The following is a 72,089-nucleotide window of genomic DNA, read 5'->3' as shown; positions in this document are numbered from 1 at the left end:
AGAAATAGAACGGTGGATCAGTGAAATAGGTTAGGTACAGAAGACCCAATCATTAGTAACTATCGCAATCTACTATTCAACAATTCCAAAGATTCCAACTTTTGAGATAAGAACTCACTATTTAACAAAAACTGCTAGGAAAATTGGAAAACGGTATGACAGAAACTAGGTGTAGACTAACATCTTACATCCCATAAAAAGATAAAGTCGAAATGGATATATGATTTAGATATAAGAAAACTAGGAGAGCAAGGAATAATTTACCCATCAGTTCTATGGGGAAGAGAAGAATTTAGGACCACGCAATAGAAGAGAACATAACGACATGCAAAATGGATGACTTTGATTATATTAAATGGAAAAGGCTTTTTTGCACAAACACAGCCACTGTAACCAACTTTAGAAAGTAAGCAGAAAGCGTATTTTTACAGCCAACATCTCTGATAAAGGGCTTGTTTCTAACATTTATAGAGAACTGAGTGGAATTTATCAGAATGCAAATTATTCCCTAACTGATAAATGGTCAAAAGATATGAACAGACAGTTTTCAGAGGGAGAAATTAAATCTATCCATAGTCATATGAAAAGGCGTTCTAAATCACTCTTGGTCAAAAATGCAAATAAAAATTACTCTGAGGTACCACATCACACCAATCAGGTTGGCTAACGTGACAAAACAAGAAAGTGATAAATGTTGGAGAAAATGTTGTGAAGTAATCCAACAATTCTGGAGAGCAGTTTGGATCTGTCCACAATAGGCCATAATACTGGGAATACTCTTTGGCCCAGCAATACCAATTCAAGGTCTGCATTGGAAAGAGAACGTACAAATGGGGAAAGAAGCGACATGTACAAAAATATTCATAGCAGTTCTTTTTGTGATGGGCAAGAATAGGAAATTGAGGGGATACCAATCAATTAAGGAACAGTTGAACAAGTTGTGGTATATGAGTGCAATGGAAAGCTATTTTGCTACAAAAAATGATAAGCAGGCGAACTTCAGAAAAAAACCTGGAATGTCCTATATGAACCGATAGTGAATGAAGTGCATGGAACAAGGAGAGCACTGTTCACACAGTAACAGACATTTTGTACAATGACTGACTTTGATAGACTTAGTTCCTCTCAGCAGTGCAAGATGCTAAGACAACTCCAAAAGATTCACAACGGAAAATGCTATGCACATCCAGAGAAAGAACTTTGGAGTGTGAATGCAGATGGAAGTACACTACTTGCTCCCCTTTTCTTTTGTTACTTTTCTTCATTAGTTTTAATTCCTCTTTACATATTGAATAACGTGAACATATGTTTAATATGAATGTGTGAGTAGAACCTCTATCAAATTGCATGCCATATTGGCAAGGGGGAAGGAAAGAGAGGGAGAGAATATTTAAAACTCAGAATCTTACGAAAGTGAACGTTACAAATAAAAAAATAATTTTTTAATTTTATATTTTAAAAAAGTGATAGGAATTCAAAAACCTGACTTTTGCCTTGATCTAAGCTGGTGTCAGAAATTCAAGGGACTTGAGAGAGTAGTACAAACTTTGTGCTTGTTTAAGAGATTCTGAAAGATTTGTCCAGCTCTTACGAACATTTGGTATTTCTTTATTTTCAATATTACAAAGAGGTTATCTGTCATCCCATAGAAAGCCCAGATCTTACATATTTTACTATTGGTTTCCTTGGCATACTTAACAAGTCATTGGCCTGAGAATATCCCTAATACCTTGTACACAGCTCAGATCTTCAAATTAATTCACCACTTTCAACAGAAGGGAAAAAACAAATAAAAATGAGGGACTAGAGTTTTATAGTGAAAACAACTAAAAGCCAGAGTTGTTCCTAGCAAATTAGTTACTTCTAACTAGTGACTAACCGAAAGCATAATTGCACAGTTAAGTTACTGTAAATGTAAAATTCCTTGATGAGTATCTCTTTTTTCTACATCAGTGTAACTTTATAGGAATTCTAGTCAGCCTATAATCCCATATTGCAGAATAGGTGTTTCTTGAAAAGGATTAGCTATGAGTATCAATAAAATGCTGAAATTCCTCCTGGTTTTCTACACACATTCCTGATAATACATTTTGATGAACATCTGTGATATCGAGATAATTATTAGTTTTATATTTATACTGGCAACTTGATTCCATCTCCGATTATCATTAGATAGATGTTAGGGAGTTGTTTGATGAACATAGAAGTAAATTGACTGGGCCAGTGTCATACAGATAATGCATCATCAGATATTGAATTTGGGTCCATATCTTGCTGGCTACAAGCACAGCACTGTGTCAATTATATCATTCTTCCAAATGGACCACACTATATCACACATTTGTAAGATTGCAAGACAACTCCTCGTAGTTTGTCTACTATCATAATGGGTTTAATATTGATTGGACTAAGAAATTCCTATAAAATTATAACTTTATTGTAGTTGCCAAAAGTTCTTTGTGTATTGACATACATATATGTATATTCATTCATTATTCATACATACGTACATAACTTGTGAGTACATTTATACATATACACGTATGAATGGATATAGACAAACATATGGACACATCCACATCCACACATAAACGAATCTACACACACATGCATATATAAATGTATATGGATACATATATACTTATATATATGTATACACACACACACACATACTTGCATATGACTTTCAAGTTTTACAAAGTATTTCCTTACCAACAACCTTCCAAGTAAGGTAACATGATGATTATTACTCCTATTTCATTTACAAATGAGGTAACTAGAGAACAGAAAAAAATGTGACTTGTTTCATGATCACTCAATTAATGTGGTTCAGAGTTGGGATTCTAACTTCGGGTCATTGACACAGGCCTTTGAATTTCAAGTCCACTCTGTTTTCTTTTTTTTTCTTTCTATTTTTTTATATTAATTTTATTTTTTTTCAGTGTTCTACAATCACTACCATATAACTCAGATTGTTTTCCTCTCCCTCACCCCACATCCTGCATCCCTCCCCCAGACAGCATACAATTTTATATAGGTTCTATACAAACATTATTTTAAATACTTTTTCACTATAGTCATGTTGTGTACAAGAATGAAAACGAGTGGGAGAAATCATATAACAAACCAAAATTTAATAGAAAAGAAAATGATGTGCTCCATTTTGTGATTGAATTCCAAACTCTCACTCTGGGTATGGAAAGCATTTGCCTTAAAAGACCATTGGGAATTTTTTTAAGTCCTTCCATTGAAATGAAGTTCTAAGTCTACCAGAAAAACTCTCTCACACTGTGGTGGTTGCTGTACAGAAAATTCTCCTGGTTCTATTTGTTTCACTCAGCATCAGATCATGTAAGTCGTTCCAGGGCTCCCTGTTCATCATTTCCTATATGGCAGTAGTATTCCATTACACTCATATACCATAATTTATTCGGCCACTCCTCAATTGATGGGCATCCCCTAGATTTCCAGTTTGTGGCCAACACAAAGAGGGCTGCAATAAATATATTTGTACATGTGGGACCCTTTCCCATTTTTATGATCTCTTGAGGATACAGTCCTAGAAGTGGTATTGCTGGGTCAAAGGGTATGTACGTTTTTGTATCATTTTGGGCATAGTAACAAATTGCTCTGCAGAATGGTTGAATTAGCTCACAGGTCAACCAATAATGAATTAGTGTCAAAACTCTCCCACATTTTCTCCAACATACATCATCTAACTGATCTCTGATAGGTGTGATGAGATATCTCAGAGTTGTGTTGATTTGCATCTCTCTAATCCATAGTGATTTAAAATATTTTTAAATATGGTTACAGATATCTTTAATTTCTCTCTCCGAAAATTGCCTGTGCATCTCCTTTGCCCATGTTTCAGTTGGGGAATGACTTTTATTCTTTTACATTTGACTCAGTTCTGTATTTATTTTAGAAATGAAACCTTTATTCCAGACACTAGTTGCAAAACTTCTTTCCCAATTTTGTGCTTCCATCCTAATCCTGGTGGCATTGGATTTGGTTGTGCAAAAATATTTCAGTTTAATGTAATCAAAGTTATCCATTTTGCATTTTATAATGCTTTCTATTTCTTCTTTGCTCAGAAATTCTTCCCTTCTCCATAAATCTGAAAAATACACTAATCCTTGCTCCACCAATTGGTTTGTAGTATCAGTCATTATACCTAGATCATATACCCATTTGGACTTTACTCTTGTGTGTAGTGTTGGGCATTGTTCTATGCCTAGTTTCTGCCACACTGTTATCCAGTTTTTTCATCAATTTTTGTCAAATAGCTTGTTCTTATCCCAGAAACTCTTATGCTTGGGTTTATCAAAGAATAGGTTGCTGTATTCATTGACTCCTGTGTCTTTAATACATAAACTATTCCACTTGTCTACCCTTCTGTTTCTTACCCAGTACGAAGTGATTTTGATAACTACTGCTTTATAATACAGTTTGAGATCTTCTAGAGTTAGGACACCTTCCTTAGCATTTCTTTTCATTACTTCCCTTGTTATTCTGGACCTTCTGTTCTTCCAGATGAATTTTAATGTTAATTTTTCCAGCTCTAGGAAACAATTATCAGATCCTTTGTTTACTATGGCACTAAATAAGTAAATTAATTTAGTTAGAATTGTTAGTTTTATTATATTGACTCAGCCTAAAGGCAAGCAACTGATATTTTTCTACTTACTTAGAACTGATTTTATTTGTGCAAAAAGCGTCTTGTAATTGTGCTCCTGTAGTCCCTGGATTTGTTTTGGCAGGCACACTCTCAAATATTTTATAATGTCTATATTAGCTTCAAATGGGATTTCTTTATCTCTTGCTGTTGGGCTTTGTTAGAAATATATAGAAATGCAGAAGATTTCTGTCGGTTTATTTTGTAACCTGTAACTTTGCCAAAGTTATTTATTATATCAAATAGTTTGATATTGGGAGGAGAAAGGGAAAAATGCAATGGGGCAAATTATTTCTCATAAAAGATGGAAGCAAAAGCTTTCTCAATGGAGGGGAAAAGGGTAGAGGAGAGAGGGGAAAAGTGAAGCTTACTCTCAACACATTTGACTTAAGGAGGGAATAACATGTACACTCAGTTTGCTATGAAACTATATTACACTACAGGAAAATAGGGGAGAAGGCGATAAGTGGCGTGACAGAAGAGAAAGAAAGTGGGAGCTCGAGAGAGTAATTAGAAGTAAACACTTTAGGGGAGGGACAAGGTGGAAGAAGAGAGTAGAATAAATAGGTGGCAGGATAGGATAGAGGGAAATACAGTCAGTTTTCCACAATATGACTATTATGGAAGTCTTTAGCAAAAACACACATATACAGCTTGTATTGAATTCTTTTCATTCTCAGTGGGTTTGGGTGGGCAGGGAGGAAGGGAAAGAAATTGGAATTCAAAGTTTAAGGAAAGAATGTTGAGAATTGTTTTTGCATGTAACTGGGAAATAAGAAATACAAGTAATGGAGTGTAGTAATCTATCTTGCCCTACAAGAAGAGAGAGAAGGTGGGGATAAGGGAAGGGAGGGTTGTGACAGAAGGGAGGGCAGATTGAGGGAAGGGGAAATCTGAATGTATAGTGTTTATGGAGGGGGAGGGGACAGAAAGGAAGATAACTTGGAATTCAAAATCTTGTTGAAATACATGTTCAAAATTAAAATTAAATATTTTTTTTAAAAAAAATCAACAAGCCAGAAGGACTTTAAGCACGTTTCTCCATATTGTTCATCTGTTGTCCAAAGAACAGTCAGGCTTAAGTATGATGAGACTCATCTACAGAAGGACAATCGGGAGTAGAGCATCAGTGTAATGAATACCCCTAAACATGAAACCAGTGACTTTCAGAAGATGCAAAAGACACACACTAGCATTCTTCATTGTCCCATTTTCATATTCCTATATTAAGTTGCTTCTTGGAATATCAGAGTTGGAAACGACTTCAGAAGACATCTAGTCCAATTGAGCTGAACAATGAGACTTCATGTGTTGTACCTTCCAAGGGACTTTCAAATATTTTCTTAAACTCCTGCAGTGAGAAATATCCAGTAACTCTGCCCCCCAAATCACTCTTCCACTCAAATATGTCTTTTGCAATATTTTTGGAGAACTTTATTGAGTGGAAAGACTTTTCCATCTCTTTCTGTGCAGTCTATAGCAGCTAGATGGTACAGTAGAGAAAGAACTGGGCCTAGAGTTGGGAATACCTGAGTCAAATACATTCTCAGACACTTTCTAATTGTGTAACCCTGGACAAATGAACCAGTGCTTGCCTCACTTTCCTGAGGTGTAAAATGGGGATCCTAATCGTCTCTCATGAACACAACTGAACAAAGATCTATGCAGTGCTTAGCAAAGTTTCTGGAACACTGTAGGCACCAAAATGATAATCTCTCTCCCCCAACTCCTGCCTCTTAATTTTCATGGTTACCTTGCATAGTACTTAGCAGATAGTAAGCACCAATATTTGTGAGGAATTGAACTGAAGATAAATTAGAGACTTTAAAGTACAACGGAAGTGGACATTATTATTTTTGCAACTCTCCTTATACGTCAGTTATGGACAATGAGTCTACCAGAGAGAGGCCAAGTTGTTTTCATATGAATTAAAATATTTCACCTTATTCCTTCTCTTCTCTATAATTTTTATTTTTCCCCTTTCTGTTAATCAGGGAAACAAATTTAGGGAACTGACAGCCTTTAAAATAGCTTGAGAAGTTTTGTCTTCTGAATTTGAGTACAAGTCGCCCCTATCTTAACCACAATTTACAATCTGAGTTTTGATGCAATGGGAGATCATTGTGATTCTTACTTTCCTGCATTCTCTAGGTCTCATTAAAGAGGAGAGTCACTGGTGAATTAATTGTGGAAAGCATGATTCCCTGTGTGACACCCCCCTCCCAATCTTCCTGTGGAGTTAAGTGAAACCAACACAATCAAAGAGAAATTTGATTTAATTGCCATACCCAAGTGCTCCCAGGCCAAGAGTGTTACTAGATCGAGACCTGAAACCTTGGAGTGCCCACAGTATGTATAAAAGATTACAGGATCAGAAGAATAAGGCTCCATTGGGATAACACTGTGGTCAGTTTTTTGGTAAATTGCATCATCCAGGGATGGAGATGCAGGAGAATTTTCTTTTTCTTTGCTTTTGTTCTCACAACAGAAAGTGATAGTCTGTTTTCGTGAATAATAAATGAAGCTGCTGATAGTGTGAGTTGAGGTGCCAGCTGAGGTGCCAGTTCACTTTCGACTCAGGTGACCCAAGCTATCTCTTGCAAAGGCCTGATACAATGCTTGAAATCCCCTAAGTACCAACTTTCCTTCTGTGTTGAAACATAGTCTTTAGCAGGTTCATGATATAATGAATTTAGTTTGTAAGGGTACTTAGACACCATCTCATCTAAATCTTTCACTTGATAGATAAGAAAACTGCATCAAACAACAAGCAAGTGGCAGAATAAGATTGTAAATTCGGGTCCTCTGATTCCAGATGATTTACTTTTTGCACTTTGTTACCCAAACAACTTTTGATGAAAGAAAAATTCTACATCGTCATTCCTTTTGTCTAGCATCAGAATTCTGTGTCCTCAAGCATGTAATGAACTAATGAGATTGGTGAAAGGGGGCATCAAAGGCTAAACTATCTGCATCAAATACTTTGCCCTAATGCCCTCAGGTCCCAGTACATACAGTATTTGATCTAGTTTACATTTGCTTTGGGAATTTGATTTCCCAATCAAGTGGAGGTTAAAAGAAAAACAATGGAATGGTGTCAACAAATGACAAGAAAAGACAGGTTTTTGTTTTTGTTTTTGTTTTTTTACTATGTAATCATAGTGGTGATAAATAAGAATAAAAATAAGAATCTTCAGGAAATCTTCAGGAAATATAAGAATAAAGGAAAGAAGGAAGTAAAAAAAGAAAGAAAAAACAGGAGGAAGGGAGGGAGGCAAGTACAGAAGGACAGAGGGAATGCGGGAGGAAGGATGGAAGGAAGGAAGGGAAGAATGAGTCTGCAAAGGAGGGGAAGCAGTGAAGACTGAAATAAGGAAGAAAGAAACACTATCTGAAAGCAAGGAAACAAATGCACATCCTAGTAATCTGAATTATTTGTTCCAGAGAAAGAAACCCTACTCAGCTTAATTGATTCCATTCCCACAAGGTTGTACAATAATAGTCTGTGAATGTATACACACACACACACACACACACACACACACACACACAGACACACATCTTTACAACATGTTATTGTTGCTCAGCAGGTTCAGTCATGCCTGAATCTTCATGACCACATTTAGGGTTTCTTGTCAAAGATAGTGGAGTCGTTTATCCTTTCCTTATCCAGCCTATTTGCAGATGAACAACTGAGGTGAACATGGTTGAGTGACTTTTCCAGGGTCTCACAGCTACCAAGTATCTGAGTGTGGATGTGAATTTAAGAAAAATGTTCCTGACTCCTGGCCTGGTTTTCTATCCACTGCAGCATAGAACATAGAATTTCAAAGCTAAATGGGATCTTAGGGAATTGAAAGTTCAAGATTCTTAACCTGGTATCTGTGGACAGGCTTTCTGTGAATTTGAATAGGGAAAAAAATTAAAACTTTATTTTCACTAGAACATAGCTGAAATTTAACTTTAGAAGAAGGAAGGATTCACGGAATATTGGTGAGTAGAGTTGAATGAGCAATGTCAGCAAGATTTTTCAGGCTGAGAATACTTATAGGACAGATGATGAAACATTCTACCACTTTCCTAGCAGACAGCTGATATACAGAATCAGTCAGCATAATGAGAGTTTTGTATTTTGGACATGAGCAATGCAGAAATTGGTCAGCTATGTGGAGCAGTGGATAGAGCACTAGGCTTGGAATCAAGAAGCCTCATCTCCCTGAATTCAAATCTGACCTCGGACATTTAATAGACATGTAACCCTGGGCAAGTCACTGCATCATGTTTGCCTCAGTTTCCCCACCTGTAACATGAGTTGGAGAATGAAATGTCAATCTGTTCCACTATCTTTGCCCAAAAAATCCAAAAGGAGTTCAGTTAGATACAACTGAAAAACAACTAAAAAAAACTCATAAAATATTCCTTTGCTTTCCTCTTTATTACAAGGTAGGAAGAAGGGAAAATAGATTTTTACTAAATATAAAGTTGAAAAAGAATGATGTATTTGAAAGAGGAAAAACTGAGGCTGGAAAATCTTTCATAAGAACATTACAGTAACCATCAGATAAGAGATCTATATTTGAGCCATAAAGGATATATGAGTTCTTTACAGATGAGAGAAATGATTAACGGAAGTTAAGTGACTTGTCAAAGGTCACCAGGGGAACTAAGATAACTGAGTTGGGATTTGAACCCTATCTCATGTCTCCACACCCATAACTTTTTCTGCTATACAACTGGAAATATACATGGTGCCTACTGGCACCATATACATGGTGAAACCAGGTAAGTCACTTCAATTTTATGTGTCTCAGTTTCCTCATATGCTGATCAGCATTTAAAATATTTATATTACCTACCTCATACAGTCATTAGGAAGAACACAGAAGAGTGTGTGTGTAAAACACTTTGTAATTCATTGTTTATGGGAATTATCCTGACCTTTAAATATGTGTGAATTAAGGTGGCAGCCAGGTGACACAGTGCTTGGCCTGGAGTCAGGGAGACCTGAGTTCAGATTATGCCTCAGACATTTTAAGGCATTTAATTTTATTTGCCTCAGTGTTCTCATCTGTGAAATGAGTGGATAAGAAAATGGCAAGCCAGTCTTATATCGTTGCCAAGAAAATCCCACCAAGGGATCACAAAGAGTTGAACATGATTGAAGTGACTGAACAGTAACAGGATAGATTAGGCGAATGATTTTGAATAGTGTACTTCTTATGCTATATTTTCCATGAAAAAAATACAGGGAGCCATGCCTCCATAATCCCTTGCATTACTTAGAGAGCGACTAGTCCAGATTAATAAGGAGCTTGATAAACTATCAAAAGAGAGGGGCCTCCAGCTACCAATACGAACTCTTACACCTTAGTCACATGAAGGCTTCATTTATCAACTTCTTCCTAGGGTGGAAGTCTGATTCATTGCCCAGTGACAGTACAGGCTATATGCTCGTGGCTTTTGCAATTTCATTTTCCAAAGTGCAAAACCTTATAGTTGGGTCAAAGTAGTGTCATGTCTTCCTTGTGTTTCTTTGTCCAGAACTTCCAGTAGCCAGTTGCTGTTTGGTTGCTTGTTTGAATCGCCTTAATTAAACCTTGTCACATATTTATAAAATCATAGTATCAGAGAATTAGATTTGCAAATGAGCATGAAGGGCTTTTCAAGGGTCTTGATTGAACTCTCATTTACAAATAAGGAGACTGAGACAGAGAGAGAGGAAAAGTCACTTGCCCAAATTCACACAGGTGAAATATGTCTGGTAGAAAGACACACATACACATAGCTCCGAACCCACAACCCACAGAACCGCTACAGGGGAGTAACTCACGGCGAATTCTGCACCCAGAGGCCACGGAATATTGGAGCGAGGGAGATTTCTGTTCCGGAGGGACCTGCAAACCTCTCGCGGTGGGTCCTTCGCGCTGCGGACTGGGCGACGGGACTGGGAGCTGAGGGCAGCTCTGCGCGACCGCGGCACCAAGAGGAAAAGATCAGAGCGGGCTTCAGGGACGGGATCTCCAGCGGCCACGTGGGTCCCTCCACCCACAGAGGGACCTGCAAACCTCTCGCAAAAGGTCCGTCACGCTGCAGACACGGAGCCCAGCCCAGCCCAGACCTGCTGCGGCCACAGCACCAAGAGAAACAGACCCGAGCAGGCTTCAGGGACGGGATCTCCAGCGGCCGCACAAGTCCCTCCACCCACAGGTGATGGGGGTCGGTGAGAGAGTCTCTTTGGCGGGTCTAGAGGGGAGTGGGGTGCCCCCATGATTTGGGCCCCCCCGGGAGGTAGAAGCTGAGAGGCGGCTGCAGACAGGGGCTCCCCAAGCGGGTGGGAGCCTGAATCCATTGTGGAAGGTCTGTGCATAAACCCCCTGAGGGAACTGAGCCTGAGAGGCGGCCCTGCCCCGACCTGACCACCTGAACATAATCTCATACTGAATAGCAGCCCTGCCCCCGCCAAAAGCCCTAAGGCTGGAAGCAGCATTTGAATCTCAGTCCCCAAACGCTGGCTGAGAGAATCAGGAGGCAAGGTGGGTGTGAGGAGAATATTCAGAGGTCAAGTCACTGGCTGGGAAAATGCCCAGAAAAGGGAAAAGAAATAAGACTATTGAAGGTTACTTTCTTGGAGAACAGGCATTTCCTCCCTTCCTTTCTGATGAGGAAGAACAATGCTTACCATCAGGCAAAGACACAGAAATCAAGGCTTCTGTGTCCCAGCCCACCCAATGAGCTCAGGCCATGGAAGAGCTCAAAAAGAATTTTGAAAATCAAGTTAGAGAGGTGGAGGAAAAACTGGGAAGAGAAATGAGAGAGATGAAAGAAAAGCATGAAAAGCAGATCAGCTCCCTGCTAAAGGAGAACCAAAAAAATGTTGAAGAAAGTAACACCTTGAAAACTAGCCTAACTCAATTGGCAAAAGAGGCTCAAAAAGCCAATGAGGAGAAGAATGCTTTCAAAAGCAGAATTAGCCAAATGGAAAAGGAGATTCAAAAGCTCACTGAAGAAAATAGTTCTTTCAAAACTAGAATGGCACAGATGGAGGCTAAGGACTTTGCGAGAAAGCATGATATCACAGAACAAAGAGAGAAGAATGGAAAAATGGAAGATAATGTGAAATATCTCATTGGAAAAACAACTGACCTGGAAAATAGATTCAGGAGAGACAATTTAAAAATTTTGGGACTACCTGAAAGCCATGATCAAAAGAAGAGCCTAGACATCATCTTTCATGAAATTATCAAGGAAAACTGCCCTGAGATTCTAGAACCAGAGAGCAAAATAAGTATTCGAGGAATCCACAGAACACCGCATGAAAGAGATCCAAAAAGGGAAACTCCTAGGAACATTGTGGCCAAATTCCAGAGTTCCCAGGTCAAGGAGAAAATATTGCAAGCAGCTAGAAAGAAACAATTCAAGTATTGTGGAAATACAATCAGGATAACACAAGATCTAGCAGCCTCTACATTAAGGGATCGAAGGGCATGGAATAGGATATTTCAGAAGTCAAAGGAACTAGGACTAAAACCAAGAATCACCTACCCAGCAAAACTGAGTATAATACTTCAGGGGAAAAATGGTATTTCAATGAAATAGAGGATTTTCAAACATTCTTGATGAAAAGACCAGAGCTGAAAAGAAAATTTGACTTTCAAACTCAAGAATGAAGAGAACCAGCAAAGAGAAGTCATAAGGGACTTACTGAAGTTGAACTGTTTACATTCCTACATGGAAAGACAATATTTGTAACTCTTGAAACTTTTCAGTATCTGGGTACTGGGTGGGAGTACACACACACACATGCACACACGCACACATACAGAGAGACAGAGTGCACAGAGTGAATTGAAGAGGATGGGATCATATCTTTAAAAAAATGAAATCAAGCAGTGAGAGAGAAATATATTGGGAGGAGAAAGGGAGAAATTGAATGGGGCAAATTATCTCTCATAAAAGAGGCAAGCAAAAGACTCATTAGTGGAGGGATAAAGAGGGGAGGTGAGAGAAAAACATGAAGTCTACTCTCATCACATTCCACTAAAGGAAAGAATAAAATGCACACTCATTTTGGTAGGAAAACCTATCTCACAATACAGGAAAGTGGGGGACAAGGGGACAAGCAGGGTGGGGGGGAGGATGGAAGGGAGGGCATGGGGAGGAGAATGCAATTCAAGGTCGACACTCATGGGGAGGGATAGGATCAAAAGAGAATAGAAGTAATGGGGGACAGGATAGGATGGAGGGAAATATAGTCAGTCCTATACAACACAGCTATTATGGAAGTCATTTGCAAAACTACACAGATTTGGCCTATGTTGAATTGCTTGCCTTCCAAAGGGAAGGGGTGGAGAGGGAGGGAGGTAAAGAAGTTGGAACTCAAAGTGTTAGGATCAACTGTAACGTTCTTACCAGTAGGAAATAAGAAATACAGGGAAAGGGGTATAGAAAGCTATCTGGCCCTACAGGACAAAAGAGAAGACGGAGACAAGGGCAGAGAGGGATGATAGAAGAGAGAGTAGATTGGTCACAGGGGCAATTAGAATGCTTGGTGTTTGGGGGGGGGAGGGGATAAAAGGGGAGAAAATTTGTAACCCAAAATTTTGTGAAAATGAATGTTAAAAGTTAAATTAAAAAAAAAAACAAAGAAATATGTCTGAAGTGGGATTTGAACTTAGGGCTTATGAACTATTGTCTGACGCATTTCTGTCTGAACATCTTCACTCCTCTTTAAAAGCACGAATGAAAAGGCCAAGTAAATGCCTTTTCTTCTCCCAAAGTGCCATGTGCTTTGTACCCAAAGTACCATAAAGGTGTGCTTGTAAAGTCACAACCTCCCTTATGGAGGTTGTGAGAAGTAATAGAAATCACCTAAGTAAAAAAAAAAAAATAAAGCTTTATTTGGAAAGATCTGTAATGATGGAAAATAATTGAAGGATATCAGTAACATGTGGAACTCCTGGAATGAGAATTCCCTCTCCCCATCCAGATATGGAATTAGTTTTGTAGGATTTTAGTTGTTGTGGCAAGTGTTGGTGCTAAAAAGACGAAGGCAGATCCTATCCTGAAGGCACTCAAAATCTTGTGGGGAAAATATTGAAATGACTAGCTAAACACAAGATCTATACAGAATGAACAGAAGGTACGCTGGGAGAAGAAGATACTAGAAATTAGAGGGGAAGAGGAAAAGCTTCCTTCGAAGCTGATATTTGGAGTGAAAAAAGTCACTGAAACAGAGTGAGAGGTGAAGAACAGGAGCATGCAGTGTGCATGGGACAATAGATAGGCACAAGGGAATTGCTTCCTTCACACACACACCCTGATAGATATAGATATAAGCCTATCTATCTATCTATCTATCTTTATCTATCTCTATATTATATGTGTGTATGTGTTATGTGACTTGCCTAAGGGGGTCATTACTAGTATTAGACATGGAATGTCTGATTGAGTAGAAGTATAGTGTTGTTATTCAGTTGTTTTTCGGTTATGTCTGCCTCTTTCAGACACGGTTTAGGGATTTCATAACAGTTATAATGGAGTGCTTTGCCACTTCCATCTCCAGCTCATTTTACAGATGATGAAACTGAGGCAAAAAGAACTAAATGCCTTATAAGTGTCTGAGGCCCGGAATTGAACTCTGGAAAATGAATCTTCCTGATTTCAGGCCTAGTATTCTATCCACTCCATCACTTATCTACCCTACCAACATAATGTCCCAATCATTATAGCAATATGTTTGTTTATAATGATGATGAGGAGGATGACGATGAGCATGATAGGGTACAATTTCATTAGTCTGAATGATTTTCAATTAGTGAGGAGACAAAAGGAATGAGGTAGATGCCTACATTATACAATGCAAAGTAAGAGGTCTTTGATGAACTTGCCCCATTCATTTCATTCCTAAGCACAATGAAGAATGTGCACTATGATTTCAAATAATGAATCATGTTATTTGATTTTGGAAGTCATCAAGATAAAAAAGTACTTCTTAGACTGCTGGTAGTGAGAAATCCTTTCACTACTAAGTTGCGCTGGTGATGAATTATGAAGTCACGCTCTCAGATTCTGAGATATTGTCATTCTTGACATTTAAAAAAACGCATATATTCTTCATGATAACATAAAAGAGATGAAAAGATATGAGCCATTGTGGTTTGATGGAATGAGAACTGAATTTGGAGCCAGGTGACCTTGGATAAATCACATCCACTTCCTGAGTCTCAGTTTGCTTATCTGAAAAATAAAGGGATTGGACTCAGTGATGAAGCAATGGCTCCATCATTTCTTGATTGATTAGGTTAACAGAGAGCTGAATGGTGGGATCCCACTAATCATAAGCAAGAATAGCCTTATGGTGTAAGAGTGAAATTACGCATAATTAAAATGATACTCTCTATTCAATGCTTCCACACTTTGTGGAGATTTCACTGCTGTAAATAATTTTTCCACCATTTCATAGAACACCTTTCAATTTCTTGGTAGTAAACATTTCTTCAAGATGATTGTGGCTAAAATATCCTTTACTCTTCAGGTTGCCAGGTAATTAGCCTCTCTGAAGTTAGCTGGGCTAGTGTTTGTAAGGCAGTCATGAAGTCAGTAATATGGCATGCAGTTGAAACATTTTGAGCCTGGTAGAAATCACCAGAACTTCATCTCTCTTTGCAGACTTTGACAACCAAAGACTACCTCTAATGAAATAACTATTCCAAACTCCGAATTGCTGATGGCATTGAGATTTAACCAAATGACAAACAGAGATAAACAAGATTAGGTGATAGGTAAATGTTACTTTCTTTTGATTGTAGAGTTTACCCAGTAATGCCATGCTGGTTTTTCATTTGTTTTATCTAGCTACAGGCAATGGTGCTTCTGATCCACTTCTCTATGTTAGCCAAAGCCCTCTGCAGGTATGGAGAAATACAACTATACTGTATCTGAGTTCATCCTACTAGGTTTCACCCAGGATCCTATGATGCAACTGATCCTTTTTGTCCTTTTCCTCATGGTATACTTTTTTACATTGGTGGGGAATATCACTTTGATAGTCTTAATCTATACAGACTCCCGGCTGCACAGCCCCATGTATTTCTTCATTGGGAATCTGTCTTGTTTGGATCTCTGGTGTTCTTCTGTTTATACACCCAAAATTATGGTGACCTGTGTCTCTGCAGACAAAAGCATCTCCTTTGATGGATGCGTGTCTCAGTTTTTCTTCTCAGCTGGACTAGCATATAGTGAATGTTATTTATTGGCTGCAATGGCATATGACCGTTACATGGCCATCTCCAATCCATTGCTCTATGCTCAGGCCATGTCTAGATGGTTATGTATATGTCTGGTTGGCATTTCCTACATTGGTGGTTTTGTTAATGCTACCATACTTACTAGCAATACATTCACCCTGAATTTCTGTGGGGATAATATCATTGATGACTTCTTCTGTGATGTCCCACCATTGGTGAAGCTAGCATGTAATGTAAAGGAGAGTTACCAGGAGGTGCTCTACTTCCTCTTGGCCTCCAATGTCATCACTCCTACTCTATTAATCCTGGCCTCGTACCTTTTTATCATTGCTGCCATCTTGAGGATCCGCTCTGCGCAAGGTCGACTCAAAGCCTTTTCTACCTGTTCTTCTCACTTGATTTCTGTTACTTTATACTATGGCTCTATCCTCTATATTTATTCTCGCCCAAGTTCCAGCTATGCCCTGGAGAGGGACAAAATTGTCTCCACATTTTACACTGTGCTCTTTCCTATGTTGAACCCTATGATCTACAGCCTAAGGAGCAAGGATGTGAAAGAAGCCCTGAAGAAACTCTTCAAAATAACTTCCTGAGTTTGAAGGAAACGTTGTTTTTGACCCCCAAAATCACACATATATTTGATGTCACTTCCATCTGACATTCAGAGGTCTGCCAAATGTTTTCTATTAATAGTTCTCTAGAATATGCCTTCTTTTTATGCAGCAAATTGTCTAATAAGAGGTGAGGCTTAAATAGACTTAAATAGTCATATCCTACCCATCTGGGTCTAGCCACGTAAATTAGGAGTCATGTTTGAAGAAAAATGTGATTGTTCATTCAAGTGCGTTTCATTGTTTAATTGCTAGTACAGGCAAGTGTTGGTTATAGTGACTTTTGTTCTATGTTTATAGTCGGGGACATCTGTGCTCAAATCCCACTTCTGGCAATGTGTGAAAATGGACTATGTGTATTTCAAACAAGTCATTCAGTCCTTTAGCCAATGAGTATTTATTAATGTCTTATTGTGTGCCCCAGGTACTACGTGCTGATGATATGAAGAAAGATAAAAATAGACCCTGTTCTAAAAGAGATCACATTTTATTTGCAATGAAAACCCTTGAACATACTTATGCATAAGTATATGATAATAGGTATACTGTAAAATAAGCATTATAATATGTGATAATAGGTGTAATACAATAAGTACTTATACACATAGTATAAGGAGAACAACCTTAGTGGAGAGGGCATTAGTAGCTTGGGGGAATGCCATTTTGTGGATGGTGGGATTTCAACCAAATCTTGAAGGACGGCAGGGAAACTAGGAAATGAGGAGGAGGAGGAAAAGTATTCTACGCAAAAGGGAAAGCTAATACATCAACACAAAGAGAAAATGGAGTGAAAGAATCAGAGATAAATCTGGTATATCAGAAAATTCAAGTACGTGGAGGAGAGCAACATATTAAAAGAACTTAAAAGTAGAAAAGGGTCCCATTTTGGAAGGCTTTAAATGCCAAACAAAGCAATTTGTTTTGTGTTTTGATGATAAAGAGCCACCGTTTTTGAGGAAGTTGACTGACATTCTTTTGAAAATTCGCTTGATCAATCTAAAGCAACACTTTAATATTTATCTTGTTGTTTTTCTTGAGTTGTGTCAATTACACTCTTTGTGACCCCGTTTAAGTTTATCTTTTATCTTGTGTCTATGACACAAGGGTGGTTTCACACTTCCTTCTCCAGGTCATCAGCTGAGTAGTGTATGTGTTGTCATCATCTGTCATGTAATAATCCTGAAAAAATTACAAATCCTTTATGTAAATCTTTCTATATTTTTTGTTACAAATTACATTTAATGCCATTATTTTCCTGGGACATATTTCCCGTTAAAAAAAGTAGAAAATGTGTAAGAGCCAAAGTGGCAGAATAGAAAGATACACATACGCTTAGCTCTTACCCCCAGCCCATAAAATACCTGTAAAGAAGAACCCTCAACAAATTCTAGAACAGCAGAAGCCACAGAACAACGGAGTGGAGGAGATTTCTGTTCCAGAGAGACCTGAAAAACCGACGAGAAAGGTCTGATGCACAACAGACAAGGAGCAGAATCGAGCCCTACCTTGGCCATGTGGGACCGAGAGGAGCAGTTCCGAGCAGCCTTCAGGGATGGAATCTCCAGTGGCAGCGCAGGTCCCTCAACCCACAAGCGCCAAAGGTCAGTGAGAGGGGCTTTTCGGCTGGTCGACAGGGGAGAGGGATGCCCCCATAACTCAGGCCCCCTCAGCAGACAGCAGTGGAGGTGGCAGTGGATGAGGGCTCCCAACCAGGCAGTGGCCCGCATCCGTTGAAGGTGTCCTCGTAAAACCCCTGAGGGAACTAAGTACCGAGTGGCAACCCTGCCCCCTCCTGAGCAGGTGAACTTAATCTCACACTGAATAGCATCCCCGCCCCCGCCAAAAGCCCCTAAGGCTTGGGAGCAGCATTTGAATCTCAACACCCAGGCACTGGCTGGGCTGAACTGAAGGGGAGGTGATTGTGGAGAAGAAACTGAGAAGTCAAGGAACTGGCTGAGAAAATGCCCAAAAAAGGGAAAACAAAAGACCATACAAGGTTACTTTCTTGGAAAACAGGTGTCTCCCCCCATCCTTTCGAATGAGGAAGAACAAGGCATACTGTCAGAGGAAAAGAAGGCCTCTGCCTCCAAAAAGAACTTAAAATGGGCTCAGGAAACAGAAGACCTCAAAAAACAAGTTAGCAGCTTACTAAAGGAGAAACAAACAAAAAAAAATGCTGAGGAAAATAACAGCTTTAAAAAGAGGCTAACTCAATTGGGAAAAGAGGTCCAAAACGTCAACGAGGAGAAGGAGGTTTTAAAAAGCAGAATTAGCCAAATGGAGCAGAAGCTTCAAAACCTCACTGAAGAAAATAATTCGTTGAAAGAGACAATTGAGTTCAGGGAAACGAATGACTATGAGTTAAACCAAGAATTTAGTAATTAAAACCAAAAATTTGAAAAAAATAGAAGATAAGGTGCAACAACTCATTGGAAAAACAACTGACCTGGAAAACAGATTCAGGAAAAATAATTTAAAAATTATTGGCCTACCTGAAAGCCATGATCAAAAAAAGAGCCTAGACATTATCTTCCATGAAATTATCAAGGAAAACCCCCCTGATGTTATAGAATCAGAGGGCAAAATTATTATGGAAAGAATTCATCGATCACTTCCTGAAAGAAACCCGGACAGAGAAAGTCCTAGGAATATTGTGGCCAAATTTCAGAGTTCCGAGATCAAGGAGAAAATACCAAAAGCAGCTAGAAAGAAACAATTTGAGTGCTGTGGAAATACGATCAGGATAACACAGGATCTGGCAGCTTCAACATTAAGGGATCGAAGGTCTTGGAGTGAGATATTTCAGAATTCGAGGGAATTGGGATTGAAGCCAAGAATCACCTACCCAGCAAATCTGAATATAATATTTCAAGGGAAAAAATGGTCATTCAGTGATATAGTAGAATTTCAAGATTTCCTGTTGAGGAAAAGACCAGATCTGTATTTAAAAATTTGACTTCCCAAGACAAGAATCAAGAGAACTATGAAAAAGTAAACAGAAAAGAAAAATCGTAAAAGACTGTCTAAAGCTGAACTGTTTACATTACTACATGGAAAGAAAATACTTTTTTTTAACTCTTGAAACTTTTCTCAGTATTTGGGTAGTTGGAATGATTGTACGTACACACACACATAAACACGCATAGATAGAGAATACAGGGTGTGGTATACCAGAAGAGATGATACACACACACACACACACACACACACACAGAGAAATAAAATAAAATAAAATAAAATATAAATTAAGGAGTGAAGGAGGAAAACTCCCGGAAGAGAAAAGGAATAATGGAATGGGGAAGGCTACAACTCATAAAAGACATAAGAAAAATCTTATTCATCGGAGGGGATAAGGGAGAAGGGGAGAGGGGGAAAATAAAGCTACTCTCCCCACATGTGCTGAAGGAGAGAATAACATGCTCACTAAATTTGATATGAAAACTTATATAGGAGAGGAGGCGACAAGTGGAGTGAGGGGAATGTTAGAAGGGAGGGCAAATGGGAGAAATGAGTCACTAGAAATAAACACTTTCGAGAAAGGACAAGGTCAATTGTAGGGGGGAAAAGGGGGATAGGGTAGGTCAGAGGGCAATATAATTAGTATTACACAACATGATTACTATGGAAGTCTTTTGCAAAATAACATATATTTAGTGTGTATTAAATTGGTTGCCTTCTTAGTAGGGCTGAAGAGGGAGGGGGGAGGGAGAGAAGTTGGAATTCAAAGTATTAGAAACGAATGTTGAGAATTTTATTGCATATAATCGGAAAATAGGAACTACAGGGATGGGGTATGGAAATTTATCTTGCCCTGCAAGAAAAGAGAGAAGATGTGGATAGGAGAGGGGTGGGGTGTGATGGAGGGGAGGGTACAGTGAGGGAAGGAACAACCAGAATGCAAGGTATTAGGAAGTCGGGGGAGGGGAGTGATGGGGAGAAAAATTGGACATGCTACAAAGTGAGGTAAAAGCAATTAGTATGAAAACAATAGAGTGAATTAATTACTGAGAATAAATCAATGACATCTTTAGTTTGGAGAAAAGAATTTCAGTCTAAATTTCCTAGAGGAGGGTAGCCTCGGGTGAAATATGGCATTAAAGTCAAGACTTTAATGGTAAATTTGATTTTATGATTGGCATTTAATCAGGAACTAGAACAAGTATAGAAAGGCATGTAAGACACTTAAGACCTGCCTCAAAAGATGTTCCTTAGCCAAAGTGAAACTATAATCATATTTGAAACCTGGTTATTGGAACTTGCCATTTTCAGATGCTATGGGACTATTAAGTGACTTCTTCTGACTCTAACTCCAGGTATGGGTAGCAAGAAAGGTGATCGGAGCCTCCAATGCATGATGCCAGTAAGCTGATGAGATGCTGATATGAAGTGCATAAGGTGACCTCAAGGGGAAGGGTGGGAGAGCGACTGTTCATCCTGGGCTGAGGTAGGATTCTCCTGACTCGATTTCCCCACTGACACCTGGCAGACTTTAAGCCTGACTGAATGCAAGTGGATAATCTAATCGTGCCTGGAACTGACATGAAGTTGGGAAGACACTGTATCCCTGCAATGTCCCTACTCTTGGTGGCAATTTCCTATAGTCAAAAGGTTTGTAAACTTAATACAAGATCTATTCAATTATAGATTATTGGTAGGGGAACATCCCAGGTTAAGTGTCAAATTAAGGCATTAGGCGTAGGACTTTAGACCAACAACAATAAGTTAGGGTCCTTTAATTCTTGGTAATATTGTGGAGACAATTAGCTCAAGAGCTTGTGAAGTTAGCAACATAAATATTATTTGTGTCTCAGTTGGTTAATGTTTAAAAAAAAAAATTTCTTTTGTGGGCCATATAATAAATGCTTAAAAAAGTATCACCTGTCCAAAAGTTGGAATTGCTTTATCTGCTATAAACTGTGTTAAAAATAAATAATAAAAAAATTGAAAATTGTCCCCAATTGATAAATGTTCAAAGTGTTTGAACAGTTAATTTTCAGAGGAAGGAATTGAAGCTATCTATAATCATATGAAAAAATGCTTTAAATCACTATTAATTAGAGAGATGCACGTGAAAACAACTCTGAGATACAACAACACACTTATCAGATTGGCTAACAAGACAAAACAGGAAGACGATAAATGTTGGAGAAGATGGGAGAGAGTTGGAATTCATTGCTAGTGGAGCTGTGAGCTGATCCAGTCATTATGAGGAACAATTTGGAATTATGTTCAAAGGGCTACAAAAATATGCATACCCTTTGACCCAGCAATAACGCTTCTAGGATTGTATCCCTAAGAGATCATAAATATGAGAAAGGGTTCCACATGTACAAAAATTTTTATGACAGCTCTTTTTGTGGTGGCCAAAGCCTTTGATTTAAAGGGATGGCATTTTGGGGATGCCCAATTAGGGAATGACTGAATAAATTGTGGTATATGAATGTAATGAAATACTGTTGTGCTATGAAAAATAAGAAGACTTCAGAGAGGCCTGGAATGACTTATATGATCTGCTGCTGAGCAAAAGGAGCAGAACCAGGAGAACTTTGTACACAGCAACAACCACAGTGTGCGAGAAATTTTTCTGGTAGACTTAGTACTTCATTGCAATCCAAGGACTTAAAAAATCCAAATGGACTCGAGTCAAAAATGCCTTCAGTATGCAGAGAAAGAATTAAGGAATTCGATAGCAGAATGAAGCAGACCATTTCTTATGTGTTATATTTTGTTTTGTTTTATGATTTCTCCCATTCATTTTAATTCTTCTACGCAACATGACTAACATGAAAATGTATTTAATAGGAATTCTGTGTAGAATCTATATAAAATTGCATGCCACCTCAGGGAGGAAGTGGAGAGGGCGGGATAGAAAAGAGGGAGGAATGGGAAAAATCTAAGATATATGTGTTTGTAGAACACTGAAAAGAAATGAAATAATTTAATTAAAAAATTGAAAATGGCATCTCTTTGTTTTTTATGAAATGGAGATAATAGAGCTTCAGCAATATAATTTGTAGGTAAATATCTGGTGCTCTTATGAAACGATGTTAATATGTGACATACAGCTTTAAAATTCGGTCGTTTAGATGCAAGACCTAAATAGACAACAGAAATCTAATTTTCCTCAAATACGTTCCTACGGTGTTATGAACTGTTTAGTAAGGGAATGAAAAACAAAATGTATGTATTCTCAATAACATGAAAGATGATTTTCATCAATCAAGTGTTATATTCAACCTTATGTGTGACATTATTCTTGGAAAAAACTTTATCATGAGGTCAATGTTTCTGTAATGGCTTAGACATCTTCAGTTGGTAAAATCACAATGGACACTTGTTCCTTCCAAAAGAACAGCTTCTCTGCTTCTCTTTGGCTATCTGGACAAGGGTTGGAGCCTCGGAATAGATTAGAATATACTTTGATTTTTTTTTTTTTAAGCGATGGAAACTTCAGACATGAATTAACCTCATATTTTTGTAGAAAGAGTGGGGACATGTAGAGGGCCGAGCTCTGGACCGTGGTCCCCTGGTGAGCCCGGAGTCGCCCGAGGATGAGAACCCGCCTCCGGGTGCTGGGAACGCCCTTACGGAGTTGGCTCTGCCTCCAGGGCGGAACATGGGAGAAGCCCCAGCAGGGTATATAGGAGGGGTACAAGGGAAGGTCGGGAGGATGATGTAACCAATAAAGTGAAGTAAAGCTGCCTCCTCGGGTGCACTGTTTGGTCATTCCCCTCCCCGACAGGAGGGGCTGGAGAGGTCTGAAGACAGGGAAATCGGTTAGCTTACAGGAACGGTACGCTTCCAGGCGACGGCTCAGGGACAGCCCCGAGAAGCGACACAGACTTTTATTCTTTATTCATACTATGATGACTTTCAGTTTTTTTAGGAAATTAGATCAATCCTGGCGGCTTTCTATATAGGAGCAAAAATGAAATTATTTCCATTGAGAGCTCAGCATTGTATGAATGATTTACAAATAGAAGGTATGAAAATTTCCTAACTTTTTTTTAAAAAAATCTTTATTGGGCTGACTTTTATTTTGATATTGAAATAATATGAAAATATGTGTGAGCTAATTTTAACCCATTAGATCAATGTACATTTTAATTTTATGTCATCAGAATGAGGATTGGAAATTGAATTTATTTTTTAGAAAATTTCTTGAGGGTATTTTCTCAATGTTGTTTTTCCTTTGGTCTCGAAGAAGACCATGATATCAGAAAGATGATGTCATGAGTTGCAATTAGGTTGAGTTTAATGCAGGGAGGGCTGTGCAAATTCACCAGCCTCACTTCTTCCTCCAGAGGAATCTGGATCCAGTGACCAGATATATCCATAGGCAGAACTATAGATCAGGACAACTGGTGGTGGCACAGGATGCAGTGGGAGACTATGATCTTTTAGAGATAAATTCATTCCTCCACCATTACAAGCAACCTTTCTCCCCACAATTTATAATCTTACAGATTTTCCAAGAGCATTCAGAGGTTAAGTTACCTCTCAGGGTTACATGGACAGAAAGATCAACCTTCATGTGAATAACTGGACACAATCTACCATAACTCAGTTTTGCCTTGCCTAATAAGAAGTTCAGGGTGCTCATCGATTTATGAATACGTGCAAAAGAAGAAAAGCTCAAGAAAAGAAAATTTCCAAAGTCTATGGTCTATATAAATCTTATTACTGCTTAAATAAATTCTTTTTGAATAGAACCAAATTTGAATAATATGCTTTGGAATATATCAGGACTTCAGAATTTATTTCAAAATCGCACTTTATCGATAAGGAAACTGAGGCTAAAAAAGTTATGTTCCCTGTCCTAGATCATCCAGGGAAAAGATGGTAATGTACACAGGAGAGCTCCATTCTCTTGTCTTCTAGTAAATGACTCTTTCCTTCAAACTTTGCTGTCTCTTTCCCTTTTGCAACCATTTTCTAAATCAATATAATAACATGTCCTCTTTGAATACATTTCAATAAGAATGCAATGAGAAAACACATGATTGATTTGTCCTCTATTTTTAGAAGGGTGATAAAAATATTTTAGCTGTAAATTAAAATCACCTTATCATTTTGATACTCTCTATTGCTTTCCTGAAGGCCTCTTTCACATCCTTGTTCCTGGAGCTATATGGGGTTCAGTAAGGGATTCACCACTGTGTAGAGCAGGACAGCCAACTTGTCCTTCTCCAGGGAATAGGTGGAGGTGGGTCTTGAGTACATGAAGAGTATGGACCCATAGGAGAGCATGACAGAGATCATGTGGGAGGCACAGGTGGAGAAAGCCTTCTGTCTTCCCGAGGCTGAAGGGATCCTAAGGATGGCCAGGAGAATATTGAAGTAGGCTATCAGAATGACTAGTATGCTAGAGAAAACTGTGAAATCAACCATTCCCAGAAGCACCTTCTCATAGACCTTAGTATCAGTGCAGGACATCTTTACCAAGGGTGGTGCATCACAGAAAAAGTGGTCAATGATATTTCTCCCACAAAATTTCAAGCGAAATGTGTTAGCAGTGTGGGCTATGACATTTAAGAAACCACCTACATAGGACCCAGCAACCAACCCAACACAGACAGACCTGGACATGGCAGCTGAATAGAGAAAGGGATTACAGATTGCTGCATAACGGTCATAGGCCATAGCAGCAAGGAGGTAACACTCAATGTAAGCCACAGCAGCAGAGAAGAAAAATTGGGCACCACAGCCTGCTAAGGTTATACGCTTGTCCTCTGATATACAGGTGGCCAGGATTTTGGGGGTGTACACAGATACATACCAGAAATCTAATAATGACAGACTCCCAGCGAAAAAATACATTGGGGTATGCAAACGGGAGTCAATCCTGATTAAGATAATTAGAGTCATGTTCCCTGCCAGTGTTACCAAATAGAGAACCAAAAAAGCTCCGAAGTAGACCAATTGCATATGGGGATCAGCTGAGAAGCCAATTAAGATGAATTCAGTCAAGGTGGTCCGATTCCCCACTTCCACAGACATAGTGGTGCCAACCTGAGAGAACTGAAGAAGCATGAGAGATGTAGAATTTATCAGTTCATGTGATTTAGATCTGGAGTCCTCCTAGGGGGCAGAAGGGGGAACAGAGGATAGAGCTTATACCAGGAGCCATGAAGACTTGAGTTCATATTCTGCCTCAGATGCTTATCATCTGTTTGACTCTGGTCACCTCACTTGACATCTATGTCCCTCAGCTTCTTCATTTGTAAAAAGCACCCATCTCCCAGGATTGTGTGACTCCGATGAGATAATGTATGTAAAGTGCTCTGGAAATCTTAAAGCAGTCTGTACATGCTACCTATGTAGGGTTTTCCCATCATTTCAAGGAGAAGGAACCTGGACATACTGGTCAGAACTTGAAGGGACCTTAGAATATATAACACAGACTATTACATCTAGGTATAGAATATATAGCATCTAAATTAAAAAAGGCTTTAAAGTGTAACACAGAATGTGAGAGTGATGCAGGATCTTGAGGATCAACTACTCATGCTTTCTCATTTTGTACATCGTAGGATTGTAGTTAAGAAGCTGGAAAGGCCTTTAAAGTTATTTTCATTTCCTTTCTTATTTTTGGTTATTGTAAAAATCTTAAACACGAAATAAGAAAAGAAAAAGCAAACTTAAATACCGAAACAATACAAAAAAGGAAAGGCATGTGCCAGGCAGAATGTGAGAGATGATTCAAGATATACAGAAATATATTTGTATTTCAAGAAAGCCTCTGCAACAGAGGATGAACACACACATACTAAATACTACACATTGTTTTGAAAGCTGTCTCTCTTTTCTTTGCTTCCTTGTATGTTTTTTTGTTCTCTCTATCATATTTTCCTTTGTTCTCATCCCTTCTTTCCTCACCCATCCCCTGAAGGCTACAATTAAGTGTGGCGATATATGCACACGTATACACCCACACACATGTTTTCACAAAATATACACATACATACATATGCATATATGTATGCATATCTGTAGAAGACCAATTCTAATGGAGCCTGGAATGTGAAGTACCGCCCAGGTTTTACTTCAGACTTGTAGTAACATTTCCAGGATAATTGGCTCTTGATATGCAAGGATGAGAACATCCTGACCTTGCCTGTGTACCTCGAGACTGTCTTGCCACAGGAACTAGATTAGGAAGTATTAGAAGCAAACTGAAAATGTCCACATGGCAATAACCTTGCTTACTTGAATGTTCTCATGGGAATAACCTTGCTTGCTTGCCTGTAGAAAATCCATATAAATCCTCACCCTTAGATTAATAAACGGACTGGACTCTTGTATCCCTCCTGCCCCGTGACTTTATTTTCTCCACGCACCGAAGCATTCCTCGGACACATGCTGTTCGCAGCACATATCTATATGTGTGGCACAAACACTTATTTGCATATATGTTCATATGCATATTTGTACATATGTATATATTCACACATATATGCATATATACACACTTGCACTCAAAGGTATACACACGCGTATATTCAACCATACATACACTCACACATACATATATTTCATAGTCATATATACACATATATATTCTTCTGCATCTCTGTAAGGCCATACTATATTTATTAATCCTCTATTATGCAACGGGTGAAAAATCTCTTCTTTCATGTAAGTCCAAGCCCTTCCATATTTTTCCAAGTCTACCAACTCATCATCTCCTACATGAGAGCATTATTCCCACCTTGCGCTGTATAGTCGTTTACAATAATCCAAAACAATGTCAATAGCCAACACATATTTTTATTTCCCCATATTTCTAATTTGATTAAATCTATTTTAACCTTAACTTCATCCAAGATAATGATTACCACCCCTGCTCCTTTTTTCCTAACAAATTCTAATCTTCATCTTTATTTTAGGTTTGTTCATACCTCTTTTTTTCTATTGCTCCTGACCTCTCTACTTTTACCCACTTTATTGCCCTCCCATTACTTAACCTATCCCTCCTCCAAAGATCCTTCCTCATTCTCCCATCCCCCTTCATCTAAACACCTTCTATAGTGCCCTTTAAACTGTTCCCTCACCCTCTCCTCTAAAGACCTCTTCCTTATCCTCTCCCCCTCCCTCTGCCCTTAGTTTTTTCTCTTTGTGAATTTAGAAGACTTTGTACTCATATAGACGTGTGTGTGTGTGTGTGTGTGTGCGTGTATGTATGTATTGTTTCCTCTTAAACCCTCTCCAAGTGAAAGTCATTTTCCAGAACTACTAGCTCTCCTCCCCTGCTTATTCCTCCATATTGGTTCTTTCTCTCACAGTTCATTTGAATAAGTACTATTGCAAGCTAAATGTTTTATATTTTAAAATCATATGAGACTCAGGTCTACCCAATTTTTTTTTCTGTTTTTCATCTGTTCTCCAGATCAGTTGTTTTTTTTCAATAAGATGTTTCACTTTGTTTCTATTTTTTATTCTTTATATTTTATTTAAATTTTTCTTGATTTCTTATAACTTCATTGAGTTCCCCTTGCCCAATTTTCATTTTCAAGAAGTCATTTCTTTCTCAAGATTCTGGATCTCTTTTTCTCATTGGTTGACTTTATTATCATACTTTTCTTGTTTTTCTTGGATCGTTCTGTTTTTTTTCAAAATTTTTTCTCAACTAATCTCATTTGATTTTTAAAATCTTTTTAAGTGCTATATTCATTTCTCAGTCTCATTTGATAGATGGAATAACTAAGGTCCAGAAAATTGAAGTGGCTTTTTTTGTGGTCATATAGATTTGTTCTAATAAGTGTCAAGCATGAGATATGATGTCAAATTATGTGAATCTGGAGCCAGTGTGTGTTCTACTCTGGTATGCTGAGTATACTGAAGATACAGTGAGGGGAAATGACTGGCTTAAATGTTAAGCATTTATTCAATCAACCAATCAGTTAATTGATCAATTAATCACCAAGCGCTTTCAATTGTTTTCTTACATTTCAGTTGCTGTCCTAGGTGCTACAGCTGCAGAGTAAAAGCAAAATAAAAACAAAAAAATATATATTTTTTGTTCTAAATTACTTACATTCAGAATGGAAGAGAAAACAAACATAAAAATTAGAAAATAAGTCACTGGTAACTGAACAGACTGAGAAAGTACATGCAGGAGAAAGTATCTGATGTAAGTCTGAAAAGAAGTTTTTTTTCTTAAGAGTTGAAACGCAGGAAGAGCATAATGGAGACATGAAGAACACAATGGCAGAAGAAAGAGCATCATAAGTGAAGATTATGAAGTAGGCTAATATAAGTAGACTTTAGATTACCGGGGATCATTGAGATAAGAGACTGGAAAGATAATGCCAGGTCCTGTTCTGAAGTGCTTTAAAATTCATACAGAAGATTTAAATTTTCATCCTAGATGTAATAAGTAGGCCTTGGGGTTTGTTGAATAAGGTATTGACACAATCAGACCTGACATTTAGCACAATCACTTTGGCAACAGTGTGGAGGATGGCTCTGAGGGGAAGGATGACAAATGAGGTAACTGTTGTAGTAATTCTAGTGAAAAATTCCAAGGACTTGAACTAGAGTAATCTGTGTATAGAGAGAAGGTGAATGTGAAATATGTAGTGAAGGTATCAATAATTTCCATTGGCATCTGATGGGCTATGTGGAACAAGCAACGAGTGAAGAGCTAGGGATGACACCAACCAATATTGTGAAACTGTATAACTGGGAGAATGTTGGTGTCTGTGATGGTAACAGTGAAATTCAGAAGTGGGGAGGCTTTGGAGAGAAAGGTAAAAAATTCTGTTTGGACATGCTTATGAGAAATTCAGCTGGAAATATCCAATAATTGGAAATTGGCAATATGAAATTTGAGTTCAGAAAGGAGATGAAGGCTGGAAAAATAAATAATTCATTGATCTTTTGTAGAACAAATATTCTCCTTTATGCCATTTGAAGATGGGTACTGCATTGTAACATCTATAGGAAAAAAGGTGCCTTGAACCACCCAAATTATAGAGCCTACTGGAGATATTTTAAGACCCTTCCATAATCCATACATTCAGCCCATCATGATTAAAGTATGTTTTGTTCATTTGAAAATGGTTATGTAATTGACTCCTAGTGAATTCAGGCTGAGAGGACCCTGAGAACCTAGTTTTTTAGATATATGTGACAATAAATATTATTCATCTCATATATACCCTTTATTTTCCCGAGAACAAAATGGACTTGGGACTTTCCCATGGTCATGTAGCTATTTAATGGCAGAGCCAGGATTAGAAAATAACTCTCTTCTTTCCTGGTCCAGTGTTTTTGAAGTGATAAAATATAATTTAAAAAAAAACATAGAAAGGTCTTCATTGAAGCATTGAAATCATAGGTTGCTAAATAAAAATAAAAGCATATTCACTACTTTATGAAATTATGATGTAGTCATGCATAATGAGGAAAAGATTCACATGCTGTGAAGTTTAGACTCTGGCGGTTTGAGTATCCACTATAGGTCAATTTGGACACATGGAATGACTGGGCATCTCTCAAGTATTCATCCCATCCCATCCCTGAAGTTGCTCTTGTCAGCTGTTCTCCTAACTTCTGGGGAAATATACGTAACTACTTCAGCTACCAGAATGGTTAGGTAATGCCAGACTCCAAATAAGAGATAAGATAAGAGAGCACTTCGAGAATCACATCAGGATGTTCAGTTCGATTTTTATTAATTTTGTAGAACCCTGACAAAGTGAAAACAAAAGAATTCAAAGGAAATTTCATCTAAAGGAAAAGAGGAAACTGAGAAATACGTGTGATGAGGAAGGCACATTGTACATTTCAATACTACGTTAAGAAGAAAACATGGTGGAAAGTGTGTTCACATGTCTTAAATCTAAAGGGAATGAATATGTGGTGGAAATGACAATGGATTTTGAGCCACAAGGAACCTAGATCAAATTTACCCAATTCATTTCGTTACAACACTGGATTATGCATTTTCCTCCTTTGAACTTTCATCTAGTCATATGATAAAGGAGAATACAACACCAATATTACTATAAATGTTAAAACTGTTATTAAGGGATTAAATTAATTATAAGTAATGTGTAAATAACAATTAAAGGTTCAGAAAGCACTTTTCTTCATAATTCTCTCAAAACAGGTAGGGCTAAAATTATTATTCCCATTTTAAAGAAAGGAAAGTTAAAAATGTTGGTAGCTATCGTTACATAACACTGGCACGATTTTTTTTATTTTTAAGCGTGCAGTCTCTTGTAGTAAAAAAAGCACTTGATGTAAAGGCATGAGACCTGGGTTCAAATCCTGATTTTGCTACCACCAAGTTGAGTTGGGATATGTTATTCAGCCTCTTTGGGATTTGTTACTTAACTGTAAAATGAGGAGGTTAGACTGAGCAAAGTCTACATTCCATTTCATCAGTAAATTGATCACCTTCTTATACTGTGAACCTTGATTCTGCATTTACTACAAATATGGTTATGAGAGAGTTTTTTGCTAATCTCTATGACAATCAGTTTCTTCATCTCTAAAGTAAAAGGTAAAGCAAAATCATCTCACTTTATTCTTTCCTGCTCTGAAATCTTTTGCTCACTTGGTGCCCATACACCAGTCACTTACCTTCAGTCTGGCAGGGGACAGTTTATGACAGATATGTTTCTTGCTCTTTAGCTCTGACCTACCTTCTATTGGACCCAAGTATATCGCCTACTGCTTCCTTGGGGACCTCTCTTAAATAATCTCTCACAAATCTACACTTCATTCTTCAAAGAACCAATTTGAGTTATTCCGGAATTTGAGGATGACGCATTAATTGGAAACTAAGAAAATGTCATATTTTCTCAAAGTATGCTTTTCCTTTGTGAATATTCTTGTTTATCTTAATGTTGAGGAGAATTTTTTCCTCGAAATTACTCCTGGATCTCCATTATTTGATGCAGTAGTAAGTTCTCCATGGTATAGTTGATGAGGGAGAGGCAGGAGAATTCCTGAATTTGAAAACAAGTGACCTAGGCTCACATCTTAGCCTAGACCTAAGTACTAGCTATGTAACCTTGGACAAAGCGTTTTACCCTTTAGATTCTACTTCTTTACATATAAAATGATGAGATTGAAATAGGTGACCTGGAGGTCCCACATTCTAGGAAATTATGACACCAAAATCTGATTTCTTTTCGTTCTTACATTTAAAGACGTTTTGCAACCTGGCTTACACATAAATCAGTCAAAATCATCTATTTGCCATACATGCCCTCTAAGGTACCTTTCCGAAACTATCATTCTTTATGTTCATTCTGGACTCTAGCCAAACAGGAAAATCAATTTGTCACCAAACACATTTTGTGTACACTTTTTTTTTATCATTTATACCAGTTCTGATAATGTTTCACTTCCTGTAATGCACACCCGTTCCTCCCTATTCCTCTTTCACCTTATCCTTCTATGTCCTCTCTATATCTGTCAAAACTCCATGTATCTATGAAGGACTGGTTCCTGTTCATTCATTCAAGAAGGTTTCACTGTTTTCCTCAGTCAGAAATTAAAGGCATTGCTTTGGTTTCTCTTCTCTTCAAGTTGTGCCTTCTATCCTGAGTTTTACATCATTTTGATTCATATCACCTTCTTTGTTTTCTAATCTATCCTTTTTCTGTCAAGGTGGTTTTGGTTTCCTTTTGTTATCATACTGGGGCTATACTGGTGTTGTGGAAGAGCATAAACCTAAGTGTGATAGAATCATAGTTTTACTAAGGGACCTTTGAGGTCACCAAGTTCAACCCCCTAAGTTTATAGGTAAGGAACTGCGGAACTGCTAGGTGAAGGAATTGCCCAGATTTTGTATCATTGGTTTTGAATCCCTATTCAAACATTAATTTTAGGGCTTTGGGAAATTTACTCAATCTCCCAGTATGTATACTCTGATCTGTAAAACTGAAATTATATTTTCATGACCTGTCACAAAAGGCTGTTTTTGAATAATTAATCTTTTGCAAAAATTTCAAAGTGTGAAATAAATGTGAGGTATTATTTGGTTATATAGTAGTCCTAGCGAGATGTCTTATTGTAGTAATGAATAAATTTTAGATTTCCACTTTAAAAAAGTGATATAATGAAGATTTGCGGAAGTTTTACTAAGGTAGCAAAGATGGGTCTGGCAACAGACAGTGTATTTGTCATCTGAAGAGTAGTTTACCAATATTTTGAGACAACTCAATTGATTCACTGATTTTTCATCCTCATTACTAAGGCAACAATTTTTGAAGCCTTTCGACACCATAGATGGGATGTAATCTTCAGATGTGTAAGGGCTACTAACATGAATGAAATCACACATTGTTGAATCCTTATTGTGTTTATGCACACTCCATGCAAAAGTCTTGGTATTGAACACCACGCTTCCTGAACCTGACATACAACAGATGAGCTGCAATCTACCTTCCTATTTATTTATTTTTTTTGCAAATTATTGCCCTTCATTATCTGTATTCCAGATAAATTATACCCTTAGTTTTTTCCTGATTTCAATCTGTGATCTTCCAATGCCATATACCTGCAAAAGATATTAAATGAACTTTGAATTCACTTATCTCAAATTTCTCTACCACTTAGAACCTTTAATTTTCTCCAAATGTCACCTGATATTTCTTAGTCCATAAACGTTTCCCTTTTTCTCAGTTAATTTTTTTCATTCTTCAAGTTTTCCTAGAATTTTTATGTGGATCTTTCCCCCTAATCAGTTTACTTTGTAGAAAAACCTTGTTTATGTATCTTTTGTATTGCCTCCTTTCAGATTCTAATCTCTGTGTTTGGACTGGACATTTGTTTCACTCCATCATTCTGTGGGTTCTGCACCTCCAGGATTTGTTCAGATTCATTTTTTAGAGGAATTTGGTTGGGCTTCTAGGGAGAGCTCTAGCAAATATCTGCTCTTACTCCATCATTTTGGCTCTGCCCCTTCCCCTTGATTATGCGAACTCTTAAAATGTTTTTGAGCAACTAAGTCATTTTGACTAAGATAAAAACTCAAGTTAAAATCAAAGGGCATATAAAGGAAGATGGTATTTTCTTCTGGAAAAAAACCTGATAAATAGAAGTATATATAAATTGACTTTATATATACACATATAAATTTTTTGCATCTATTGTTATTCATTTCGTTGGAAGGAAAAAAAAGAAATTTAAATGATTGTTATATATTTAAAAGGAATGTTAAATTGTACATCATAGATTTTCAGTTTCATGTGCAATCTCTTTTTTTGTACTATGGCATGGAAATACTTGTTTTACTAGATAAATTTTAAAAAATGAAATAAAATTAAAAGGTATTTTGCATTTATATTTTTCAGTTGGAGGGAGGTAGAAGAGAGCAAAAGAATGCGTGATAATTGAAAACTTAATCCAAACCAGAGTATTTGTACCTCAGGTAATGAGAAACCCTTTGAATTTATTGAGAAAAGGAATAGCATGGTCAAGACCACAATTAAGAAAATAATCTTGCCATCTCGGTAGGTGAATTGGAGTTAGAAGACACAGAGGTGGATTGGATTATCATATAACTTTTAGTTTCCTTAAAACTTGATGTCTGTCTTAACCCACTTCTTTTTTGAGCAAAAGTACTCAAGGCCTTAGACTGTTTTAAGCAGGTCTGACAATAGAAAGTGCTTTCTAGATACTGTCTGAAATAGTAAATATCTGTTTATCTATTGAAACAACAATTACATTCAAGAATGACTATAACATTTATTGATTCTATCTCTGTATGCTGATGAAAACCAGTTTCATGAGTAGCCCATCACCTTCAATCTGCTGCCAGGATACATGTACATTGAAGCTAATAGATCTGAACACTAATTCATACCAGAGGGCAGAGAGTTAAGTTCCATTTGTTCCTTCCCATCTTTCCTCATTTATTACTAGCCAATTTAAAAAAGTACTCTTATTTAACTCGTGTGACTAAACTACCATTCTCCCCCATTGCAAATAAAGCGGTCTTCCATTACTGACATGTTGAATCTTTGTCTAAAGTATATGTAAGTATGATCCCTGATATGATCTGGTCTTTTGACCAGAGTGTGAATATTGTCATGTTGTTTCTTATTTGAAAGCACCCTGCTGTGTGCTGCCCTTGGACTGAGGACAATGCAGATCACAAACAGATTTTTCCCATTGGAATCTCTTCTTATGAATACAGGTAAGTTTTTCTTTGTCTTTGAGTGCTGGTCCTCTTTGTTCGAACTACTCCTTACTCCTTTGCAATAATTATCACTTCAACTAAATTATCTCCAGGGAAAATCCTATTTAAGAAATTTTTCTGTGATTTAGTATTTCACTAAATATATTTTGAGAAACAAGAAATAAAAAGTGATATATTAAATGTGTCTTCTTAGATAATGTGTTATGTTTGGGGGCTGTAAAGATGGCAAAGTCGCTGCTCCTGCTCTCAAGTACCTTATATTCCATGGAAAGGGAAAAGAATACGTAGAGAAATATTACATACATACATACATACATACATAAACACATGTATGCACACATACATAAACAAAAAAATGAGGGAAAAACTTTTAGGGCGAAATAGCGACTATGACATTAGGAAAAACCTCATGGAGCAGGTGCAGCAGAGGTTTGAAAGAAATACACAAGTTATTCCAAGATTTCAGAGGTCGAATTCTAACATAGGGAACAGCCCATTCGAGGACTGAGAAAGGAGAAACTGAAATTGATGTATGAGGAATAGCAGGAAGGTCAGTTTTTCTGGACCATTTGTAAGAGAAAGGGAATCACAGAGTGCCAGTTAACTGATGAGTTCTGATTTCCTTTGGGATCATTTAAAAGAGTTCTCAGAGTAAGAGTGTGTGATTACATACATACAAAATGCATGTAGGTACACACATATGTTTACATGTATAGATGTACACAAATATCTATACACGTATAAGTCCATGAGCACAGACATAGATATAAACACGTATGTATGAGTATATACATACATAAACATATGTGAGGGAAAGAGTGAGTGAAAGAGAGAGAGAGAGAGAGAAAGAGAGAGAGAGAGAGAGAGAGAGAGAGAGAGAACATGAGGTGGTTTCATGCACGAACCATTTTTTTAGGTCATAAACTACAAAGAAAATGACAAAGATAGACTCTCTATAGCTTGCCAAATAATTTGTGGTGAATTCCTCATTCCAGAAACTAAGAGAATTGAATGCAGGGAGACGTGGGAATGTATAGTCACTATTCTAGATTACAGAATCAAATGTTTAGAGCAAAGTGATCTAGGTCATCTAATTCCTCTGATTTCATAGATGAGGAGACTGAGTTACAGAGAGATCAAGTGACCTGCCTAAAACCACACAGAAAGTGAAAGTTCGAATTCAAGTTCTCTAACTCTAATCCAGAACTCTTTCCACTACACTGTGATGTAGCCACCTGGTGGTTGGAGGCATCTTATAATGTCACCATGTGTGGCAGGGCAAGCAGGGTTCTAACAGTAAGCAAGGTTTTGGCAAAACCTTTGAGAACCTAGATGTCCTCCATCCTAAGAAGAAGATCTGGGTATATATATATATATATATATATATATATATATATATATATATATATATATATATATATATATATATATATATATATATATATATATATATATATATATATATATATATAATCATATCTGTGTTAATGACATATTTAGATCTACTTCTACTTTAGGCCTCTCTCTCTGCCGTGCCTCTGTCTGTCTTTCTTTATCTTTCTCTTTCTCTGCCTCTATCTTGCTCTGTTTCTCTCTCTGCCTTTCTTTCTCTGTTTCCCTTTTCCTCTCTATAACTCTGCCTCTATGTGTGTTTATCTATCTGTTTCTATGTGTTTTAGTCGATCTGCCTCTCCTCTCCCTCTCTCCCTTCTCCTTCTCTCTCTCTCTGTCTCTTTCTCTCTCTTTCTCCCCCTCTCTCTTTATCACTCTCTGTCTCATTTTAATATTTCCTACATCTCTCTCACTTGTTTCTATGCATAAACAAAGATAATCTAATTATACATCATTCATATATGTATGATCTGCATGTATTAATAATCATATATTTAAATCCAAAAGAATTGTAACTAATAAAATATTATTTCTGAATGACCAAGAAAATGGAATGTAGGCTGGTGATGCCAACCTATACACCAGGACTCAATAAGGGGTCTCATAGTGTCCTAAACTTCCAAACACCGAATTACTTTGAATATATTTGTATTTATTCACTTTACATTCATGCTGTGTGTATGTACATATGTATGTTGGAGACATATAATAAGTACTTGTCTTCCTTTTTATTGTGATTTTTTCCTTGTGAATCAGGATTGTTCAGTACTTGGCCTTGTGTGCTGGTGTCTATCAAAGTGCCTTGTCTATAGCAGATATTAATAAATACTTGATGATTGAATAGTGGGTACATCAGCTTTACCCCTTCTGAATGAGGCCATGCAGATTGATACATGCCAGTAATACATTCTGAAATTCATTGTAGGCTGAATAATTTGGGACAAATTGGATCACTCACAATAGTAGGAGATTAGTAAATCAATGTCATGAAACAATATGAAATGTAAAGTGAAAAAAAAGGAGGAGGGAAGTTCCCACAGTCACACCTCAGAAGAAGTCATTACAGATTAATTGTTGGCCTGGGACATTATCCCCCAAGAATCTCTGCATTCAGATGGAACTGACTCCAAAAGTGATGAACCTTGGCTTGCTAAGGGATTTAACTGTCCTGGTCACACGCCTACACCTTCTTCAAAAATTACAAACAAAAATCTCAACTTAGAGTGTAATTTTGGAGGAAGAATAATTCCATCCATATTATTCTTAAGTATTTCGTGGAACACACCCATTTTCTCACAAACACCCATGCTTCCACACACATATTTCCTTTATGAAAAATTCATATTGCTATTTTGCTTATTTTACATCAGATTGGCTTCCTCTTGCAATTGTTTCCAGAATGGACAGGTAAAGCCCTAATCTATTTCCCCAGGACTCTCCTTTGACAGTGAGGCTAGTTCACCTCCAATACCTAGACAAAAGTTTTCAAAAAGTGAAAATTTGACCCAATTAAATTCATTTAAATTGTACTGGCTTATTTGTTTTTGCTTTGTAAGGCTGTTTTGGGTATGTCCCCCGCTTTCATTAGATGGCCTTCTTCTTTGGATGCCATTAAGACAACCATGTGTTTTCCTTGTTAAAGAGAGGTTTCATTTACTTTGTGTGTCTTATTCATTGGATTTATGATGGTTATCTGGCCTGGACCTGGGTAAAATCGTAGACTTAAGGTTATTATTAAAAGAAGTGTTCTCTTTCAGGATACAGCGATGTTCCAAGCTCAGAATTTAAAGTTCTTTCTTTAAACTCTGAACTTAAACCTTATCAATGTCAATGACAATGAGAGAAAATATTACTTGAAATCATTGTGGGATCCAGGTATTTGTCACATGAGGGTGTTTCCTTTCTAGCAGATTGATACCATTTTACTCTTCATACAATTTTTCATCCTGTGTTTCTCACTTAAATTTTTATGTAACTCCTTTGTAAAGGATCTCCTCAACGTGTTGGAATCTTTCTGAAAGGTCAGAGTTTCTTTTTTTTCATTCTTTTTTTTTTCAAATTTAACATTTAACATTCATTTAAACAAAATTTTGGGTTCCAAATTTTCTCCCCATTTGTCCCCTCCCCCCAACCCAAAACACCGAGCATTCTAATTGCCCCTATCATCAATCTGCCCTCTCTTCTATTATCCCTCTCTGCCCTTGTCTCCATGTTCTCTTTTGTCCTGTATTGCCAAATAACTTTCTATACCCCTTTAGCTGTATTTCTTGTTTCCAAGTAGCAAGGACAGTACTCAATAGTTGCTCCTAAAACTTTAAGCTCCAAATTCTCTTCCTCGTTCCCTTCCCACCCCTTCCCTTCAGATGGCAAGCAATTCAATATGGGCCATATCTGTGTAGTTTTGCAAATGACTTCCATAATAGTTCTGTTGTATAAGACTAACTATATTTCCCTCCATCCTATCCTGTCCCCCATTACTTCTATTCTCTCTTTTGATTCTGTCCCTCCAAATGAGTGTTGACCTCAAATTGCTCCCTCTTCCCCATGCCCTCCCTTCCATCCTCCCCCCCCCACCCGGCTTATCCCCATCTCCCCCACTTTCCTGTATTGTAAGATAGGTTTTCATAGCAAAATGAGTGTGCATTTTATTATTTCCTTTAGTGGAATGTGATGAGAGTAAACTTCATGTTTTTCTCTCACCTCCCCTCTTTTTCCCTCCACTAATAAGTCTTTTGCTTGCCTCTTTTATGAGAGATAATTTGCCCCATTCCATTTCTCCCTCTCTCCTCCCAATATATTTTTCTCTCACTGCTTGATTTCATTTTTTAAAGATATGATCCCATCCTCTTCAATTCACTCTGTGTACTCCGTCTCTATGTGTGTGTGCGTGTGTGTGTGTGCGTGTGTGTGTGTAATCCCACCCAGTACCCAGATACTGAAAAGTTTCAAGAGTTACAAATATTGTCTTTCCATGTAGGAATGTAAACAGTTCAACTTTGGTAAGTCCCTTGTGACTTCTCTTTGCTGTTTGTCTTTTCATGCTTCTCTTCATTCTTGTGTTTGAAAGTCAAATTTTCTTTTCAGCTCTGGTCTTTTCATCAAGAATGCTTGAAAGTCCCCAATTTCATTGAAAGACCAATTTTTCCCCTGAAGTATTATACTCTGTTTTGCTGGGTAGGTGATTCTTGGTTTTAGTCCTAGTTCCTTTGACTTCTGGAATATGCTATTCCACTCCCTTCGATCCCTTAATGTAGAAGCTGCTAGATCTTGTGTTATCCTGATTGTATTTCCGCAGTACTTGAATTGTTTCTCTCTAGCTGCTTACAAAATTTTCTCCTTTACCTGGGAACTCTGGAATTTGGCCACAGTGTTCCTGGGAGTTTCTCTTTTTGGATCTCTTTCAGGTGGTGATATGTGGATTCCTTGAATACTTATTTTGCCCTCTGGTTCTAAAATCTAAGGGCAGTTTTCCTTGATAATTTCATGAAAGATGATGTCTAGGCTCTTTTTTGGATCATGGCTTTCAGGTAGTCCCATAATTTTTAAATTGTCTCTCCTGGATCTATTTTCCAGGTCAGTTGTTTTTCCAATGAGATATTTCACATTATCTTCCATTTTTTCATACTTTTGGTTTTGTTTTGTGATTTCTTGGTTTCTCAGAAAGTCATTGGCCTCCATCTATTCCATTCCAATTTTGAAAGAACTATTTTCTTCAGTGAGCTTTTCAACCTCCTTTTCCATTTGGCTAATTCTGCTTTTGAAACCATTCTTGTCCTCATTGGCTTTTTGAACCTCTTTTGCCAGTTGAGTTAGCCTATTTTTCAAGGTGTTATTTTCTTCAGCATTTTTTGGGGTCTCCTTTAGGAGGATGTTTACTTGTTTTTCATGCTTTTCTTTCATCTCTCTCATTTCCCTTCCCAATTTTTCCTCCACCTCTCTAACTTGATTTTCATAATCCTTTTTGATCTCTTCCATGGCCTGAGCCCTTTGAGTGGGCTGGGATACAGAAGCCTTGACTGCTGTGTCTTTCCCTGATGGTAAGCATTGTTCTTCCACATCAGAAAGCAAGGGAGGAAATATCTGTTCACCAAGAAAGTAACCTTCTACAGTCTTAATTTTTTTTCCTTTTTCTGGGCATTTTCCCAGCCAGTGACTTGACTTCTGAGCTTTCTTTACACACCCACCACGCCTCCAGATCCTTCGAGCCAGCGCTTGGGGTCTGAGATTCAAATGCTGCTTCCCAGCCTCAGGGTTTTTGACTAGTGTAAGATTAAATTGAGGTGCTCAGGTGGGGGCAGGGCTGCCACACAGGCTCAGTGCACTGAGGGGGTTTATGCAGAGACTTTGAACAATGGATCTGAGCTCCTGCCTGCTTGGGGAGCCCTGGTCTGCTGCCGCCTCCACTATTGCCTCCCGAGAGGGCCTGAGTTATGGGGGGACCCCACTCCCCTCTCATCGGCTGCTTCAGATTCTGTCCCTGAAGCCTGCTCGGATCTGCTCCTCTCGGTGTCGCATGGCCAAGGCAGGGCTGGGCTTGGCTCTGGGTCCGCAGAGCGATGGACCTTTTGCGAGAGGTTTTCAGGGCTGTATGGAACAGAAATTTCGTCTGCTCTGTTGTTCTGTGGCTTCTGCTGCTCCAGGATTTGGTGGGAGGTCTTCTTTACAGATATTTTATGGGCTGTGGGTTCGGACATAGCGTATGTGTGTCTTTCTTCTCTGCCATCTTGGCTCTGCCCTCCCATATGTATTTTTAAAATATGCAGTTCAAAAAATTTTCTGAAATGAGCAATGCACATATTACTTGAGCAGATATTGAACACTTAGATTTTGAGTGAATCGTCCAGAACTGCAAAGTGAGTGATGGGCAGAGGTACCTGTTCTTATACATTAAGTTTCTAAGTTTCAAGGAAAAGAAATTATATTCCCAGGGTCAGAAAGCCAGAAAATGTCAGCATCAAACTCAGGCCTCCTGATGCTTAGTCCAGCACTTTTTCCACTATTGGACATCAGCCTCTTGTATTGTTTAATTCCTAGTCAATTTCATTTGGAACATATAGAATTACCATGGGATAAAATGAAGGTATCCTATGGAAAGAGCCAGGAGACTGGAGTTTGATACCTCTCTATGACACTTAATTATTTTTTGACTGAGTAAATATTTTCACTGTTCTGTGCCTCAGTTTCTCCATCTTCAGAATGAATATCACAATGGTTCATTGTCTATTCCACAGCAATGTTGTGAGTGTAGTTTTGTAGACATCAAACCACAATATAAATGTACATGTAAACCTATTTTGTCTTAAATATAGACACAAGTTTCCTTCAGATAAGGAACTGTGTTCTTCATATAATTGTAACCCTATCATCTTTCAAAGTGCCATAGAAACAGTAATGGCTTAATAAATTGTGCATTGAGTCAAATTATTTTTTGCATATTTAAAAGCATTCCCTATCATATGTACAATGTAAAGGTTGGCTTGTGACATCTTTTCCAGTTCAGGCATTCTATCCTTATCTTTGTGTCAAAATTTTCCCAAATGAACAAATAAGATGGTGAAGTATAGTATCCATAAATTTTCTTCTGGCTCTGAACCCATTTGATTTTGTTAGAAGAGTTTATGTGAGGCGTGTGTTGGTTATATCAATCTATGATCATAGATTTAGAGGTGGACAAGAACTAACTCATTTTCCTGTCTAGTCTTCCATTACAGAAATTCTGGGGATAAGGCTCTCCAAGCCCTCAAGCTTTTCTGGAATAAGGTGGTGGAGTTATCTGCTTGTCAAGGAAAAAATAATTGATCTGTTTTGTGATACAACCTTGCCTCCTAGACCCCACGACAATTGGATGTGCAAGAAAATAAAGTCAATCAACCAGTTGTTGAGTCTGAAAAGTTCAAAATTTCAGGTTGACTTTCTTCCCAGAACTGACTTACAATTTGGTCTACAAGAAGCCAAACAGTAGTTCATGCCAGGATATTCAAGGAAGAGCCAATTAAGCCAGATTAGAGTTGCTGAGCATATAAAAGAGTCAAAGTTACATTTGTGCACTTTTTCAGTCATGATCTAGCCTTGATTCACTTGATGGAAGGGAAAGAATTAAAGAATAGGCAAAGATGATGATAAGCACAAATACTACCGCCATTTCTATTGAAGACTACAAAGCAGGATAATACGAGAAAACTTCCCAGAGATTCAAAATATACGAAACAAAGGAGAACCAATAAAAATAATCCATATTTCACCCCAAGAAAACAAAAGCCATTTCCAAGAAACTCCAAGAGATATAAAGGGTAAGTTAAACAATTTTGAACATAAAATTCTTCAAGTAGACAAAAAGAGACCTTCAAATATTAAAAAAAATAACGCAAAATTATTCTTCAGTTACTTCGAAACATAGAAGAGGATAGAATAGTATATTTTTTTTTAAAAAATGTGCTCAAACTGTTACCCAAAATATAATACTGTGCAGTCTTGGCTTTCATTGTACATGAAAAAAAGAAATGAACATTCAACAAAAAAGGCATAGTGAGGAACAATTCACATGGTAATGAATAACCTTAGCAAATTTACAAAGTATAAATTAAACAAATATAAATGAGCAGCAGTCCTCCATATTAGAAACAAAGTTTGGAGAAATTCCGTTTAAAATTACTGCAGACAGTAAAAAATATTTCGGCCTCTACCTGGCAAGACAAACAAAGACTTACACGAATTCCAAAACACTTTTCCTACAAATGAATCAGATCAGAAAAAAATGTGGAAGAAAAGATAGTAATTGCTCAAAGGCAGGCTAATAAAAATGCGAATTTTAGCTAAATTAACGTACTCATTCAGTGCTGTGCCAATTAAACTACAAAAATACTTTATAAATCTAGAAAAAACTCTTAACAAAATTCATCTGGAAGAGCAAAAGAATATCAGTGGAGTCAATGAAAATATATGGAAAAGATCCACAACCAAAACACATCGCAAACTTTATTCTAAAGCAGTAATAATCAAAAACATTTTGATAGTAAGAAATAGAATGGTGAATCAGTAGAAGTGAATAGGTACACAACACACAGTATTAAATTACAGAGCAATTTAGTTGTTGATAAGTTGAAAGATCCAAACTTTTGGGAAAAGAACCTCCTACTTGACAAAACAAAACAAAACAACAAAAATAAACCTTCCAGGAAAACAATAAGACAGAAGCTAGGTGTAGACCAATGTCTTATACTGTACACGAAAATAACAGCAAAATGGGTGCAGGACTAAGACAAAAAGAGTGATACCACAACGAAATCAGGGGTGCATGGAATAGATTACCTGGAAGATCTATGGATAAGGAAAGAATGATTACCCAAAGAAGAAATAGTGTATTACCACATATAAAATTGATATTAAATTTAAAATAAATATTTTGAACAAGCACAATTAAAAAAATACACCTAAGATTAGAAGGAAAGCTGAAAGTTGCAGATAATATTTTTACAGCAAGTGTTTCAAGTGTTTCTGATAAAGGCCTCATTTCTCAAAAATATACAAAAATAAAAGACTCAAATTGATAAGAACACAAATGCATCCCCAGTTGATCATTGATTAAAGGGCTGATCAAGGCAGATTTCAAATGAAGAAATCAAAACTATCTGAATTTCTATGAAAAAAAAAACTTCAAATCAATATTGGTTAGAAAAATGCAAATGAAAACAATTTTGAAGTACCGCATTACATGTATTAAATTGGTTACTGAGAGAGGAAAGGAAATTAAAAAGGTTGGAAAAGTAAAAAACTACTTGAAATAATAAATAGCTTTGGCAAAGTTTCAGGTTACAAAATGAATCCACACAAATCTTCTTCCTTTCTATATATTTCTAACAGAGCCCAACAGCAAGAGATAGAAAGAGAAATCCCATTTAAAGCTAGGGTAGCCACCATGAAATATTTGGGAGTCTGCCTGCCAAAAGAAACACAGGGACTGTATGAGCACAATTACAAAACAATTTTCGCACAAATAAACTCAGATATGAGTAAGTGGAAAAATTTGACTTGCTCGTGGGTAGGCCGAGCCAATATAATAAAATGATAATTTTGCCTAAATTAATTTACTTATTCAGGGCCATACTTATCCAACTATCAGTTATTATTTTGTAGAGATAGAAAAAAAATAATATCACACTTTATCTGGAAGAACAAAAGGTCCAGAATATCAAGGGAACTAATGAAAAGAAATGCTAGGCAAGGTGGCCTAGCCCTACCAGATCTCAAAATGTATTATAAAACAGCAAATGATGAACAGGAAGGCTTCAAAGAGGCCTGGAAAGACTTATATGATCTGATGGTGAGCGAAAGGAGCAGAATCAGAAGAATTTTGTACAAAGCAACCACCACAGTGTGCGTGGATTTTTTCTGGTAGACTCAGAACTTCATTGCAATGCAAAGATTTAAAAAATTCCCTGTGGTCTTTTAAGGCAAAACGTCTTCCACATTGAGAGAAAGAACTATGGATTTCAATCCCAGAATGCAGCAGATCATTTTCTTTTGTATTACCTTTTGGTTTCTTATATGATTTCTCCCATTCATTTTAATTCTTCTATACAACATGCCCATGGTGAAAATGTATTTAATAGGAATGTATGTGTGAAACCTGTATAAAATTGTAAGGTGTCTTTGGGAGGGAGGGGAGAAGTAGGGAGAGAGGAAGGGGAGGGAGGGAAAAATCTCAGTTATATGGTACTGATTGTAGAACACTGAAAATACATTTTTAAAAAATGTTGGAGAGGATGTGGGGAAATTGGGACACTAATGCATGATAGCTGACATTGTGAGTGGATTCAACCATTCTGAAGGGTAATTTGGAACCATAACCAAGGCTATAACCTCTACATACCCCTTGATACAACAATACCACCACTAGGTCTGCATACAACAAAGATTTTTAAAAAAGGAAAGTGATCTATTTTAAAAATATTTTTTGTGGTAGTACAGAACTGGAAATTGAGGTGATGGCCCTCAAGTACAAGTGCTTGTACAAGTTTTAGTATATAACTGTAATGGAATACTCTTGATACTCTTGTGTTATAAGAAATACTGAGCAGGATGATTTCAGAAAAAAAAGAGAATCTGGAAAATCTTACATGATGTGTAAAATGAAGTAATCAGAAGGAGAACATTGTACACAGTAGTAGTAACATTGTGAAGTGATTAACTAAGAATGACTTAGCTATTTGCAGTATTGCAGTGATACAAGACAATTCCTAAGGATTTATGATAAAAAAGTGCTATCCACCACTAGAGAAAGAAATGACAGTCTGAATGCAGATCAAAGCATTCAATTTTTAAAAATTCTTTAGCATTTTTTCTTGGCCTTTTTTTTATAACACTATTATGCAAAATAAAGATTCGTGTAATTACAAATGTATAACCTATATCAAATTGCTTATGATATTTGGTTAAGGGTGAAGGAAGGGAAGTAAAATGGGAGGGAAAATGGAGGGAGAGAATTTAGAAGTCAGAGTTTAAAAAGTGCAAAAACTATGTTTTCATGTAATTGAGAAAAGTAAAATACCATTTAAAAGAAAATTGGAAAACAACTTTACAAAATCCAGGAATAGAGAAACATCTTGCACTGTATTCCAAGATAAGGTCAAAATAGATACATGATTTTAATACATGTGTGTATGGTTTTAGAATAAACAAACAAAATAGGGGAGCATGTAAAAGTTTTCATGTCAGACCTATGGATATTGGAGGAATTTATGACCAAACAAGAGATAGGCAGCATTACAAGATGTAAAATCTTGATTTTGATTATGTTAAATCAAAAAGATTTTGGACCAACAAAGCCAATATAACTATGATAGGACGTAAAGCAGAAAAGTGGGGGAAAGTACAGGCATTTGATAAAGGAGTCATTTCTCAAATAAATTATTTATCCCTTAGTGGTCAAAGACAAAATGAAAGACTTCATATGCACAATAGACAGATACACACAGAGACATACACACAGATATACGTCTGTATGTGTAGGCGTATGTAAAGAGATAGATAGATAGATAGATAGATAGATAGATAGATAGATAGATAGATAGATAGATAGATAAAAAGCAGCCAACTTTATTCCACTTTATTTTTGTTTGCAAAAAAAATGGAAAATATTAAATATCCATTTGGGGGGCATGTCTAATCAAACAGTGGTATATTTTTATAATATAATATATTCCCATGGTATAAGACATAATAAGGAGCATAAATGTATAATATCATGGAAATATTTATGTGAACTAGAGCAAAGTAAAATGGGTAAAATTATGAACAATAGTATAAATAGAACTTCAACAAAATAATTCGAATTGAAAGCTGTGAAATTATAATGACAAGTTTGGCCTCAAAGACAAGACATATCCTTTCATTTCCTTGCTAATATGGGTATGAACCATTTTATATAGTAATAGAGTTGTGAGGTGTGTTGATATATTTGTTGGTTGTGCTGAACCTTTTTTTCTTTCATTAAAAAATTGGTACCTGTGCCACGGGAGATGATACGGTGGAAAAATCAAGCTAAGTAGAAAACAAAGAAAAATAACCTACATTTACTATAATACTTATGTTTCCTTTTATCATCTATCTCCATCTATGAATATATATATTAATATTTATATTCAGATACTTCAAGTATGCCAGCTTTTCCTTAATCTAAGTCCCTGATTCAGAAACAAAGTATCGATTGTATTTCCCCAGGGCACTGCATAACTAACCTCCTTTAAATTTGTCATTTAACCGTTAATGTCTATAATTTCCATCTGTTCATTCAGTCTATTACGAATTTACCTTTGTTGTCTAGCCCAGACTTCTCAAACTTATTTTATTTTGGAATCAAGTTATTTATTTTATACAAATTAAATAAAATTATCAAATATTTTGTCAAAACCTATGTAAGTTTGGTCAACATAATTCTTTTGATCTGCCAATTTAGTAACACTGCCAACAAAAGAAAAAATTAAATGGGCATGAGTTTTAAGAAAAATTTCCTAGTTAACAATCATCAGATTTTTCTCTTTCCCATTTCTACCTTCTCCATTGAAGAAAGAAAAACAATGCCCTTGTAACAAATATGGCACCAAGCTCGAACCCTTACCCCCCAAAATATACTCCTGCATCGGCTATGTCCAAAACTTTCACCAAGACCACTACCTTTCAGTCTATAGATGAGCAGCATGAGTCCTCTTTTCTTCATCTGAAATGGTGTCTTGTCATTGTGATGATCACTCATTACTACCTATTGATGAAATTGACTCTTTCATTACACTACTCTCTTATGTAGATAGTCACTCACACTCCTATATACACAGTGTAAAATTGAAAATTGATTTTATTTCTATTTTGTTAAGACAAGTTAGATCTGATATTCTTTTTCATGGTTCCTTCCCCTTATAAACTTCAACTACCACTTACATCTCAGAGAAATTTGCCTGAAGATTAGCCTTTTGTATTGTAATTATCCCCTTTTTTGTGACCTCATCCATCACCCACTTTCCACAGAAACTTTGTTTACCTACAGGTCAGCTCTCATCAGTTTAAACAATTATAGCAACTCATCACCTGAAGACTCGTCCTATTGCCTGGGAACCTTTGTCTTGTTACAGTAAGCATATTTCTTTACTGTGGCTAAAGGGCATTCAGAAGGGGAAGACCAAATGATGTAATCTCAATTCTGACTATGTTAACCACAGGCAATCAGAAGAAGAAATACATAAATAGCTGGACATTTTGTTCTGTCATCTTACTACTTGTTATAAAAGACCCTGTCAGCCCCCGCTCGGGGTCTTTAGTCATTAGGAAAGGCATTTACTCAACTTCGTGGTTGCTGCTAGACTAACTATTGAATTGATCGTGCTTGGAAACTTATATCTCAGTTTATCTTAATTTTGAAATGTAACAACATATTTCTCCCAGCACAAACACTTAACTCAATTATACTGCATCCATGAGTTAAGTGTCATTGTTCAATGGTCTTAATTCCTGCTCAAAGGATAGGAAGTTCAACCTTACTATAGTATTGCAGAAAAATCTATTTGGTCTCTGATTTCTCTGGAGTTTTTTTTTTTTTTGTCCTATTTTACTGAAAGTCTGGTGCAATGTTTTGTCTCCCTCTTTTATTCTTATTACTGAAGTTTCCTGCTAGTCAGTCTTTTGAAAGAGACTTTCACATCTTTATTCCTCAAACTGTAGATCATGGGGTTCAAAATATGGATACTGATAGTATAGAACAAAGGAACTCATTTATCTTGGTCCAGAGAGTAGGGAGATGTTGGCCTAAGATACATGAACATGATTGTCCCATAAAAGACGGTGACACCAGTAAGGTGAGATACACAGGTTGAGAAAGCCTTCAGCCACTTTCAGCCTAACTAATCCTGAGGCTGGGAACAAGGATAAAGGCATAAGAAATGAAAATAATGAGTATGGTACTGAACTCAATGTAGCCACACAGGCTGAAGAGTAGGATTTCACTGATGTAGGTGTCTGAGCCAGAGAAAGTCAAGAGTGGTGAGATTTCCTAGAAGAAATGATTGATGATGTTGGAACCACACAAGTCAAGACTGGATGTGTGTGAATTATGGGCTATCAAAGTCCCCAGTCCAGCCATGTTAGATCCCAAGGTAAGGACCAGACAGACTTGGTTAGATATAATAGAGCTATAGTTCAGGAGAAAGTCACAGTCTGCTCATATGGCATGGTAGTCAAGACGTAGCACTCAGCATCCACAAACCCCATTGAGAAGGCAAATTGGATGGCAGAACCAGAGAAGGACATGACCTTTTGCTGGGTCAGTAAGCCTACCAACATTTGAGGGGCAATGGCATATGAGTAGCAAAGATCCACCATAGAGAGGTAGTAAAGGAACAAGTGTATGGGCATGTGCAGTTGTGTTTGATAGACTTAGCACTCACCTACACAAGGATCTAAGACAACTCCAAAAGACTCACAATGGAAAATGCCATCCATGTACAGGGAAAGAATTTTGGAGTGTCAGTATAGATGGAAGCATAATATTTACTCTGGTTTTCTTTTGTTCTTTTGTTTTGTTTCCTCTTCCTTTAGTTCCTCCTATTAGTACTATTTCCTCTTTTTATCATGACTAATGTAAACATATGTTTAATATGAATGTGTAAGTAGAGCCTACATCAGACTGCATGTCATATTAGGAAGGGGGACGAAAAAGCAGGAAGATAAATTTGAAATCTTATGCAAGTGAATGCTGAAAACTAAACAAAATAATTAATTTTATATTTTTTCAAAAGTGACATGCTTCTAAGAATTTGATTTTTCCCGTGATCTTGTCTAATTTTAGAAATTCAATGGACCTTAAGAGAGTAGTACAACCTTTACGTTTGTTTTAAAGATTGTGAAAGATTTGTCCAGCTCTTAGGATATTTGTTATTTCTTTATTATCAACATTAAGAAGAAGTTATCATCAGAAGAAAAATGCCAGACCTTACATATTTTACTATCGGATTGCTTAGCACACAAACAAGGAATTGGCCTCATGATATCCATAATTTGCTTTATACAGCTCAGATATTCGCATGAATTCACCCCTTTCAACAGAAGAGAAAAAACAAACAAATAAACAAAGGAGGGACTAGATTTCAATACTGATAACATCCAAAAGCCAGAGTTGTTTTTTTTTTTAAGCAAATTAGTGAGTGATTAACCTAGATTAGCAAACAGCTTGATAAGCTGTCAGGAGAGAGGCGATTCCATCTACCCATGTGAACACTATACTTAGTCACATGAAGACTGCATTTATCAACCACTTCACAGGATCAAAGTCTGATTCATTGCCCAGTGACAGTATGGCCTTTCTGCTGGTGGCTTGTGCAATTTCATTTGCCAAACTGCAGAGGAAACCTCACACTTGGATCAAAGTAGTGTAATGTCTTGCTTCTGTTCCTTTGTCCAGAGCTTCCAGGAGCCAGATGTTGTTTGTTTGCTTGTTTGAATTTCCTTTAGTTAAATCTTCTTACATACTTGTATAATAATGATTTCAGAGCTTTGAAGGACTTTTCAAGGGTCTTGATTGAACTCTTAGTCTATGCTTATAATATTTGAGATCCTTTAAGTAAATCTTTCTATGTTTTTGGTGTGATTTACACTTGATGTCATTATTTTCCTGGAAATTGCTTCCCGTTAAAAGAAATTGAAAATGTCATTATATTTTTGTTGTACACAGAATGGAGATAACAGAACTTGAGCCATTTAATTTTTCGGCAAAAAAGTTTTTCCAGAAAGGATTAAATTTCAACATTAATATATTTTGAAGGAAATACAAAGATATTATATAACCAACTACGATTATAGAGCTACATCTACAAAGTACATTTTACTTTAAAGTTTTCTTACTTCAATACTTTATTTTATGGTTTGGAGAGTTTGGCAATGTTGGTGATGTCCATTACAACTCCTTTAGAGGAACTAATGATTTTTGAGAGTTAATGAATAATTCATTGCTCTGAAAAGAACTTGATGTAGAATGTCTCTAAATTAAGCTGAACTTGTTCTAAAAAAATCTGTTTTCATTTCATGCTACGGCTTATATTGGGGTCACTTCCAACTTGGTAAGACTTGTTAAAATTTGTGCTTTAGAGACCTCAGAGTCATCATTAAAGCAGTGAGACACCAGTGGAGCACTTTGAAATTTTCCATGAGAAAAACTGAAGTAACAGCCAAAATGCCCTAATCTAATTTTAGGCAATTTTAAGTGATTATATTGACTATAGCACAGTCACGAACCCCTGGTACTTCTAGAGTAAAAATGAATATTAAGTAGGGCACTGAGAATTAATATTAAATATATATATATATGTATATATATATATACATATATATATATATATACGTATATATATATATAATTCACTTCCGTTTCCTGCATTTGTAAATTGATGAGTCCATGATTTGTCATTTTTATGTAATTAAACTGGCTAATGAAGGTTCAGCCTTTGGAGCATGCCTTGAGATAATCTTCCTGTCGGCAATCTAAATGGAGACGTGATGAACCTGCTTCTATATGGACAAGAGTTGGAGCCTCAGAGTAGATTATAATATATCTTGACCTTTTTCAAGCAATGGAAACTTTAGAAATCAACAAGTCACATTTTTTGTAGAAAGGATGGGGACATAGAATTTTACTCTTTATTTATCCATACTATTATGCCACTAAGTTTTATTAAGAAGTTAGATCAATTCTGATAGCTTTATGTACTGAAGAATAAATGAAATCATTGACATTGAAGGCTCAAACTTATATGAATGATTTACAACTAGAATCTATGAAAAGTTCCTAATTTTTTAAAAAGTAATTATTGGGTTCACTTTTATTTTGATTTTAAAATAATTTGAAAATACATTTCAGCTAATTTTACCCAATAAGATCAATATGAATTTTAATTTCATGTGCTCACAATAAGGATTGGAAGTTTAATTTAAATATTTTAGAGAACTCCTTCTTGAGGATATTTCCTAGATATTGTTTGTCCTTTGTTCTCTAAGAAGACCTTGACATAAGGAAGGTGATGTCCTGACTTGCAATTAAATTGCATTTGAGTGAAGGAGGGCTGTGCAAAGTCACCAGTCCCAGTTCTTCCTCCAGAGCCATCTGTATCCATTGACCAGATATAGCTATAGATATACTTACAGATCAGGACATCTGGCTATGATACAGGTTGCCATGAGAGGCCTTGGTCTTTTTTATTCCTCTACCACTGCAGAAAACCTTTTCCCACCAATTTATAATCTTACAGAGTTTCCAAGAGCATTTAGAAGTTGTCACTTATCAGGATTACATTGTCAGAAAGATATGTCTTCATGTGAATAACTGGGCACAATCTACCATATCACACTGTTGCCTTGGCTAGTGTGGAGCTCTGGGTGCTGACAGATTTATGAATATGTGTATAAAAAGAAAACATCAAGAAGAGGAGTTTCACAAACACTATGTTACATCTAAACTTCATTACAACTTTAATAAATACTTGTTGAATTGAACTTAATTTGAATATTACTTTTTGGAACATATTGGAACTTCAGAAGTTATTTCAACACACCCTTCATAGATAAAGAAACAGGTTAATAAAGCTTTGTTCCTTCCTCTAGATTACCCAGGGAGCTGATGGGAGTGTACAGAGTGGAGCTCTATTTATCTTCTAAAGAAAGATTCTTTACTTGAAGTGTTGCTGCCTCTTTACCTTTTCCAAGCATTTTCTAAATTAATATAATGAATATCACATTTGAATTAATTTCAACAAGAATAAACTGAGAAAACACATGACTCATTTGCACTCTAGTTTTAGGATGGTGATAAAAATATTGAATATAAGTTAAAATCATCTTGGCATTTTGATGCTCTCAGTTGCTTTCCTGAAGGCTTCCTTCACATCCTTGTTCCTGAAGCTATAGATTATGGGATTGAGTAAGGGATTCACCACTATGTAGAAAAGGGCAGCCAACTTGTCCTTCTCCAGGGAATAGGTGGAACTGGGTCTTGAGTACATGAAGAGTAGGAACCCATAGAAGAGCATGACAGAGATCATGCGGGAGGCACAGGTGGAGAAAGCCTTCTGTCTTCCTGAGGCTGAACGGATCCTAAGGATGGCGAGGAGAGTATTGAAGTAGGATGTCAGGATGGCTAGTATGCTAGACAAAAGTGTGAAACCGACCATTCCCAGGAGCACCTTCTCATAGGCTTTTGTGTTAGTGCAGGACATCTTTACAAGAGGTGGTACATCACAAAAGAAGTGATCAATGATATTTTCCCCACAAAATTTCAAGCGAAATGTGTTAGCAGTGTGGGCTATGGCATTTAAGAACCCACCTATATAGGACCCAGCAACCAGCCCAACACAAAGAGACCTGGACATGACAGCTGAATAGAGAAGGGATTGCATATTGCTACATAACGGTCATAGGCCATAGCAGCAAGGAGGTAACACTCAGTGTAAGCCACAGCAGCAGAGAAGAAAAATTGGGCACCACAGCCTGCTAAGGATATACACTTGTGCTCTGATATACAGGTGGCCAGGATTTTGGGGGTGTACACAGATACATACCAGAAATCTAAGAATGACAGACTCCCAATGAAAAAATACCTTGGGGTATGCAAACGGGAGTCAATCCTGATTAAGATAATTAGAGTCCTGTTCCCTGCCAGTGTTACCAAATAAAGAACCAAAAAAGCTCCGAAGTAGACCAATTGCATATGGGGGTCAGTTGAGAAGCCAATTAAGATGAATTCAGTCAAGGTGGTCTGATTCCCCACTTCTACAGACATAGTGCTGGCATCCTGAGAGAATCCAAGAAGCATGAAAGAAAGAAGTGGAATTTAGTAGTTTCTGTGATTTAGATCAGGAGTCACCTAGGGGGCAGATAGGGCTCACAGAGGATACAGCTTTATACCAGGAGCCACAAACACCTGAGTTCACATTCTGCCTCATATGCTTATCATCTGTGTGACTCTGGGCACTTCACTTACCCTCTGTGTCCTTCAGCTTCCTCATCTGTAAAAAATGTATCATAATACCTCCTATCTCCCAGGATTGTGTTGCTCAGATGAGATAACGTATGTAAAGTGCTCTGTAAAACTTAAAGCAGTACATAAATGCTATCGAACCACTATCTAGGTTTTCCCATCATTTCACAGAGGAAGAACCTGGACATCCTAGTCAGATCTTGAAGAGACCTTAAATATAAAACATAGACTATTAGGTCTAGGTTTAGAATATAAAGTGCCTGAATTGAAAAAGGGCTTTAGAGTGTAACACAGAAAGTCAGAGTGATGTATGAGCTTGGGGATCATTTACTCAAGCTTTCTCATTTTATGCATCATAGGATAGTGGTTGAAGAGCTGTTTCGAAAGGCCCTTAAAAGTGTTTTCATTTCTTTCTTTTTTTTGGAATTTTGAAACTCTTAAATACAAAATAAGAAAAGAAAAAAACTTAAATACTAAAACAATACAAAACAAGAAAAGCAGGTATCAAGTAGAATGTGAGAGACAATTCACAATATATAGAAATCAGTTTGCATTTGAAGAAAGTCTATATATTAAATAGTACACCTTGCGTTGAAATCTCTCTCTTTTCTTTGCTTCCTTGTAAGTTTTTCTTTCTTTTCTGTCTGTAAACTTTTTACTTTCTTTTCTTCCCTCCCTTCCTCAATCCTCCCCCGAAAGACACAATTAAGTGTGAGAATACAGACACACACACACTCACACTTATGTACTCACACAGATATACACATCTATACACATACATATATGTGTGTATGTCTATAAGTATAGTACGAATTCATGCATGCATATATTTTCATATATTATTGTACATGTGCATATATACACATGCACACACACATGCACTTAAAGATATATACATGGGTACATATCCATCCATCCATCCATGTACTTAAACACATATACTTCATATATAAACATACATACATACTACACATATATATTCATATGCATTTATGTAAGACTATATTATATTTATTTATAGTCAAATATTCTGAGGGTAGTTAATGTTTACCTTCATAATTCCAAGTCTTTTCATATGTTTCCAAGTCTACCAAATCATCGTTTCCTACATAACAGCATTATTCCCACCTTATGTTGTTTAAAATACTCCAAAATAACGTTGATAAATGTGGCCAAAACATATCATAGTTTCTCTGTTTTTCTCTTTTGATCAAATCTGTTTCAACCTTAACTTCATCCAAGATAATGATTACCACCCTCCTCCTTTTTCTCCAACAAATTCTATTTTATTTTGTATGTGTGCATACCTCTTATTTTATCTTTGTGCATACCTCTTATTTTCTATCCTTCCTGACTTCTCTACTTTTATCCACTACCTTGCCCTCCCATTACTTAACCTAACCTCCAAAGATCCCTCCTTATACTATCATTTCCATTCATCTAAACAGCCTTCTATATTATCTTTTAACCTCTTCCCTCATCTTCCCCTCTAAAAATCCGTCACTTATCCTTACTCCTCCCTATGCAGATAGTTTTATTTTTTTCTGAATTTAGAAGACTTTTGTACTCATGTATAAATGTGTGTGTGTGTTTGTGTGTGTGTGTGTGTGTGTGTGTGTGTATGCATTGTTCCCTCTTAAACCCATTCTCAGTGAAAGTCAATTTCCAGAACTAACAGCCTTTCTTCTCCACTTACTCCTCTGTGTTGGTTGTTCCTCTCACACTTCATTCATATAAGAACTCATTTTATCTGTTCCTAAATATTTTACTTTTTAAAATCATACCATACTCAGATCTACCCCATTTTCCTCTTCTTGATCTGTTCTACAGAAAAGTTGTTTATCCTATAAGGTACTTCACATCGTCTTCTGTGTTTTATTCTTTATATTTTGTTTTATTTTTTTTGTGATCTGTTATAACTTCACTGGCTTCTCCTTGTCCAATTCTGATTTTCAAGAAGTCATTGATTCCTTATGATTCTGAATATCTTTTTCTCATTGGTTGACTTTTATTTTCATACTTTTCTTGTTTTTCTTGGAGTGATCTTTTTTTTTTAATTTCTCCTCAACCTCTCTCATTTGAGTTTTAAATTCTTTTTAAGGGATATCTGCATTTATAATTCCTATTTCATAGATGAGATAACTAAAGCCCAGAAAACTGAAATGACTTTTTCCGGTCATAGAGGTTAGTACCAATAAGTATCAAGGATGAGATATGATGTCAAATTCTGTGAATTGGGAGTATGTCTGTTCCAGTCTGGCATATTGAATTTACTGAAGATATAGTAAGGGGGGAATGGCTGCCTTAATATCAGTCAATCAGTCAATTAATCAATAAATTAATCAACAAGCATTTTCAATTGCTTATTACACGTCAGATGCTGTCCTAGGTGCTACAGCTACAGAGTACAAGCAAAATTAAAACAAATTTAATATCTGCCCTAAATTGCTTACATTAATAATGGAAGAAAGAGCAAATATAAAACTTTATCCACATAAAATTAATACATAATGGATGAAAAGTAGTCTTAGAAGATATTATTTGTGTTTGTCCTTAGTTTTCGAATAAGACCGTGACGTCAGAGAAATAACATGACTTGCACTTGATTTTGTTTTGAGTGAGTGAGGGCTGTGTAAGGTCACCAGCCTCACTTTCTCCTCCAGAGCCATCTGGATCTAGTGACAAGATATTCATCTGGATGACTGGAGATGGCTCAGGATGCAGTGGGATACCTTGGTTTTTTTTTAGCTAAGCCCTATTCAGGTGCTCACTTAGATTGAGGTGATGCTCATTCAGTGAATAAGCCTCTTTAGCAAATAATAAGGGAATGGTACTTTTAATGAGCAAAAGGAAAAAAAGTAAATCAAGCTGGGAGGGAAGGAGCAACCGTTAATATTGATAATCACTCTTAAGCCAGAAAGGTCCAGAAAAACAGACATTTAAGTGGAGTTTGAAAAGGGACCTATTGATGCACAATCTACAGCCTTCAGAATGAACTGGGATTAAGGTTTTGGGAAAGACAAGAGAGAGAGAGGGAAAGCGAGAGAGAGAGAGAGAGAGACAGAGAGACAGAGAGACAGAGAGACAGAGAGACAGAGAGAGACAGAGAGAGAGACAGAGAGAGAGACAGAGAGAGGTAAAGAAAGAAATTCAGCTAGCAAACCCCAAGTTAATTGGGCATCCTCTGATCACCTAAATTTATCTTTCTTTGGAGAGGAGAAAGAAGGGGGGACAGAAGGGAGAGAATGAGCTGAGTTACCCAGCTAGCCAGGTCCCCATTCAGGCAGCTCGTTCTACTCGGAGGTTTGTGTTCGTCCTTTATTTTCAAACATAACATCAGAGAAATGATGATATGACTTGCACTTGACTTTGTTTTGAGTGCGGGAGGGCTGTGCAAGGACCCCAGTCTCACTTTCTTCCCCTGAGTCATCTGGATTCACTAACCAGCAGCCTTATAAAAGTCAGTGGTAATTGAAGGGACTGAGAAAGCCAATGCAGGAGGGAGTATTTGAACTAAGTCTTAAAGGAAGCTTTTTTTTCTTGAGAGCTGGAAGACAGTTGGGAAAATATATTACAGAAATGGAGGACCAAGAATGCAAAAACATAAAGGTGGAAACAGAGCATCACTTATCATATATGAAGAGTACCAAGTTGGCTGATATGGTTAGACTTTAGATTATGGGGGATCAATGTGTTAAGAGGCTGGAAACATAATACCATGTTTCGAAATGCTTTAAAATTCTTGTATAAGATTTTAAATTTGGTCCATGAAGCAATAAAGAGTCTTTCCGATTTGTTGAGTAAGGTATAGACATAATCAGACCTGGCCTTTAGCACAATCACTTTGGCAACAGTGTGGAGTATGGATCTGAGGGGGTGGGAATTGAGAGATAAGAAGAAGGATGACAAGTGAGGTAACTGTTGTAGTAGTTCTGGTGAAAAATGCAAAGGACTTGAACTCGAGTGATCTGTGTATGGAGAGAAGGTGAATGTGAAAAATGTTGTGAAGGTAACAATAATTTTCTTTGGCAGCTAATGGCGATGTGGAATGAGTAATTAATGAGGAACTAAGGATGACACCAACCGATATTGTGAAACTGGATAACTGAGAGAAAGGTAGTGTCTTTTGTGGTAACAGTGAAATTCAGAAGTGAGGAGGCTTTGGAGGTAAAGATAAGCAATTCTGTTTGGGTGTGCTCAGTTTGGGGATGCCTATAGGAAATTCAGCTGGAAATGCCAAGTAATTGGAAATTGGCAATATGAAATTTGAGTTCAGGAAGGAGAGGGAGGTTAGAAAAAGAGATATTTGAGTAATCTGTTGTAAAATGGAAATTCTCATGTATACCATTTGAAGATGGGTACTGCATATTTTTTTAATTTGTAGTTCCAGTAGGAAACAAGGTGCCCTGGATCATCCAAATATTAAAACCTACAGGAGAAATTTTAGGGCCCTTTCATAATCTATATCCTCAGGCCATCATTAATAAAGTATGTTTTCTTCAACAAGCACAATGAAAATGGTTGTGTAATTGTTTCTTAGAGCATTCAAGTTGAGAGGACCCTGAGATTCTAGGTATTCAGAGATATTTGACAATAAACGTCATTCAACGAACACCTTTGATTTTACAAGGACTAGAATGTACATGTGACTTTCTCATGGTCATGCAGTTATTTAATGGCAGAGTCAGGATTAGAAAATAGCTTTCTGCTTGCCTGATCCAGTGATTTTTCAGTACTAAAATACAAGTTAAAAAAAAAACAGAGAAAGGCCTTCCTTGAAGCATTAAAGTAATGAATTACTAAATAAAAATAAAAGTGTAATCACTGCTTTAGTAAATTATTGCATTCAAAAAGTTCCTATCCTTCTCTAGAACATTACTTCATGTGTCAAATAACATGATTAGACAAATCATATCTAAGTCTTATGATGTTATGATGCATAATGAGGAAAAGATTCACACGCTGGGAGGTGTAGACTCTGGCACTTTGAATATACGCTATAGGTCAGCTTGGTCACAGAATGACTGGGCATCTCTCAAGTATTCATCCCCTCCCAAATGAGGAGTAAACCTTCAGACCTAATGTTGTTGTTCTCATAAGCCTTTCTCCTGAATTCTGAGGGAATATACATAACTACTTCAGTGACGAGAAAGAAGAGGGAATGCCAAACTCTCAATAAGTGATGAGATGAGAGAACACTTACAGAACCACATAAGGATGTCCAGTTTGGTTTTCTTAATAGTGTAGAATCCTGACAAAGTAAAAACTAAAGACTTTAAAGGAAATTGCATCTAAAGGAAGAAAGGAGACACAAAGGTACGTGTAATGAGGGAAAGCACGTTGTTAATTTCAGTAGTATGTTAAGAAAAAAAAAACATGGTGGGAAATTTGTTCACATGTCCTGAATCTAAAGACAACTAAGTATGTGGTGGAAATGAAACTAGACTTTAAGCCACAGTGAACCTAGATCAAATCCTACCCAACTCATTTCATTGCAGCACTAGATCATGCATTTTACTTCTGTGAACCTTCATCTAGTCACTTGATAAATGGGAATAACTACACCAATATTACTAAAAATAAATAAAATTGATATTAAATTATTAAAATAATTATAAATAACAATTAGAGGTTCAGAAAGCACTTTTCTTCATAATCTTGTCAAAACAGGTAGGACTAAAATTATTATTCCAATTTTAGAAAAGGAGAAGCTTAAAATGTTAGTTGCCATCATCCTGTAATACAGGAGCAATTTATTATTGTTGAAATGCAGCTTGTATAATAAAAAGAGCGCTTGATGTGAAAGGATGACACATGGTCAAAAATCCTGATTCTGCTACTACCAAAATGAGTTGGGATATGTTCTTTAGCCTCTTTGGCACTCATTCTTTAACTGTAAAATGAGGTGGTTAGTTCCTTTGCATTAATAAATTGCTCATCTTCTTATACTGTGAACCTGATTCTGAATTTACTACTCATATAATTTGGAGAAAGTTCTTTCCTAATCTGTCTGACATTCAGTTTCTTCATCTCTAAAGTAAAGAGTAAGACAATCTTACCTCAAGTTATTCTTTCTTCTCTGAAATTTTGATAAATTAGGCACCGCTCATTGGGTGCCCATATACTAGGAATCAGGCAGGGGACAGGTTGTGGGACAAGACAGGCTGTTTCTTGCTCTTCGGCTCTGACATACCTTCTGTTGGACCCAAATATATCTCCTATTGCTTCCTTGGGGACCTCTTCTACATAGTCTCTCCTAAATCTACAATTCATTCTCCAAAGAATCAATTAGAGTTGTTCCAGAGTTTGGGGAGGACACGTTAATTGGGAACTGAGAAAATATGTCATAGTTTCCTCAAAGTAGGCTTTTCCTTTGTGAATATTCTTGTTTATCTTAATGTTGAGAAGAATGCTTTCCCCAAAGTTACTTTTGGATTTCCATTATTTGATTCAGTGGCAAGTTCCCCATGGCATAGTGGATGAGGGAGAGGCAGGAGAAATCCTGAGTTTGATGACAAGTTTCCTAAGCTCAAATAGTAAGCCTAGAGTCTCTACAAACTAGCTATGTGACCTTGGACAAAGAATGTAACCATTTAGATCCTGTTTCCTATGTGTAAGTTGGTGAGATTGAACTAGCTGACCTGGAAGTCCCATAGTCTAGGAAATTATAAGAGCAACATCTGAATTCTTTTCCTTTTTACATTAAAAGACCTTTTTTCAGGCTGGTACACACATAATTCGGTCAATGCCATTTATTTGGTACACATGCCTTTCTAAGGTACCTTTCTAAAGCTAACTTTCATTATGGTCATTCTGGACTCTAGTCAAACCAGATAATTAATTTGGTACCATTTTGTATATTTTCTGGACACTTTTCTGATTTATGTCAATTCGAATAATGTTTTCTTTTTCTGTATTACACACCCACTGCTCCCTACCCTCTTTAATCTTACCCTTGTACTTCCTCTCTATGTCTGTCAAAACTGAATGTATCTATCAAGGATTGACTCGTGTTCTTCATCCAAGAAGGCTTTATTGTTGTCCTTAACTTGAAATTAAGGACATTGCCTTGGCTTCTCTTCTGTCTCTTAGCATGTTCTGTCTTGTATTCTGAGGTTCACATCATTTTGATTCATACCTTCTTCGATTTCTAATCTGTCCTTTTGCTCTCATAGTAGTTTTACTCTCCCCCTCCCTTTTAAATCGTACTGAAGTTATTCTGATGCTCTGAAAGAATGCAAGAGTCATAAGATCGTGGTTTTAGAACTATAAGGGACCTTTGAGATCACCAAGTCCAACCCCCACATTTTTTTAAGGAAACTGAGGCATTGCTAGATGAGGGACTTGCTCAGAGTTGATATCATCAGTTTTGAATTCCCATTCAAGCATTAATTTTATGGCCTTTGGAAATTCACTTAATCTCTCAGTATCTATTTTTATTCCATAAAATGGAAATGATATTTTCATGTCCTGCTACAGAAGATTGTTTATGTATAATGAAAATGTTGTAAAAAGTTCAAAGTATGTGTTTTCAATTTTCTACAATCACTTCAATATGTCTTAGATTTTCCTCCTCCTTCCTCCCTTCCCCCCTTCCCTCTCTCCCTGAGATCGCATGCAATCTTACATAGGTTTCATTCATTCTTATTAAATTCATTCTTATTAAATACATTTAATTCATTCTTATTAAATACATTTTCACCTTAGTCATGTTGGTAAGAAGAATGAAAATGAATGGGAGAAACCATGAAAAAAAAGATAACACAAGAGAAAATGGTCTGCTTCATTCTGTGATCAAATTCCATAGTTCTTTCTCTGGATGTCGAAGACGTTTTGCCTCAAGACTCCACTGGGAAATTGTTAGGTCTTTGCATTGCAAAAGTGAAAATACATTAATTAAAATAAATATATAAATAAATAAAAAGAAAATGTACCAGGATGAATGATGGATATTAAAATGAAATAGTGTACACTGAAAAGACCAAAAAAAGTTCAAAATATAAAATGTATGCGAGATATTATTACTGCTACATTGTAGTTCTGAAATTATGAATTGGAGGAAAATATTTTCGTATTTTCAAATAAAAAAAATAAACTAGTGTGAGGTAGATACTGTCCAGTTTTCCTGAGGTTAGGTGTGGTGACATTCTTTGTTTTTGTCATCTGAATATTTGTGTGCCAATGTTTTGAGAGACGTCAGTTAATTCACCATTGATCTTCCATTATCTTTATTATTGCAACAATTTTTTTATTTAACTTTTAACATTCATTTTCACAAAATGTTGGGTTACAAATTTTCTCCCCTTTTATCCCCTCCCCCCCCCCAAACCCAAGCATTCTAATTGCCCCTGTGGCCAATCTGCTCTTTCTTCTATCATCCCTCTCTGCCCTTGTCTCCGTCTTCTCTTTTGTCCTGTAGGGCCAGATAGCTTTCTTGACCCCTTTATCTGTATTTGTTATTTTCTAGTGGTAAGAACATTACAGTTGATCCTAACACTTTGAGTTCCAACTTCTTTACCTCCCTCCCTCTCCACCCCTTCCCTTTGGAAGGCAAGCAATTCAATATAGGCCAAATCTGTGTAGTTTTGCAAGTGACTTCCATAATAGTTGTGTTGTATAGGACTAACTATATTTCCCTCCATCTTATCCTGTCCCCCATTACTTCTATTATCTTTGGATCCTATCCCTCCCCATGAGTGTTGACCTCGAATTGCATTCTCCGCCCCATGCCCTCCCTTCTATCATTCCCCCCACCCTGCTTGTCCCTTTGTCCCCCACTTTCCTGTATTGTGAGATAGGTTTTCCTACCAAAATGAGTGTGCATTTTATTCTTTCCTTTAGTGGAATGTGATGAGAGTAGACTTCATGTTTTTCTCTCACCTCCCCTCTTTATCCCTCCACTAATGAGTCTTTTGCTTGCCTCTTTTATGAGAGATAATTTGCCCCATTCAATTTCTCCCTTTCTCCTCCCAATATATTTCTCTCTCGCTGCTTGATTTCATTTTTTTTAAGATATGATTCCATCCTCTTCAATTCACTCTGTGCACTCTGTCTCTATGTATGTGTGTGTGTGTGTGCATGTGTATGTGTGTACTCCCACCCAGTACCCAGATACTGAAATGTTTCAAGAGTTACAAATATTGTCTTTCCATGTAGGAATGTAAACAGTTCAACTTTAGTAAGTCCCTTATGACTTCTCTTTGCTGTTCACCTTTACATGGTTCTCTTCATTCTTGTGTTTGAAAGTCAAATTTTCTTTTCAGCTCTGGTCTTTTCATCAAGAAAATTTGAAAATCCTCTATTTCATTGAAAGACCATTTTTTCCCCTCAAGTATTATACTCAGTTTCGCTGGGTAGGTGATTCTTGGTTTTAGTCCTAGTTCCTTTAACTTCTGGAATATCCTATTCCATGCCCTTCGATCCGTTAGTGTAGAGGCTGCTAGATGTTGTGTTATCCTGATTGTATTTCCACAATACTTGAATTGTTTCTTTCTAGCTGCTTGCAATATTTTCTCCTTGACCTGGGAACTCTGGAATTTGGCCACAATGTTCCTAGGAGTTTCTCTTTTTGGATCTCTTTCATGCGGTGTTCTGTGGATTCCTTGAATATTTATTTTGCTCTCTGGTTCTAGAATCTCAGGGCAGTTTTCCTTGATAATTTCATGAAAGATGATGTCTAGGCTTTCTTTTGATCATGGCTTTCAGGTAGTCCCAAAAATTTTAAATTGTCTCTCCTAAATCTATTTTCCAGGTCAGTTGTTTTTCCAATGAGATATTTCACATTATCTTCCATTTTTCCATTCTTCTCTCTTTTTTCTGTGATATCATGCTTTCTCGCAAAGTCCTTAGCCTCCATCTGTGCCATTCTAGTTTTGAAAGAACTATTTTCTTCAGTGAGCTTTTGAATCTTCTTTTCCATTTGGCTAATTCTGCTTTTGAAAGCATTCTTCTCCTCATTGGCTTTTTGAACCTCTTTTGCCAATTGAGTTAGGCTAGTTTTCAACGTGTTAATTTCTTCAACATTTTTTTGGTTCTCCTTTAGCAGGGAGCTGATCTGCTTTTCATGCTTTTCTTTCATCTCTCTCATTTCTCTTCCCAGTTTTTCCTCCACCTCTCTAACTTGATTTTCAAAATTCCTTTTGAGCTCTTCCATGGCCTGAGCCCATTGGGTGGACTGGGACACAGAAGTCTTGATTTCTCTGTCTTTGCCTGATGGTAAGCATTGTTCTTCCTCATCAGAAAGGAAGGGAGGAAATGTCTGTTCTCCAAGAAAGTAGCCTTCAATAGTCTTATTTCTTTTCCCTTTTCTGGGAATTTTCCCAGCCAGTGACTTGACCTCTGAATATTCTCCTCACACCCACCTCGCCTCCTGGTCCTCCCAGCCAGTGTTTGGGGTCTGAGATTCAAATGCTGCTTCCAGCCTTAGGGCTTTTGGCGGGGGCAGGGCTGCTATTCAGTGTGAGAAATAAGTTCAGGTGGTCAGATCAGGGCAGGGCCGCCTCTCAGGCTCAGTTCCCTCAGGGGATTTATGCACAGACCTTCCACAATGGATCCAGGCTCCCACCCTCTTGGGGAGCCCCTGTCTGCAGCCGCCTCTCAGCTTCTACCTCCCGCGGTGGCCCGAATCATGTGGGCACCCCACTCCCCTCTTGACCCGCCAAAGAGACTCTCTCACCGACCCCCGTCACCTGTGGGCGGAGGGACTTGTGCGGCCGCTGGAGATCCCGTCCCTGAAGCCTGCTCGGGTCTGTTTCTCTTGGTGCCATGGCCGCAGCAGGTCTGGACTGGGCTGGGTTCTGCGTCTGCAGCGCGACAGACCTTTTGCGAGAGGTTTGCAGATCCCTCTGTGGGTGGAGGGACCCGCGTGGCCGCTGGAGATCCCGTCCCCGAAGTCCGCTCGGATCTTTTCCTCTCGGTGCCGTGGCCGCTGCAAGGCTGCCCTCAGCTCCCAGTCCCTGCACCCAGTCCGCAGCGCGAAGGACCCCCCGCGAGAGGTTTGCAGGTCCCTCTGGAACAGAAATCTCCCTCTCTCCAATATTCCGTGGCCTCTGGGTGCAGAATTCGCCGTGAGTTACTTTTTTGTAGATGTTCTATGGGTTGTGGGTTTGGAGCTATGTGTATGTGCGTCTTTCTACTCCGCCATCTTGGCTCCGCCCCCTATTGCAACAATTTTTGAAGACTTTTTACCCCATAGACTGGATGCAATCATCACTTATTTAGGGGCTACCCATATGAATGAACTCTCAGGTCACTGAATCCTCATTGTTTTTATGAATTCACCTTGTGAAAGTCTTGGTATCCAATGACATGCTTCCTGAGGCTGACATACAACAAATGAACTGCAATGTACCTTTTTCCCTTTTGCACATTATTACCCTTCCTGATGGTGGTGGTCCTGTTCTATGGGACGGTCATCTTCTTATACATGTGTCCTGAGTTCAAGTTCTCCCAGTCTGGTGTGAAAATCATTGCTGTTTTCTACAATGTTATCACACCAGTGCTCAACTCTCTGATCTATAGCTTAAGGAACCAGGATGTGAATGGGGCCTTCAGAAAAGCCATCAACAAACATAACCTGGAGTAGTGCATAGAGATAGGATACAAACTCAAAAGACCTTGGCCCAGACACTCATTGTGGACCTTTGTTAGATTATTTCATCTCTCATTAGTGTTATCCTGCCTTTGGAGTGGTAATCTAAGGGGAAAATTTTGGACTTTCCATTCCTGTCTAATTAGTAGACATTAAATTCTCGTCCTGCATAGGATCTACAGTATGAAACTGGACTGAGCTCAAGCATTAGTTTTGATTAAATACTGTATGTCTTTTAAAGATGTGCAATTCAAAACAACATTGTGAAGCGGGGAATGCAGATTTTATTTGAGAGCAGACTGAAATATTTAGATTTTGAGTGATTTGACCAGAACTCCAAAGTGAGTGAAGGGCACAGGCAGGTGTTCTTATACGTGAAGTGTCCTAGTTTCAAGGAAACACTATTCCCAGGGTCACACAGCCAGAAAATGTCAGCATCAGCTCAGGCCTCCTGTTGCTTAGTCCAGCACATTTTCCACTATTGGAAAGGAGATTCTTTTGTCATTTAATTCCCAGTGAATTTTGCTTGGAACCTAAAAAATTACCATGGTATAATGTCAAGGTACCGTATGGTAAGAACCAGGAAATTTGAGTTTGATATTTGTCCCTGAAACTTACTTATTGTTTGACCCAGTAAATAATTTCACTATTCTGCCCCTCAGTTTCTCCATCTTCAGAATGAGAATCACAATGCTTCATTATCTGTTCACAGCTATGTCGTGAGTAAAACTTTGTAGACATTAAGCCACAATAAAAATATACATGTGAACTTATTTTCTTTTAAATATAGATAAAAGTTTCCTTGAGAGCAGGAATTATTTTCTTCATATGTTTGTAGCCCTCGCATCTTTCAAAGGGCCATACACGCAGTAGTTGCTCAATAAATATTCACTGAAACAAACTATTTGCTGTATATTTTAAAAGTATTCCCAATCATATGTTGCTAGGGTTGGAAGCTCAATTCCATGTGGACAGTCTCGGGCGGGTTAAGGTGGGAACTTCTAAATCTTAGAGTTCTCACGAGACCCCCCAGGAAACGACTGGGAATCGAGGTGAACCGAGCTATCTCGTGTATTTCCCCCTCTTCCCGTGAGAAACGTGATGGGAGAGAGCTCTCCCCGCCCTCGAGATTGTCCCGGATCTGGGCACACTATTGTTATCTAACAGCACGGTATTCAGATGCAAACTATGCCGCTGAAGAGCTTAAGTAGGATCAGGAAAGCCTGAAAGCTCTCTTGGGCAGAGGGGCGCGGAGCGGACAGGACAGAAGGCTCCGTTTTTCCTCTCTCCTCTCTCCCCTCCCCCTCTCTCCCCGCTTATACTTCTACTTCCAATCTCTTATTGTAAGATCTTTGCCTCCTTGGGAGATTCTTCGCTCCCTCCTAAGGAAGAATTCCCCTGCACTTGTAACTAGACCCTGAAATAAAGCTCAACCCTTGTTCAACTCTGGAGCATCCTTTCTCTCATACGAGCATCCGGTTTGGCCAACCGAAGACCTCCGATAGAGGTAAGGGAAGACTCGGGTAGCCCTCAGGCCTCTAGGCCTGGCAGTTGGCGCCCCGAACAGAGCACTGGGAGCGCAGATATCCTGGGTGCTTTGGGAACACCCGGAAGGGGCTGTGAAAGACGCGAGTCCCGAATCCTAGATTCGGAAGGAGAGAAAGAGTGAGAGTAGCTTCCCACACCCATGGGAAAAGGGCAGGGATGGGGAATCAATTGCCAGTAATAAAGCCAGAGGAACAGGAGGTCTGGGCTGAGATACTTTACAGGGAATGCAGGGAGGCGGGGGTCACTATAGAGTTAAACGACCTCCGAGAATTTTGTAAAAGGATTTGGAAAGTTTCTCCTTGGCTCAAGCAGACAGGAATATCAAGAGAAAGATGGGGAGCGGTCGGAGAACAAATGACCGCTTATGAGCAACAATGCCCCGGGGAGCTGGAGGATTTAGATTTCCTGATATACGGTGTAATTAAGAGCCTTTTGGAAGGGCCGGAGAGGCCAGGGCGGGATTGGAATGAGAGTGGAAGCGGAGAGAGGGGAGGGGAGAACCCTGGTAAGCAGCAAGTTAAGGAGTGTAGAGAAAAAATAGATTCGGAGCTCCATCTAGCTGATGGGAAAGGCGAAGCAGGGGAGCATACGCCGTGTCTTCCCTCTGCGCCTCCTTGTAGCATGCTCCATTGGTCAGACAGTCTAGGGCCACAGTCCGGTTTGGAAAAGGGAATACGAAAGGCTATAGACAATGGAGAAGACGTAGGGACATTTCCTGTGCTAGAAATAGCGGACCCCAGTATCCCCGGTGGAGTTCGGAGGAGCCACATACCTATAGAGTGGAAGAGAGTAGCGACTCTCAAAGAGGCTTGTACCAAGCATGGCCCTAATTCACCCTTTGTCATAGCCATGCTTGAGACTCTCAGTGGTCAGTTTGTTCTGACTCCTAATGACTGGAAGAGCTTAGCTAGAGCCTGCCTTACCCCTGGGCAGAATATGATTTGGGTATCAGAATTTTCTCAGAGGGTAAAGAGCACTACCAGTGGGCTAGGGGCTCAGGCCCTCCAGGCTTATCAGCGATTTACAGGAACAGGGCAGTTTGAGGCTACAGGAAATCAATTACAGTACTCGGCCGCCGATTATGTCTTGATTGCCGGAATGGCTATTGCCGCCTGGAAGGTTATAGCCTCTAAGAAAGAGAGAGAGTTTCCCATGACTAGGATTACGCAGGGAAACACTGAGCCATTTACTAATTTTGTGGCCAGGCTGCAGGAGGCAGTAGGCCGAGACATGGGAGAGGAGAATCAAGGGACAGAGATAGTGTTGAGGACATTGCTGCGGAGATGTGACAGGGTAGGAAGTCAGGTCTACTTGGCACAGGTGCAAGGGAAGTACCTGGCCGCAGCCTTAAGTAACATCTCTTTGGAGAAAAAATGTTTTAATTGCGGAAAACCGGGATACCTTAAGAAAGAGTGTAGGAAAGAAATAAGTACAGGGAGGGGCCAGGACCCTTGTTTTTCATGTGGAAAGCCAGGTCACCTAGCTAGACAATGTAGGAAGTCGGGAAACGGGGTGAGGGGCCCCTCGAGGGCCCCGAAAGTGTACCCTTTGACAGAGAATCGGGACGGCCCCTTGGAGGGAGAATACAGGAGATTATGGGGCCAGAGGAAGGAATGCAACACCTTTACAGCTTAGAGAAGTGTCAGCTTGCAGCTCATCAGTTTACTATGATTCCCCTGAGAGACCCCATACAGGAGGAATCCCTGATATTACAGAACCCCTCTCATGCACCCGTAGTTATATATACAGGAGTTTATCCCACCGGCACCACAGCACTTCCATGCTCCAATGTGGTAGCCGAGCCAGCTCATATAGACAATCAGCTTCCCATAGCTATTGCCCTTCCCTTAAAGCACTCAGTTCAAATCCAGTTACTAAAGGAAATAGGACAGAATAGACCTGAGTGTACAATCTGGCTCAATGGAATTCCCATGACTGGCCTCCTTGATACTGGAGCGGATAGGACCTGCCTTAGCGGTCGCTCAGTACCCTGGCACTGGAAGCTTAAAGAAAGCCAGAGACCAGTGTGGGGAATAAGAGGGTGCCAAAATACCTTAGAGACAATGCACCCAGTAAAGTGGGAGGCAGAGGATCGCCAAGGGACCGTATGGCCGTTGGTGATTCCAGGACTTAGTTTTAACATCTGGGGCAGAGACATCATGAGCCGCCTGGGGATGAAGCTATCAAATTTTTAGTAAGGGCCATTGCTGTTGCACTGGAGTCCCCACCCTTGAATTGGAAGTCAGACACCCCGATTTGGGTGGAGCAATGGCCCCTGACTCCAGAAAAACTCCAAGCACTACAACTATTGGTTAAGGAGCAATTAGAAAAAGGAAATATAGAGCCATCACAGTCACCCTGGAATGCTCCTGTGTTTGTTATAAAGAAAAAATCTGGGAAATTCAGGTTCCTTACAGATCTAAGGAAGGTAAATCAGTCTCTCATGCCTATGGGAGCCCTGCAACCAGGTCTCCCTTCTCCTAATGCCATCCCGGATGGTTGGTCACTTATAATCATTGACATTCAGGATTGTTTTTTTTCCATTCCTTTAAACAAAGTAGATTGTCCTCGGTTTGCTTTTACAATACCTCACCCCAATAACGAAGGACCTGCAAAGCGGTATCAGTGGAAGGTACTGCCCCAAGGTATGAGTTGCAGCCCCACCATCTGCCAGTGGTATGTTAATCAAGCATTAGAAAGCCCCAGACAGCAATACCAATGCAAAATCATCCATTATATGGATGACATCCTTATAGCTGCACCTCAGCTCAAGGATCTGGAGAAGTGTTTCCAAGCAGTAGAAAGGAACCTTCTAGGACTAGGATTAGTTATTGCTCCTGAAAAGATACAGAGAGGACCCAGTTACAAATATTTGGGATATCAGATACAGGGCACCATCATTCGGCCAGAACCCCCAAAATGGGATATAAAGATCCAAACACTCAATGATGCTCAGAAACTAGTAGGAGCTATCCAATGGATAAGATCAAAGGTGCCTATACCTCTACCTCTCATGCAACCTTTATATTCACTATTGACAGGAGACTCTGCTTTAAATTCCCCACGAACATTGACTCCTGAAGCAGCCAAGGCCATAGAGGCAACAAAAAAACAATTTTTAGAGTCCACCACATTCCGGTGGGATCCAGGAAGAGATGTGGAGGTATCTATTATCTCCACCACACCTCCCTATGCCGTCATACACCAAAAAGAGAAGCCCCTAGAGTGGGTATAATTAAGTAAAACAGGAAGCAGTTTACTAAACAAGTGGGAATTTCTAGGACGGTTAGCACTAGAGGCAGTAAAAAGGGCTACCCACATGTACCAAAAACAGCCAATTCTTTATGCTACACTCACTACTAAGGATGTAGAAGAGTTAGCTCAGAATCACGTTTCTTGGGCCACTATACTCCAGTGGGCCCAGGTGAAACCAAATTCGACTTTCCTATTCAAAGAGTTATTACAGTGTGCCCAGCACCAGTGAAAAGGTACTCACCAAACCCAGTAGAGGGGCCTAACATTTTTACAGATGCCACAAAACATCACAAGGCATCTATTTATAATTCGGCTTCTCAAGAGATATATATATATATAGTTAACACACCCTACACCTCTACTCAACAGAACGAGTTGGAAGCTATAATCCAAGCTCTCCAAATATATAATGACATACCCATTAACATTATTGCTGATAGTCAGTATGCATCTTTATTAATTTCACGGATTGAGGACTCTATTGTAGACTATCGGTCCAATATTTTTTCACAGTGTGAGCGGCTATTGACCACCATTAATAACAGAACACACCCTTTTTATGTTTTACATGTGCGCTCACATACTAATGGCACAGGACCAATTTTTGAAGGAAATCAAATAGCAGACAATTCACTATACCTTGTAGGGCACACTGTGGAACCACAGGAAAGGGCCCAAAAGGCTCATGATAGGTTCCACCTAGCCACAGAAGCCCTCTGCAAATTATATGGGATAACTCAGGAACAGGCCAGAAAAATTGTTAAGAGCTGTCTCCAATGTATCCCATTCCACCCATCTCTAGACCAGGGTGTCAATCCTCGTGGTTTGGCACCCAATGAAATTTGGCAAATGGATGTCACCCATCTTAAGGGCCAGTGCATACATGTGACAGTTGACACATGGTCCGGATTCCTTATGGTGACTTTACAGCCAGGTGAATCAAGTGCTAAAGTAATTCAACATCTTTGGCACTGTTTTTCTGTTTCAGGTTTACCCTTAGAAATAAAGACAGATAACGGTCCTGCCTATACTTCTCAAACCCTTACACACTTCCTCCGCGATCTAGGGATTCGACATGTTACAGGAATCCCCTACAATCCACAAGGCCAGGCCATAGTGGAAAGGGCCAATCTCACCTTAAAGGCGATTCTCGCTAAACAAAAAAGGGGGAGATTAAGAGGTCGCCTAACACAATCCGAGCTTGATACAGCTGTGTATACACACAATTTTTTGCATATCTCAAAAAACTCACATACTACTCCAGCTATGAGACATTTTGTGACTATTCCAAGACAACCCCACAAGGAAAGTAATACCCAGGCTGGAAATAAGGACACATGGGCCATGGTAAAGGATATGGCCTCAGGGAAATGGAAAGGTCCGTATAAGATACTAATATGGGGTCCAGGGTATGTTTGTGTCTCCACAGGAAGAGGGGATGCGTGGATTCCCATTAGAAGGATCCGTAGGTGTAAACCGGTGTCGGAGACGGCGAAGACGCAGGAGGCGGAGACCCCGGAGAGCCCGGAGACCCCGGAGAAGGATCATGCACCACCTGAGTCTACTGATGACAGCCTTAACCCTGCTGCCCAGAGAGGAAGCAGCACTCATCCCAACATTGCTGACCACTCCATCTAGGCATCTCTTTCCAGCGGCTGAAGGAGGACTTTGATATCACAAACCCAGGACATTGGGGGGGGAAGGGGTGACCAACTTTTCGGGAGATGACCAACTTTTCGCCTGAATACCACAGGCTTGGACATTCAGGCTTGGCCGTTGAGATCCATTTGCATGACTGAGGGGGTGGTGATGTGAAAGGCGCCAGCACTAGCTGCTTCTCTTAGTATATGCTTTGGAATTAGTGATTGCCCTTCCTCTAGCTGTAACTCAGCCATTTAACTTCATCTTTGTTTTATTTGATGCCGCTCTTTGTCAGTTGTGCTAGCTGCAGATTTCTGTGTAAATGAAGTCTTGTTGTGGGGTACTCATATGCTAAAGGCCTTCCTAATCCACTCAGCCTCCAGCCACTGTTTGCTCTAGAGCCATGTGCGTGCCACGCAAAACAAAAAGGGGGAGATGCTAGGGTTGGAAGCTCAA

The 72,089-nt window shown here is 38.1% G+C and overlaps 2 protein-coding genes and 2 pseudogenes across 2 annotated transcripts; 1 reads left to right on the top strand and 3 right to left on the bottom strand.

Annotated features, from left to right (window-relative positions):
- The first annotated feature begins 15,590 nt into the window (after nt 1-15,590).
- LOC140523254 (olfactory receptor 9G19-like) lies at nt 15,591-16,517 on the top strand. The gene has a single exon (XM_072638210.1). The coding sequence runs from the start codon at nt 15,591-15,593 to the stop codon at nt 16,515-16,517; it is 927 nt and encodes a 308-aa protein (XP_072494311.1).
- An 8,145-nt stretch (nt 16,518-24,662) lies between these two features.
- LOC140523253 (olfactory receptor 9G4-like) lies at nt 24,663-25,463 on the bottom strand. The gene has a single exon (XM_072638209.1). The coding sequence runs from the start codon at nt 25,461-25,463 to the stop codon at nt 24,663-24,665; it is 801 nt and encodes a 266-aa protein (XP_072494310.1).
- A 22,770-nt stretch (nt 25,464-48,233) lies between these two features.
- LOC140522024 (olfactory receptor 5AR1-like) lies at nt 48,234-52,332 on the bottom strand (annotated as a pseudogene).
- Nucleotides 52,333-52,457: 125 nt separating this feature from the next.
- Nucleotides 52,458-59,629, bottom strand: LOC140522023 (olfactory receptor 9G4-like; annotated as a pseudogene).
- Nucleotides 59,630-72,089: the final 12,460 nt, after the last annotated feature.

This window comes from Notamacropus eugenii, chromosome 2 (genome assembly GCF_028372415.1).
Source record: "Notamacropus eugenii isolate mMacEug1 chromosome 2, mMacEug1.pri_v2, whole genome shotgun sequence".
NCBI lineage: Eukaryota > Metazoa > Chordata > Mammalia > Diprotodontia > Macropodidae > Notamacropus > Notamacropus eugenii.
Note: the sequence above shows the minus strand (reverse complement) of the source record. Positions and strands in the feature narration are given on the sequence as shown.

What these genes read in the sequence shown, in the direction of transcription:
- LOC140523254 (XM_072638210.1), top strand. Translation starts at nt 15,591, where the DNA reads ATGGAGAAATACAACTATACTGTATCTGAGTTCATCCTACTAGGTTTC.
- LOC140523253 (XM_072638209.1), bottom strand. Translation starts at nt 25,463, where the DNA reads ATGCAATTGGTCTACTTCGGAGCTTTTTTGGTTCTCTATTTGGTAACA.